Source organism: Phyllobates terribilis, unplaced genomic scaffold, assembly GCF_046119375.1.
Source record: "Phyllobates terribilis strain yellow unplaced genomic scaffold, ASM4611937v1 Scaffold_3__8_contigs__length_932513732, whole genome shotgun sequence".
NCBI lineage: Eukaryota > Metazoa > Chordata > Amphibia > Anura > Dendrobatidae > Phyllobates > Phyllobates terribilis.
The window spans coordinates 115,951,850-116,023,938 of NW_027362763.1; positions in this window are offsets into that span (position 1 = coordinate 115,951,850).

The window sequence follows — 72,089 nt, forward strand, 5'->3', positions numbered from 1 at the left end:
GATCCACTAGGTCAGGTAGTAGGTCTGGCCACTGATTTCTCTCCTCAAGTGGTATGATCTTCAGCAGGTCGATGATGATGTTGTTCATCTTTTCACAGAAACCGTTGGTTTGTGGGTGGTACGGTGTAGTTCTTATCTTTTTACACCCGTACAGATGGCACAACTCCTTAAACAATTCAGCCTCAAAGGCCGGGCCTTGGTCCATCAGCACCTGCTCAGGGTATCCATGGAGTCCGCAGAAACACGCCTGGAAGGTCTTTGCTGCTGTCTCCGCCGTCAGGTCCTTGACGGGGGCGACCACCAGGAACCTAGAGTAGTGATCCACCATGGTCAGGGCGTAGGAGTACCCTGACCTGCTGGGTGACAACTTGACATGGTCCAGGGCCACGATCTCCAGGGGTCGAATCGTCTTGATGGGTTGCAGGGGTGCCTTCTGGCTGCTGTAGTCTTTTCTTCTGAGGCCACAGGGTCCACAGTCTTGGCACCACCGCTCAATGGAGCTGCGCATTACTACCCAGTAGAATCGACACTTCAGCAGGGTCTCTAGCTTTTTCCAGCCAAAGTGTCCCGCCTAATCGTGGTAGGCCTCCAACACCATTTCTTGCGGCCCGCCCGGTATTTAATTGTAAATTGGTAATTTGGCAGCTGAGCCATCCATCGTTGTTCCAGTGCTCCTAGCTTGGCTGTTTCAAGATGGGTCAAAGGGTTGTTATCAGTGAAGGCAGTGAACTTGCTGGAGGCCAGGTAGTGCTTAAATCTTTCAGTGATGGCCCAGACCAAGGCCAGGAACTACAAATTGAAGCTGCTATAGTTCTCTGGGTTCCTCTCCGTCGGGCGGAGCTTCCTGCTTGCGTATGCGATTAACTTCTCCTGGCCATTCTGCTTCTGACTTAAGACAGCTCCCAGCCCTTCGTTGCTGGCATCTGTATACAGCAGGAACGGTTGGCTGTAGTCAGGGTAGGCTAGGATCTCATCGCCTGTCAGGATCTCCTTCATCTCCTGAAATGACTCGACTTGCTCCTTACCCCAGTGGAATGGGGGATTTCTGCCTTTGGGGGACTGCCCTACCAGGAGGTCTTGCAGAGGGGCTGCTTTCTTAGTATAGTCTTTTACAAACCTCTGGTAGTATCCTACTAGTCCCAGGAACTGATGCACCTCCTTGAGGTTCTTCGGCTCCGGCCACTTCTGGATGGCAGCGATCTTCTCCAGGTCTGGTGCTACCCCTTCCGGACTGACAATGTGCCCCAGGTACTGTACCTTTCTCTTGAGCAGGTGGCACTTTGAGGGCTTCAGCTTCATCCCATACCGGGACAGTGAATCAAATACCTCTGCCAGGTGTTTCAAGTGGTCCTCGTACGTTCTGGAGTACACTATCACGTCATCCAGGTATAGTAACACAGTCTCGAAGTTGCGGTGTCCCAGGCAGCACTCCATCAATCTCTGGAATGTTCCAGGGGCATTGCAGAATCCAAACGGCATACTGTTGAACTCGCAGAGTCCCATCGGGGTTGTAAAGGCCGTCTTCTCCCGATCCTCCTCAGCCACAGCTACTTGCCAGTACCCACTAGTGAGGTCAAGGGTGGAAAAGTAATTTGCAGACTTTAAGGCAGCTAGGGACTCCTCTATGTGTGGTAAAGGGTATGCATCTTTATGTGTAATGCGATTTACTTGTCGGTAATCTACACACATTCTCATGCTCCCATCCTTTTTCCTAACTAGCACTAGGGGAGCTGCCCAGGGACTACAACTATCCCTTATTACCCCCGCCTTTCTCATGTCGTGCCACATTTCCTTAGCCTTCTGGTAGTGAGCTGGTGGTATAGGCCTGTAACGTTCATTGATTGGGGCATGGTCGCCTGTGGGGATATGATGTTGAACCCCCTTAATCCTCCCGAAGTCAAGTGGATGTTTACTGAACACCTGCGAGTATTCTTGAACCACCCGGTGTACACCCTGTTTTTGATGGGCAGAAGTGGTGTCTGTCCCAACATGGAGCTGTTGACACCAATCCTCCACCTGGGTTGCAGGGTCATTATCCTCCACTTCATCTGGTGAGGCTAAGGACTCCGCCTTGTGAATACAATTGTTATTTACAGCATGTAATTTGGCAACAGTGGCATAACGTGGCAATCTGACCTCATCTTCCCCACAGTTGAGAAGACGGACGGGCACCCTCCCATTGCGTACATCTACCACTCCTCTGGTGGTTAAGAGCGTGGGTCTGTGCTCGGAGCAAAGGGGTTCTACTACCGCCTGGTAGCTCTGTCCTCTAAGACCTATAGCAGCTCTACACCAGATGAGCATTTCACTCATTGGGGGGACGACAATGGGTGTGGGGTCCGTTACACGCACATTACCAATTTCACCTTCCGCTAACCTTACTTGCTGTTGGTACATCAGGACTCGGATCTCCTTCTGCAGCGCCCTCCTCTGTCCTGGTCTGGCAGTGTCAGCTATCTGTTGGAGCAAGAACACAACCTCTCCCAAACAGTTACCAACAATGTTTGCTTCGTGGTGAGCTAGTTAAGCTCCTCTGCCCCCTATGTACTAACTTCTCCACTCGCCTTCTGCCTTCTCGGGCCCTCACTAGGCTATACACACTAACGGCAGCTTGCCGCGCTTCACCGATCTTATGGCGCCGGCACACCTAAGCTCACTATTCAGAGCTACAACTGAGTCTGGACTGTGCTCCACTGCAGGAACTCTCTCAACAGACTTGACTAGGCTGAGCTCAACTCTGTATTCAGGTCTGTACTTGCTGAACTCTCCAGAGGAACTGAACTGCCTGGCTCCACCTTCCCTTTTTATATCCCTAATGGGCTCCCTCTGCTGGTCTGAGGTGGAAGGTGGAGATGTGTGAATGTTTATGGGGGCCTCTTGTGGAGGATTCCATCAATGCACTCTTCCAGGATCTGTGATACCAAGCGCAGCTGGGCATCACATAAGGACTCTGCACCCCTTGCTTAATCCACATCCAATATTGATCTTGTGTTTCTGGACACACTCATCACCTACGTCAGGCCTAGCTACCACAGGTGACTTGTTACAAGTCGGGGCGACGACTGACTTCCTGGCCTGACCCCTGTGGCTTTTGTATTTTTCTGCTGCAGATCACATGTCCCCTGTGTACCTAGCTCTGCTTTCCTCTCATTCAGCCTGCCTTCTGTCCTTTGGTTCCAATACCCTTTCAGGGTCCTACACCTATATTCCTGATCACTACATGGCAGCATCTGCCCACAAATACCTTACAGCTCATTTCTATTATATGAATCACTCACTCTCCTTACATTCCTCCTCTCTTTAAGCTCATCAGTACTTGGATGAGAAAGGTTACTTATGCTCTAGATGCTCCTTGGCGGTGGTCTCAGAGTCACCAATATCCAAACACACTCCTGTGTCTGCTGTATTACATACTGCCATATGAAATCATCTTCCGCATACCTCCTGGGTGAAACACCAGTGTTGGTACATTCAGATCTGTGAGGTCCCTCCTGACCTGTCTCTTCTGGGACACTGAGGCCCTGAAACACTCTTCCTGTGATTTTGACCTCTACCCTACCCTCTAAGCTAGCCCCGGTCATTCTCTCTTCATCAGACACACATATCGGTAGCATGTAAGGGTGCCGCACTCTCTCTGGTGCGACGTCTTCTCCTTTCGGGGTGTACTCTCCTTGTCACTCGATGAGGAACAGCCTCCGATGCGTAGTCCAATTTTCCCCAAGGGTGCTTCACTTGAACCAAAACTCGATTCCCCAGCTGTAATGGTGCCTCCTGCACAGGAGTTACTACAGGATGCCTTTTCCCCTGGGGCTTCTGTACAATCTTAAGTCTCAGTGTTTCTAACCGATGTTGGTGTTCCCACACCAAAGTTGTGGTGTTTATCTACGTACTATCTTCCTCTGGATCAAGCTCTAGCTCAGTAACCTTACGGCTGTTACGTCCAAACAGCAACGTGTAAGGCGTGTACCCTGTCGTAGCATGAACCCGGTTACTGTACACCCAGACCAGTTCTGGTACAAATTCAGGCCATTTCATTTTCCTGTGTCACGGTGTAGGGGAATGCTGGTGAGGAAATAGCAGATACGGGCTGGGTGAGCAGGGAAAACTAATCTGTCCCTAGACTGGGAACCCTGAATAGCCCTGACCCCAAAAGTATCTCTGATGGTGAGAAGGTTCGGGTCTCCACCCTAAGCCCTAACTCCTCCACAAGCCCTGCGCTAATTCCCCAAACCTCCCTCCGCAGAACAAAGGTACAGCAATCTCAAAGGAAAGGACTTCAGCAGCACAAACGAACAGCACTGCACAGCACGGCTTCCAGGTATAGAGTGAAACTCTATCAGCTGCACCACCTGGTGGAAGGCGAGGCTACTTAAAGGCTAAGGGGAGGAGACACACAGAAACTCACATCCACCAGGACATGGCAATAGAATTGGCATGAACCCATGCAGTACAAGAGGGAATTTCACAGTTTAAGTTACAGCGGCATCTAGAATAGACCGCAGACACACAGCGCTAGACAGCGTGTGACATCCTGTCATCTTCCTGTTGTCCTCCACAATTCTCAGAATGTAGATAAAGTTCTGTTGAAACGTTCACAGTCCCCATTTCTCTATGGGTGGTAGGGTGTAGTTCTGGAATTCTCAATGTTGTACAGTTGGTGCAATTCATCCATGACTTTTCCATGAAAACAGGCTCCCATCTCAGAGTGAATTCTTTTTGGACACCCGTATACGCAGATGAAGTCATGACAGATGGCACAGGCTGCTGACTCGGCTTTTTGATTCCCGGTGGGAGTCATGACTGCTAACTTATTAAAATGATCCATCATCACCAGACAGTACAGACAACCATTATCGGAGTGGCTGATCTTGAGATAGTCCACCATCAGCACTTCCAAAGGGAAAGAAAACCTCTTCACCTATATAGATGCTCTGTGTTTAGGGGGTTTAGTCATCTCACCCTGATGGGATTTCCGGTAATCTTCTTTCACCACTCGATTTACTTGTGGCCAATACAGAAGCCGTTGTAGCCAGTGGAAAGTTCTCTCTGTTCTGAAATGGGTATCACTCTCATGGACTTCCTTCTTCACTATGGGCTTCATTCCTTGTGAAATCATTAGCAGATTACAATGAGGCAATCTGGGCTACCGCCTAGGGCCAAAGGCACCGGGGGTCCTTTGGCCATATTGTCCTCATTATAATGTTTTTTTTCACCACTGTCGGCAGTGGACATCTCCGGAGAGGGAGCTTTCCTAAAGCTCAGCTGCCAGCAACTCACAATGGTTTGCTGGCATCTACAAGGCTATGTGTGTATGTGCTCTTAGGAATAACAGAAGCTTTGGTCCTCTCCTCCACTTTTGGCTGAGATTTAGAGGATTAATCGGAGACATAGAACCGCTGTTCTCCACTTTGGAATCCAACCCTTCAGATATATGGTATATGATGTATAGTATTGATATACCAAAAATATCAGTAATAATCAATTAAATTCTAAAAGACATTAATCAATTTAAAATTTGTATTTATTTAGTTTAATTAAATCTGGCATGGAAGGATGAAGACGTGTTCTTGGAGAAGCCTTCAACTTTAGCAGGTGTTTCTTGCTGGTCAGGAGGCCACGAGTAGATGGTTCAAATCCTTCCATACGGGTACAGCATTGATGGTGGACATGCTGTAGTTTCTTCAGGGCGCTAGATGTGGGGGTTTTCTGTCCTCGAGATGTCTAAGGTGCCCTGGTGACAGCAGGCAAAAATGCAGCTTCCTCTGACAGTGCGAGCAGCCCTGGATAATCCACGCCGGCAGAATGATATCATCCGGCGGAAGATGGAACCTATGAGAAAAGATGTAAAACTAATGTAAGTAATGGGACTCCATATTAGAGGGTACTACTGTGGTGTCACTGTGGGAGAACATTAGAGGAATCTCATCACACAGAGGGCAGGGATCATTGTCAGTCATCATACATGTGACAATCCCACCACTGACAGATAACATCTGCTCCACATGACTTCTTCTCACTGACATCATACAATAGGGAGATTATTGTCACACTTACCTCGCCTACTTTCCCCCTCTTCTACTTTCTCTGTTTTTTCTTGTCTTCTCAGTTTTAGAAAATATTTTCTTTTCTTCTGAACTGGAGATTCTAATCAAAAAGTCAGAAAAAAATATTAATTATAAACTTCTAAAATATTTTCTTTGTATCTATATAGAGTTATGCAATTGATTAATATGCACCTGTAGCATTTCTGTGTGCCGCCATGTGGTGACTCCCCAAGGAAATATGTCCCCTTATTATCATGACATACTTGCAGCAAGCCACTGTGTTATCATATAATCAGTTAGATTAAACTTCAGTGTAACTTTCAAGAGCACCCATCACCAGATCAAAAGTTTCTGAGATTCACTCTTATCTTATGTCTGCTGCTCCCCTGAGTATTCTGATATTTGTTTTGCTAAAATCCACCCTATGGTTTTTTCCATGAGGGTGTGGCTCACAATTTTATATTGCAGAGCAACCTAAAGACACGCCCCAGAGGATCCTGTGAGCACCGCCCTCTTGGAAAAGACCATAAACATTAGCACTAAATAAGACCCATAACTCAAAAAACTGAATACTTAGGGGCGCAACGGGAATAAAGTAAGTAATTTTTGAAGCCTTCATGTGCTGATTCACATTATAATTTTGGATTATAGGCTATAGTTGGATGGCCTATAAACCTGTACATACCTGACAATGAGGACGAGGATGACTCGTTGTTTTTAGCAGTGAAACACTGATTGTCTCCATTAGTTTTGGAAGAGGAAGACTCTTTCTGCCTGTTTGGTAGAAGAAAGACCAGTAAATTAAAAGTAAAAACAATAGAAAAAATGAAGAACACCTGTTTGTGAGGCCAATTAGGACAACATAGAGGGGATACCCTGCCCACGGCCTCAACTAGTAATATTGGCCTGTCATGAGCTGGAAATGAATGGCTGGTCACAATGATCAGCTGTTATTGCAGTGTTATCACAAGCCAGACGCACAGAGATCAGCAATCATGGGGTGGTGGATGCTGGATTTAGATTTGTGTTACTCGTGTCTTGTATTTGGTTCTGAACATACATCAAAACTAAATCTCATAATAATAATAATAATCTACTCACATGTCTGAGTGTTTTTCACTGTTCTCTTGGGAACACTGTGGAGGTGACATAGGCTCTACATTGGTCATCATCCCGGTATTGGTGATATTTAGCTAAAACACACAGAGAAAAATAAATTGATTTATTTTTAAGCATTTTTGTAATTATAGGTTTTAGACATACTATTAGCCACATACTTACTTTACAAAACCTTTGATAAGATGATACAAAGTTTTTTATTTCTGGCCAGTCATTGTCCTCTCTTGTGTCCGCCTCATCTGAATTCATGTGTCTGCTACAACGAGCTACAAAGTACAAGTGTTATCAGAGATAATTAGTATAAGACCCGGTCAGACATTCACCCTGTTATCACTAATAATGATGAGAACTTATCTTCACATAAAATGAAAGACAAGACACACAGCAGTTTTCTGCAGATGACGTCTCATTTTACTTACTGATAAAGTAGCGGGTGTCCTCATCTGACTTTAGCTCAGGAACGAACAGGGGCTTCTGACTTAGAAGGTTGTCAAAGTCTAAGTGATGCAGAAATGGATGCATTTTGATCTCATTTGCTCCTCCTGGAAAAGGAAGACAAGAAAGAATGTGATAGAGTCATTTTTAGAGAAACTGCTCCATATCGGTACAGTTTATGTTAACCTGAACTGAAGATGTAACAGCAGACATGAAGGAAATGTACTGAAAGTCACAGCATGAAAAATGGGGAATGAATAAGTAGGTAGATTACTGAACCTCATGGACACAACCATTTGTCTGGTCACAGACGTGTAATAAGTCATAATACTATTATAATATTACCTGTCCCAAGTCTATCTGCTGGATCTTTTCTGAGCAGCTGAGTGATGATGTCCCGAGCATCAGGTGGAGTAGAGTATTTATGATATGTCAAAATTAATTTATCTGTTATATAGAAACAAATATTACAGGAAATGAAACATTTTCATTTATTTTTATAAAAAATGTCCTTAATAAGGCTAGAAATTAAACCAGAAAACCAATGAAACCAAATAACAGTGACATCACAAGCATTCAGATTATTTTACTTACCCTCAAGGACACTGCGTAAAATATCTCTTTTTAAAGCCCCTTTAAATGGTGTACATCCATAAAGAAATTTATGTAGAGTGATCCCTACTGACCACCAATCAACGGGCCTTCCATAGCCTTTCCTTTGGATAATTTCTGGGGCCATGTAACTAGGGGTGCCAAAAGTCTGGAAACCAACAGAAGAATGAGATGATAATCAATAAATATAATTGCGTCAAATAACATCAGTGCAAACGTTTTATAGAGAAATTGTCAGAGAAAGAGAAAGAGATGAAATCTGTAAAGTACAAGACCTTGTAAGTAAAGCCTACCTCTTCATCAAGGAACTCGCTGGTGATGTCCTCAGTTGAAGCCTTGTAGATATCTGAGCTTGGTCTCATGAGGCCGAGTTTTGAAACCCCAAAATCGGTGACCTTAATATGTCCTGTTGATGATATCAGGAGGCTGTGAAAGAAAGAAATGGTGTCAGACCCAAGTAATTACCCATAGACTGTATAAAAACTATAATTTTTTTTCCCCTTTATTATACTACTGGGGTCACTTACTTGCCAGGCTTCAGGTCTCTGTGCACCACACCATAACTGTGCAGGTATTCCACAGCAAGTACCGTTTCCGCAATGTACATACGGGCCAGGGGGACTGGTAAAGGACCCCTGCGCTTTATAAGACTGGCACAGTCTCCTCCTATCGGAGAAAGCAAATATGAGAGGTGAGGGTTTGTTTCAATGTAAATTACACATGATGAGGGTGAATATGAAATAAGTGGAAATATTGGGACAAGATGGCCTATATAGACATATACTGTGTAATGTAGAGCGTATACTGTATACTATATGTTGCCATCCATGTGGGCACATTATGGTCATATATAGGTGCTAGGACAAAACAGACGTGGGCTGGATATAGATAAAATGGATGTGTCCTACCTGGTACATACTCCATGACCATACACAGATGAAGTTTAGTAGGGAAAGAGCAGAACATGGAGGCCACAAAGGGACAATCAGCGAATGCTGAGATGTCCCTCTCCAGAAAGGCCAATTCAAGTCTCTTTGGCTTTTTCAGGTTCTCCTTGTCCATTGTCTTCATAGCACAAATCTGGTTTGTGTCTTTATGGCGCACTAAGTGGACGGCCCTGGAGAGGAAGAAAATCCATGATTTATTGCAAATTCTTATTAACAGTCCATCTATAGACCTCATCAAATGATCTCCTGTACTAATGGTTAATACTAGATGTGAGGCCATCACTATAAATCCATGTCTAGAAATGCATAAAATAATACTCCATAAATGATTATCAATGGAGGGTCCACATCCACGTCACATCCTAACTGACCTGACAGATAGATGTGGACAGTGATGTGGTCTCCTAATTTCTCTATGGGAATATTACATGGGCAGGACACCGAGGCATCATCATAAGGAGCCCTGGGAAATAAATATTATACCAAAGTAAAGCTCACCCAAAGGCTCCACTGCTGATCAGTTTGATCTGTTTATAGTCCCTCTTACAAGGATTTCTCTCTGGGTTCAATGATCCGATCAAGGCCTAAAAAGGAATAAGAAATGACATTAAGACAGAAAATGCAGGAGAATAAAAGCTCAAGATGCAGGAACGTCTCCCTTCTATATTATGTCCCCACTGATTACACTGTAGAGAACGTAATACAAGCCGGACCCACCACAGACCCCATTATATTATAAAGGGAAATCCCCCATACACATAAATCAATACTGCAGGGAAGGATAAGGGACATCACACAGAGGGGACAGGAAGAATAACGCCATTATCACACATAATATGTCTGATCTACATGACGAACAGTGATATCCCATTGTCATATGGGATATAATATGGGATGTATAATTCACACCCGTCATCTAATGATATACAGACGTCCCTCTGATACTTACACTGGCAGATTCCTGGATGATTTCTGGTGTCTCACATATTCCACCATCAGTATTTGCCGGCACAGTTATTCCTAAAATAATGAAGAAACGTTATTTATTAAATGTCTATATCAGCACTTAATAACCAAAAGAAAAGGAAGTAAAAAAGTCAAATATCAAAAAACATAACAAATTTTATTGATTAATCAGAACAATTCATGATAAAAAAAATAATAAGAGAATGTCAGACACAGAGAACGCTCTCTCTTTCAAACCAAGAACAACTGATCAAAATCACTTCAAAACCTATTCATAATGGTATTCATACAAGTTTGTGTCTGTTTAGAATGTAGAAGATATAGGAACAATCTGTAGTCCTCAAAATTAATAAGACAAATAAAAAAGAGAAACCTGCACAGTCTGGGAGGGTGGGAAGCAAGACCCCGACATGTGTTTCGCATAGGCTTCTTCCAAGGGGTATTGAAGAAGTTTTGCGTAGGCTTCTTCCAGTGGGTGTGTAAGAAGCCTACATGAAACGCGCATCAGGGGCTCACTCCCCACCCTCCCAGACCATGCAGGTTTCTCCTATTTATTTGTTTATTTATTTATACAGAGGATGAAGAATAAATCAACATATTCTTTGCCGTTCTCAATAACGAAATATTTGAATGTAAAATATTAGATGATCGTCTTACCTTCTATCAGATCGGAGTTTGGCCCTGGCTGACTATTATCAGGGTCAGCAACATTTAGGTTTTGCCCCTCTGCGGAGTCGCCTTTTGATGTTTCCTGATGGATATAAGATATACAATTAATATAACATTTCTCAAACACTAGATTACCATATATATAAAGCAGGAAGGATTAAACCTGGATTTACTTGACAAGTTCAGTATTGGACGGACAATTCACGGCCGCTCTATCAAGTAAATTTACATTAATATTTAAGCGACTTGTATCTACAACTGTTCTCTAATAACTTCTATCAGAACTGCAGCATTTACAAGGAGGAAGATTGTGATGATCGAGTGAGACAGAGGTAGAAATACAAGCTCTGCACCGCTGAGTACAGACTGTCACCACAGAGGATGGAGCCGCAGAGACAGGCTGCCATAAAATATCCTGTGTCTGCCTGGAGCGGAGAGAGGAAGGCCTCTACCATCATAAATCTGACCTTCTGCTATATGACTGGTAATCTGGAGAAGATCAGACAACAAGGACATGAGATGTAGAAGATGACGGATCCTTACCAGGCGCTCCAGTGAGTAGGCCGGATACTCCAGTACAAGCAGGACATTTTGGGCCAGCTGTTTGAAAAAGGCCAATTCTCCACTTTGGGATTTTTCTTCAGCCTATAAAGATGAAAATAAACAAGAAATGAAAATAATCAATAAAATTCATGAACATATATGGTATTGCCACGTTTGTTAAAGTCTGATCTGTTAAGATAGGTGTTTATTAATTGTGTTAATTAATTCCCTAACATCGAGAAAAAAAATCAAAACGCTAGATTTACAGGTTTTTTTGCTCACCTCACTTCACTAAAAAAATGTAATAATAAGTAATTAAAGCACCGTATGTACACAAAAATGATATCAATAAAAACCTGAGTTCACTGCGCAAAAAAAGGCTTTACTTAGTTATATCAACAGAAAAATTACAATGTTATGGGTCTCTGAATATAGTGACACAAAGAACCATTTCATCTCAATTGGAATTTTTTTCACCTTGTTTCAATACAATGTATGGTAAATAGGATGGAGCCATTGAAAGCTGCAATTCATCCCAAAAAACAAGCCCTCACATGTCTATGCCAATGGAGAAATAACAAAGTTATGGCTCTTGAAAGAAAGTGAGGAAAAAATGAGAGCAGAAAAATGAAAAATTCTGTGGTCCATAAAGGGTTAACCAATCCTATTCCCTCCTCCCCCCGCATCCAGGACCTTCCCACCCCTAATTCAACTAACCCTTTAGATCCCACCCTCTCCTTTGTCATGAAGCCTGATTGCCCTGTTTTGACTCCAGGCTATTCTTATCTGGGTATTTGGCACAGGTTAAACTTAAACTTGTATTCCATTATTATTTTCCATTATTATTATATATAATTTGTGCAGATTGTCTGCTACTTACCTGGTGTACTAATGTCCAGATGTTCTGCTGTAAATGCTCAAGATATTCTGAGCTTATACAACCTTGGTGGTATTTGGTCAGGCAATCTCTCACAAGCTCCATAACCAGCCGGTAAGTGAAGCTGAGGACGCCATCGGGTAGTGGTAGCACAAAGTCAGGGTCATAGGTGGTAAGAATCCCCTGGAGTAGTGCTAACACCTGAAGTCTGTCTGGAGGAATTCCAGACATTTCAAGTAATCCAAGCGCGGTTAGTATATGACTAGCTATATGGCTTATCACACCAACAGCAATGACACCGGAATGTCAAAGTGACAACAGGAGTGTAAACACTTGTAGAAGTAGTGATGGTTAATTGTGATGTCATAATGGAATCTTGTGTTCTAATCTTAAAGGGGCATCTTACCTTATAAGGAAGTTGCCTTGCAACCCTTAAGTAGGGAAAAATATAGGCTCAGCATCAGTATCTGTTATACACAATAAAAATTATAGCGTTTTGTATCAATAAGAAATTCCGATTCCAGCGCTAACAGAAATATCTTTCTGTGGGAACAGGGCATGTGGGGCTGGGGCTGCATCCAACCCTGGCATATGAAGCTTGCTGGCCCATGTTGCTCTGCCACAACCACTTCCAAAGATGGGGGTCTTTATTACAAATATGACCCTGCCTACCAATGGAGAAAATCAAAATTTACTACTCCCAATAATTCCAGTTTTTAAAGTTGGCAAAATAGGTCTCTTTATAATATTAATAGTAACCTCTTGACCCTCCTTATAATAATAATAGCGCCCATCTGGTTCTCCTGATAATATTAAAGGGAATCTGACAGTGGCATCAACCCTCATAAGCCATCTATATGGGCATTTAGGTCATAGAACGTTGAAGAAACCGATACCTTGATATCTGCCATCTGATGTCTTATTCCACAGAAATCCACATTTTCTTTTATATGTAAATGAGCTGTTAAGATCTATGGGCCGGACATAGATCTCCCTGAGAATCTGCATCCAGAGATTATTTTCAATGGAACAGGTAGTTATCAGTGGGAGACATGTACATCAGGAGAGTAGACGGTCAGTCATTACATGTGTCACACTGGAAATGACTCTTTTCATTTATAATAAGCCCTGGATGCAGATTCTCAGGGAGATCTATGTCCAGCCCATAGATCTTAACAGCTCATTTACATATTAAGAAAAAAAGTAAATTTCTCTGGATTAAGACATTCATCAAATAGTGGCTATCAAGGCATCACTCTATTCAACTTTCTCTGACCTGCATCTTTATGTAGACGGCTTATGAGGGTTGATCTTACTGACAGTTTCCCTTTAATAGTGTGGCTCGGACCTCCTTATAATAATAGTGCCCCTTATGGGCCTCCTTATAATAATGATAATAATGGTGACTACCTGTTCTTTTTTATTAAATTAAAAATAATAATGCTCCGTCAGGCCTCTTTATAATAGTAATATTAATGATAAAAATATTAGATGACCCCACACGGTTTAGGGAAAGTGTCACTGAATGCAGAAGCCGGGTCTAAGCTCCTAATAAACACTACCCACCTCCTGCCCTGCTGTGTTATCACAGGCTTTATTCCCCTTCAAGCCTAAGCAGCAGAATCCCGGTATCTCCTCTTACTGCTCCATTTCACCTGCTGTCAGTAATGCAAAGTGCCTGGGCCCTGTTTTAAAGCCTCTTGCTAACCCCCTCCCACCATGTATCTAGTGGTAGACCCCATATTAATATAAGCCCCCTACATACCTTGAGCTGCCCCTCTCCAGCTGTCTTTTCTGGAGCTGATCCCAGCAGGTATGGCTGACAAGAGGCTGCAGCTGGAGGCCTTGTGCTTCAAGCAGCATTGTGGGGAGGAAGGATAGCTGTCCTGACTTCTGGCAAGGCTTGCAAGTCTCCTTCACGGCTGGACTGGGCATCTGGCAATTCTGTCAAATTCTGGCTTGGCCAGTCTGGCAGTGGGCTGCATCGATCCGCAACACTATTAACTGTTAACAATTATAGTGAAGCAGAGAGCCATCAGCTCCCTGCTCTGCCACTTAACTAAGGCAAGCCACAGATTGCTTCCGGCCACAGGCAGGGACTGCAAGGGATCGGTACCACGTAATGGACGTCAGGCAATGAGATGACATCAGAGACTGTAGTGAGGAGGAGCACATCACCACTCGGCATGGGAGTGTCGTGAGGAAAATATGAGTTTATTTCTATTTTTTTGCAGTCACTGCAGGGTACTAATATTATTACAAGATAAGATACCTAGGGGGGCACTAATGTCTCATAAAGAGGCCAAGGAGGGTGACATTGTTATTACAGGTTGTCCCATGGGGCTCTTTTATTATCACTATGGAGGAGGCCTAGAGGGGCTCTGTTATTATTATAAGGAAGCCCGGGGATATTAATATTATTGTAAGAAATCCCGGGGCGCTATAAATATTATAAGGAAGCCCAGGGTCCATTATTATTATTATTATTATTATTTTAAGCAGGCCCAGGGGGTCTCTATTATTATTGGGGCAATATTATTGAAAGAAGCCCTGAGTGCACCATTATTATTAGGTACAGATGGGGGTATTATTACTCTGTAGTGGCACAGAGGGGACACTGTTACTGTGTGGGATACAAAAGCAGGAAGCTCTTTCTATGCAGGGTACAGAGGGGGCATTATTACTACGACAGGGGTGGGCAATTAATTTTCCAGAGAGGAAACAAGAGAGACTGTGACTGTTGTGGAGGGTCAAACCAATAGGCTGAATTTAATTCTGCTCATCATTAATATTACCAAAAATAATTACAATTATTATTTTATAATAATAGTATCACTTAATATTAAGTAGAATTAAGTATGCTGACATCCCCCTATATACCGTACGAGCCCGCAAACAGCCTCCAATATACAGTATGAGCCCCTACACAGCCCCTTACATACAGTATGAGCCCCCAAATAGCCCCTCTATATACAGTGAGCCCCCACATAGCCTCTCTGTATATAATATGAGCCCTCACATAGCCTCCTATATATAGTATGAGCCTTCACATATTTCCTATATACAGTATTTGCCCCATAAACAGTATTAGCCCCCCATAGCCCCTCTATATGCAGTGTGAACCTCACATGGCCTCCTGTATACAGTATATATACTCCTATGTGAGCCCTCACAAAGTTTCATAGTTTTAAAGTTGAAGATAGACTTAAGACCATCAAGTTCAACCTATAGTCTAAAATGTTGATCCAGAGGAAGGCAAAAAACCCATGGGGCAGAGATTAATAGCTCCATATTAGGGGAAAAATTCCTTTCCGATTCCATAAGACAATCAGACTAGCTCCCTGGATCAACGCCCCATCACAGAATCTAGTGCCCATATCATGTAATGTTATATTTCTGGAAATTGCAGTTGGAACCAGCTCAACACACCGGAGTAATTAAAAATTTGCAAACTCTTTATTGGAAATCCTTTAAAAATGAAATTGATAAAAAATTGGGCATCTTAGACAACAAAGAGGGGTGTAACAGGAATCAATCCATACGCGTTTCTAGCTACATGGCTCTTAAACACAGTGTTCAAGAGCCATGTAGCTCGAAATGTGTATGGATTGATTCCTGTTACACACACCACCCCTCTTTATTGCTTTGTTGTCTGAGATGCCCAATTTATTATCAATTTCATTCTTAAAGGATTTCCAATAAAGATTTTGTGAATTTTTAATTACTCCGGTGTGTTGATCTGGTTCCAACTCCAATTTCCTCAACTACCTCCAGCGCTGTGCAGCAGCGGGGACGCCGTGCTCCTCCCGGACTGGAACAGCATCTCAGGGGTGAGCTGAATTTTTTCTTATTTAATGTTATATTTCTCAAGAAAAGCATCCAGACTCTTCTTCAATTTTTGTAGTGAATCACTCATTACAAACATCATCTGGCAGAGAGTTCCACAGTCTCACTGCTCTTACAGTAAAGAATCCGCGTCTGTGGTAATGATTAAACCTTCTTTCCTCTAGACGTAGAGGATCCCCTTTTGTCCCCATCGCAGGCCTAAGTAAAAAAGCTCATTATACACATCTCTGTATTGTCCCCTCATATATTTGTACATTGCAGCAGGATCGCCCCTAAGCCTTCGTTTTTCCAAACCGAAAAACCCCAAGTTTGATAATCTGTCTTGGTATTGCAGTCCACCCATTCCCTTAATAACCTTGGTTGTTCTTCTCTGTACTCACTCTAGTTCAGTTATGTCCTTCTTATACACTGGAGACCAAAATTGTACAGAGTATTCTAAGTGGGGTAGCAATGGTGACTTGTATGGTGGCAAAACCAATGTTCTTGCCATGAGTGTCTATGCCTCTTTTAATGCATCCCATCATTTTCTTTGCCTTGACAGCAGCTGCCTGACACTGGTCACTAAAGTGAAGTTTGCCGTCCACCCATACACCCAAGTCTTACTCAGTGACTGTTTTACCCAGTGTTTTACGATTTAGTTCATAATTATTTATTTTATTTCCTCTGCTCAAGTGGAAAGTGGTGACTACCTGTTCTTTTTTATTAAATTAAAAATAATAATGCTCCCTCAGGCCTCTTTATAATAGTAATATTAATGCTAAAAATATTAGATGACCCCACACGGTTTAGGGAAAGTGTCACTGAATGCAGAAGCCGGGTCTAAGCTCCTAATAAACACTACCCACCTCCTGCCCTGCTGTGTTATTACAGGCTTTATTCCCCTTCAAGCCTAAGCAGCAGAATGCCGGTATCTCCTCTTCCTGCTCCATTTCACCTGTTGTCAGTAATGCAAAGTACCTGGGCCCTGTTTTAAAGCCTCTTGTTAACCCCCTCCCACCATGTATCTATAGCATCGGCGTCTCTGCCCCCTGCTGGCGTAGCGTACATGTACATACCGTATCATACGTGTACGTTACGGTAAGCTCGGACCAATGAGAGGAAGCATCCGGCGCTCAATCAGAGGAAGTATCCGGCACCCAATCAGAGGGACAGCTGTAACATCACGTGCCAACGTTAGCTGCTGGTCTGAGATTGGCTGGCGGCTGCTTCCTGTGATTGGGCGGAGCTTACAGTAATGTACGGGACGCTACATGTAGGGTACAGCAGCGGAGAGAGACCGGCGGTCGGGCGGAATCCAGCGTGGAGCCACAGAGCACCGATGAGTGTGTGTGTTCTGGCGGGTCTGGCAGTGGCATGGGGTTATTTGGTGGTGGCAGCGTGTTTGGTGGATCCAGCGGCGACCCCAGGAGCGGCTCTGACAACGGCGGCGTCTCTGGCGGTGTGTCCGGCTGTGCTTGGAGCAGCGTTTGCAGTGGCGGGTGCAGCCAGGGTGTCCTGTGCCATCTTGGGACACTCATGTGCTTCCTGCCGGGCACGGCCGCGGTGCCTTATGGGATTCGTTCACTTCGCAAACTGCCAATTATGTAAGTACATAGCCTCCCATTGCTTAGTGTTCTTGATTGTCTTTGTGGGCACACTCTCCTCCGTAGTGTAAAAACAAGGCAGCAGCGCAAGTGCGAATGCTCGCTGGGTTATGTCATCATCTTTGCCAGTGATGGTGCATCGGAGACCAGAGCTGTGGAGTCAAAGTCGGAGTCGTGGAGCCTGAGTCGGTGCCAATTTTGGTGGAGTCGGTATAAAAAGGACTGACTCAGACTCCAAAAATATATAATAAATTGGGTACGGTAGTGCAATGCAATATTTGCAAATTATTATGTTCTACATATCTTGATTATTATAGCAATGATTAAAAGGCTTATGTTCACATGATGCTACAATAAATGTATCACCTAAACATCAGCAATGTACGAAGGAGTCAGAGTCATGGAGTCGGAGTCAGGGAAATTGAGGAGTCAGTGGTTTGGCTTACCGACTCCACAGCCCTGGAGACAGCCAGGCAAGTGTCGCTGCTGCAGTTGTGTGTGCCTTTCCCAGAATTTCGCGCAGTATCCTAGATGCCAAATTGCCGCATCTGTATCCAGGATCGTGCATCTACCTAATAATGCATGTTGCAGCAGCCTCCAAGATGCATTATCAGTAGGAATAGATATATTCAGATGCTGAATATGGACAAATATTTTCAATTAACACTACCCCACCACTATACTAGAGAAGCAAACAAAACCATCTCAAACTTTTATTTAAAACATTTTATTTACTGGAAAAAGTAATGAGGCAGAGGGCAAAAACATTTAATACAAAAAAAAATAAATTCATATATGTACTCTTTTAAAAACAAAGGAAAGAAATTCTGCATTAATGAGCCTTGTCATTTATTCATAACTCTGTCAATCTTGCACCAATGCCATCCAGACATGACATCCACATTTGGAAATCTCAATCCCCTTTTTTTGCCAAGAAACATCTAAAGGAGTTATTCAAGTCTCCAACGCTTGGTTACCTAAATAGAAAAAAATAAATAATATAATATATATATATATTAGATGGTGGCCCGCTTCTAACGCATCGGGTATTCTAGAATATATATGTAGGCTGCTGGAGTGTATATAGAGGCTGCTGCTGCTGGGCTGTATATAGAGGCTGCTGGGGTGTATATAGCGGCTACTGGGCTGTATATAGAGGCTGCTGCTGCTGGGGTGTACTGACCAGAAAATGTGACTGCCTCAGCCAATCACAGGCCATAGTTAACCGGATTTACCCAAAGTCCATTTTCCCTAATATGGGTAAATCCAGTTAATTTGTAGCATATAGCACAGTGGGTAACCGAAGTCCATTTTTCCCTAATCTGGTGAACAACTGCAGTATATGATACTACTTAACCGTTTTTACTCAAAATGAAGGGACTTTGTCGTTTTTTAGACCCTGGGTCACTGCCCCCCCGTGCTGGATCTGCCCCCGCAGTGTTCGCTTTCTACCCTCCATCCCACGTGCTGGCTCTTATGCAGCGGGTGAGAGCGGGCAGAGTAGGCGTGAGTGGGTAGAGCAGAGTGAGGGTAGTAGCAGAGAGCAGGACAGCGGGGGGACAGTGGGAGACAGGAGAACACAAAGGGAGACAGTAGAGCACAATGGGGTCAGTGGAACACAGCGGCGGAGAGCAGAGAAGGGGTCAGTGGAGCATAGCAAGCAAAGCAGGGTACAACGGAGTACAGCAGGGGACATTAGAGCAGAGAAGGGGTCAGCGGAGCAGAGTGGGGGACAGCAAAACAGAGAAGGGTTCAGCAGAGCTCAGCGGGGGTTAGCAGAGAAGGGTCAGTGGAGCACAGCGGGGGACTGCAGAGCAGAGAAAGGGTAAGCAGAGCATAATGGGAGACAGCAGAGCACAGTGGGGGACAGCAGAGTAGAGAAGGGGTCAGTGGAGCACAGCGGGGAAAAAGCGGAGCAGAGAAGGGTCAGTGGAGCACAGCGGGGGACACCAGAGGAGGGGTTAGCAGACCACAGAGGGGGACAGCGGAGCAGAAAAGGGGTCAGCGGAGCATAGCTGGGGACAGCGCAGCACAGTGGGGGATAGCGAAGCAGAGAAGGGTCAGTGGAGCACAGTAGGAACAGAGAAGGTCAGTAGAGCAGAGAAGGGGTGTGTGTGTGTGTATATACACATGCGGTGTGTGTATATGTGTTCCCTCGCCCGACATCGCCGCAGCGCTGCCTGCACCCACCTCCGTGTAGCCACAGCCTCTAGGAAAGACCGCGGCTTGCGGCCTGTGCACGGAGGTGGCTGCAGGCAGCGCAGTGGCGATGTCGGGCGAAGGGGAATGGGGGAAGGGTCCCAGCGACGGCGGGTCCAGGCGGCGGGTGGGTTCCACTTCCGGTGAGCGTGGTTCAATTCTCACGGCAACTCGCGGCTGGACTGCGCCTGTCCCTGATTGGTTCTGGCCGGCCGGGATTGGTTCAGCGACGCGGGATTTCGGTTACGGAAGTGGAACCACAAGGCAATTATATAGTGAACACACATTTCACATACAGTGACAGAACTACCCAACTCTGAGACCTTATTGTTCCCACACAGCCTGTCCTTGGGTGGCTCCGTCTGAGATAAGGTGTTATATTCAGCTAGGATGCATTTTAAAAAGATTTCTCTCTCCAGTCAGGGTGATGAAGGACTGTATCCCTTATCTGCATTATACACCACAGGGAACCCTGGTTTTACAGATTTCTGCTGCCTTCACCATAGCCCATAGGAGACATAATATATTACCTTATTGTATGATTAGACACTAACATGTCCCTGTGGACATTACAGCTGTGTTAAAAAAACAAACAAAAAAATGAGATAAGGCGACACTCTCACCCTTCCTGGGGATGGATGGCACAGTGAGCACCATTTATGGCCTCCCTCCAGGCAGGAGCAGAACCTGCAGGGGGGGCGAGTATAGGAGCAGTGAAAAAAGAAAAAAAACATCACATGGACTGTGAATGCCAGTTTGAAAAAAGAAATATGAAGCATTTCCCACCTTTGGTCCCTAGAGGGAGGGCTTACAATGTTTCTAGTTTGAAAGAAAAAAAAATGTGATGCTTCTCCCCTTTTGGTCTTTAGAGAGGGGCTTGCAATGTTAAAAATTTATAGCACACCCCCTGTAACTGATGAACTATAAATTCAGTGGCCTGAACACAGAGCATTGTCAGAAGGTTCCGGTAAATCCAGGTAACTGCTAGCATAGTGCACAGCAAGGCAATCTGATAAACCACTATCCACTAGAGAATGAAATCCACCCAATGTACAGAGTCACTGCTGCCCCAAGAAAGATTGAAGAAAACAACCAGCGTGTATTTGTTGTTTTAGGAAATAGGCTGTGAGACTTTTTTTTTTTTTTTACAGGCTAGGTTTTATTTTTACATGGTGTTTTTTAATACAGATCCCATGGTGTTGTGGATCCGCCGGCTGCTGGGCGTAAGTATGTACCTTACCTACCAGTGTCTTACATCTGCCAATATGTATAACATTTTTTATTCACTTCTGGGTGTCTATGGGTAAATTACCTTACTTGATGCAATACGCAGTCACACTGTGACAGTGATACCACATGGAACGGTGTGAAGTCTACCATTTTGTCATGTCTGCAGCTTTTTGAGCGCTTTATGAATGTGTAAGGCCGTATTCCCTTTGACAGTAGTTGCACGGTGCATCACCAGTCTTATACTGCTTTTTTTAGAACATATACCACGAGGACATACCTGACCTGCCCAGTTTGCTCTAAAGTATCAGAGCGACTGGACAAACATCTACACGGAGTGTGCATGACCCAGAATTCTGCCGAGGAGAGGAAAGCCGCTACTGCTGATGCAAGGGCCAGAGTTAGAAAATCACATCCAAAGGGACAAGCATAGACGAGGAGGACATTATGTCTCTTCAAACATTGGCCAACGTAATCCCTTTCCTTGAGGATAGAGGGTTCCTCATAGTCCGGAAGCCAACTGCGGCCAGGTAGGCTCCACTTTTTCCTATCAATCTTTTGGCTATATCACATGACTTTGTATGTTTAATATATTAGTGTTGAATGATCTGATCGGCCCAACTTCAGGATGGATCAGGCGCTTTTTTGGCTGACTGGGTTTAAGGTTAGGGCCGATCACCGATTGTCGGTCAGATTGGGTCGATGCTTTTGACCCCATCTAACCCAGGATGGCTCATCACCATTTGATATGCATGTCCGTTAATCAGGTGGCTTTTTATAAATTTACAGTACTGTCCAATGTGAGGAGCAGACTGCAGGTGCCAGCAGCACTGCCCCTGCGGTGGAATATGAAGTGGTCCAGGAGAGCGAGATGTCCGAGAGTGTGTAAGTGTCTGCCAGTCAGCCAGTCTGTGTCAGTCAGTCTGCGTCAGTCAGTCTGTCTGTCTGTCTAACTCACACATAATGCTTTCTTTCCTCGCAGTGCCAGTGCCGTGCATCCCTCTGCTCAGTCAACTCAAGAATCTCCTTCAAGAGAAGAAGACTACCAGAGATCGCCTGTACAGTGAGTTTATTGCTTAGTCTTTTCATTAGGATACACCCAGCATTCAGTTATCCGGTGAACCACTGCACCATATGCTACTACTTAACCGGAATTACTCAAAATGAAGGGACTTTGTAGTTTTTTAGACCCAGGGTCACTCCCACTGTCAGAGGTGCGGGCATTCAGGTGTCTGATGCCCGTCCCAGCTGGCCAGGGGAGATACCACCACCAGCAGCCGCGTCCCAGCTGGCCAGGGGGGGGACACCACCACCAGCAGCCACGTCCCAGCTGGCCAGGGGAGATACCACCACCAGCAGCCGCGTCCCAGCTGGCCAGGGGGGACACCACCACCAGCAGCCGCGTCCCAGCTGGCCGGGGGGGAAACCACCACCAGCAGCCGCGTCCCAGTTGGCCATGGGGGGACACCACCACCAGCAGCCGCGTCCCAGCTGGCCAAGGGGGGGGGGGACACCACCACCAGCAGCCGAGTCCCAGCTGGCCAGTGGGGGACACCACCACCAGCAGCCACGTCCCAGCTGGCCAGGGGGGGGACACCACCACCAGCAGCCGAGTCCCAGCTGGCCAGGGGGGGGAAACCATCACCAGCAGCCGCATCCCAGCTGGCCAGGGGGGGAAAACTACCACCAGCAGCCGCATCCCAGCTGGCCAGGGGGGGGAAACCACCACCAGCAGCCGCATCCCAGCTGGCCAGGGGGGGAAACCACCACCAGCAGCCGCGTCCCAGCTGGCCAGGGGGGGAAACCACCACCAGCAGCCGCATCCCAGCTGGCCAGGGGGGGACACCACCACCAGCAGCCGCATCCCAGCTGGCTAGGGGGGGAAACCACCACCAGCAGCCGCATCCCAGCTGGCCAGGGGGGGAAAACCACCACCAGCAGCCGCGTCCCAGCTGGCCAGGGGGGGACACCACCACCAGCAGCCGCGTCCCAGCTGGCCAGGGGGGAGACGGCCTTTGCTGGCTCACGCCATACACACATATACATATATACTCAAACCAAGGAAGAAGAGGATAGCCGGGTTGCGTTATCATGGAGGCTGGAGAGCCGCGTCTCCACAATGCTTCATTATCTAACTGAAGAAAAAAAAAAAAGGGAAATTAATTTGCAATAATATAAATAAATATATAATATATTATGATACAATATATAATATATATATAAGACCACCAGCAGCCGCGTCCCAGCTGGCCAGGGGGGACACCACCACCAGCAGCCGCGTCCCAGCTGGCCAGGGGGGGGGGGGGGGGGACACCACCACCAGCAGCCGCGTCCCAGCTGGCCAGTTGGGACATACACATAAAGAAACACACATACACAGGGAGTAAGGCACACAGGAGGAAGACAGCACACAAGGGGGAAGAGCTCCTATAGGAACGTCACCCCCCTCACGATGCGATAGCATCGGGCTTCCAACTAGTATAATATATATATATATATATATATATATACACACTAGATGGTTGACCGATTCTAACGCATCGGGTATTCTAGAATATGTATGCGGTACACCGGGCGCAATCAGCACAGCAGTTTTTACATTTGGCGCCAATATCGCTGATTGCTCCCGGCCGCGACCAATCAGCACAGAGGTTTTTAAATTTGGCGCCAATATAGCTGATTGGTCGCTGCCGACGGCCGCGGCGCTGCTTGTGCGGGTACTTCCGCTGCGAGCAGCTGGGAGATGACCGGCTGCTCGCAGCAGAAGCATCCCGAATGGTGGCGCCGCTGCCCGGTCCTCCCTTCACTCTTACAGTCGGGAGATCAGCGGTCCTAGCCGCTGATCTCCCAAAGGTAGCCGCATGGAGGTCAGCGGCGCCGCCGGTCGGGGTAGTTCTGCTGCGATCAGCCGGTCATCTCCCGGCTGCATAGCCGCTGACCTCCGTGCGGCAGATGAGCCGCTAACGGCCGCCATCTTTTTTCTGAAATCCCGCGTCGCTTATTGGCTGCGGCCGGACCAATCAGCGACGCGGGATTTCCTGGACAGACAATTATATATATTAGATTTTATTTATGAAGATTTAGGAATAATGCAATACATGCGGGCGGGCGTGCGGCGCTGTAGGTCTGCAGTGGTGTGTATGAGCGGCGGCTGTGTGCCCCGATGGCTGTGTCACCCTGTGGCTGTGTCACCTTGTGGCTTTGTACTCCTGTAGCTATGTCCTTCTGTCTCTGGCTGTCTCCCCCGTGTGCGCTCTCTGTCTGTGCCTGTCCCCCTGTCTCTGGCTGTCCCCCATGTCCCCCTGTCTCTGGCTGTCCCCCATGTCCCCCTGTCTCTGGCTGTCCCCCATGTCCCCCATGTCCCCCTGTCTCTGGCTGTCCCCCAGTGTATCTGGCTGTACCCCTGTCTCTGGCTGTCCTCCATGTCCCCCTGTCTCTGGCTGTCCCCCATGTCCGCCTGTCTCTGGCTGTCCCCCATGTCCCCCTGTCTCTGGCTGTCCCCCATGTCCCCCTGTCTCTGGCTGTCCCCCATGTCCCTCTGTCTCTGGCTGTCCCCCATGTCCCTCTGTCTCTGGCTGTCCCCCATGTCCCCCTGTCTCTCTGGCTGTCCCCCATGTCCCCCTGTCTCTCTGGCTGTCCCCCATGTCCCCCTGTCTCTGGCTGTCCTCCATGTCCCCCTGTCTCTGGCTGTCCCCTATGTCCCCCTGTGTCTCTGGCTGTCCCCCATATCCCCCTATATCTGGCTGTCCCCCATGTCCCCCTGTCTCTGGCTGTCCCCCTGTCTCTGGCTGTCCCCCATGTACCCCTGTCTCTGGCTGTCCCCCATGTCCCCCTGTCTCTGGCTGTCCCCCATGTCCCCCTGTGTGTCCCCCTGTGGCTCTGCTGCAGGCACCACCCCCTGTCCTCTGCTCCTGTCCTGTGTGGCCCTGTGTCCCCCTGTTCTGGTCCTTTGCCCCAGTCCTGTTGGGACATAGGATCGTTGAGTGTACCTCAGTTAAGGATGACAGCAGCTGGCGGGCATCCTCTGCTCTTTGAAGAAAATGGCAGACACGGCACTAGAGACAGCCTCCGCCTCTCCGGGAAGAGAGAGTTCTGTTCTCCCGCGGAGGCTCTTGGGAGTTGTAGTTCTCCAGGCGCTGTCACTGCCTCTTCTGGCCTGGGCGTGGACTACATCTCCCAGCATGCTGTGCGGCTTCGGCCTCAGACAGACAGCTGGCTTCCCAGCAGCGTCACGTCCCCCCGCCCCCCAGCCATTCACACAGGGACGGGGAAAGGAGGAAACAGAGCAGGCTGGAACATTGAGCCCGCGCCTCCCTCTCCCCCTCCCCCCACGGCCATTCTACATTGTGCTCCGGACGGGGCCACAAGCAGATCACCCTGTCCCTGCCTCTGATGCCACACTGTACACTGCCCCCCACATTGAGCCCGCAGCCCGTGCGCGTCCCCTACCGGCCGTTAACATTGTACATTGCACAATGAGTGACAAGCCAGCCGGCTCCGAGTCAAACACCCTGACTCCGCCCCCGCCGTGCAACATCCCCGTTTTACGCGATTTGAGGGTCTTTTGAAGTATTTTTTTTGCGGCGGCCATCATCCGGGGGAGGGGCTGATGATACCACACGCACTTAAAATTCAATCTGCAACAAAAAAGTCACTGACCCCGTTTTTCACATGAAATTTGCAAAATAACAATAAGCGTACGTGCGGAGGCGCCTCCGTTCAGCGCAGCGTCCGTTATCACGCTCATCACATGAATTACGGAAAAAAAACGTAAACTTTCTCTTTTTTTGGGCGCACTTTTTTTTCCACCCTATTGGGCTAGCTAAAGGCGAAACTGTCCATGGACAGCCCGCCACCTGCTGCTCGTTCACCACATTGCATCTCCTAACCCAGATAATGGTGTTTGAGGGTTCCGTGGTCTGCTGCACCACCTGCCTGGGGTCGGCAGATCGCATGGCCCTAATCCGGTTAATTTGTGCACTTTGTGATTTTGGGGTGATCTTTTTCGTGCAAATAGGGCGTAGGCGCAGAGGCGCGGGAGAGGCGGCATATCGTTCGGCCGGTCTCGGCGGTGGGGCACGCACCGGTCTCGCGACCGACGGGGCGACGGAACGGCCGCAGCGGCCCAAGAAGCGCCACGGCGAGGGGAAAAAAAAACCCGCAAAAGCGGAGATGCTGCCCTCCCGGGCGTCGCCCCAGGGCCCGGCGTACCGATTTTCCAGGCGATCCGCCAAAATTTCCGTTTTTCCTGAGTCAGGCTGTAACCCTTCAGGTGGGAATGCTGCACTCGGAGAGGATCTCCTTTCATGTGCTATCCGGACTCTCTCACTCCCTTTTGCTAGGTCTTGCCTGGCTACAGAGACATGAACCCATCCTGAATTGGTGATCTGGTGAGGTGCTCCGTTGGGGGCAGGATTGTCATGAGACTTGCCTGGTTCCGGTTCGTCTGGCTCGACCTCCGTCTACTCCGGCTAATCTACCTGGTCTGCCGGCACACTACTGGTCCTATGCGGACGTCTTCGACAAGAAGGAAGCTGAGACACTACCACCTCATAGGCTGTATGATTGCCCTATCGACCTGGTACCCGTTGCTTCTCCTCCCCGCGGGCGTATCTACCCCTTGTCGCTGGCTGAGACCCGGGCCATGACTGAGTACATCGAGGAGAATCTTGCTAGGGGATTCATCCAGAAATCTACTTCCCCGGCTGGAGCAGGATTCTTCTTCATTAAAAAGAAAGACGGCTCGCTTCGGCCGTGTATTGAATACAGGGGTCTTAACCAGATTAACATCAAGAATATGTACCCCCTGCCTCTAATCTCGGAGCTGTTCGAGTGCCTTAAAGGCGCAAGGGTCATCACCAGGCTCGATCTTCGTGGGGCATACAATTTGGTCCGGATCCGCCAGGAAGACGAGTGGAAGACGGCATTCAACACCCGGGACGGTCACTATGAATACCGCGTGATGCCCTTTGGTCTCTGTAATGCCCCAGCCGTCTTCCAGGAGCTGGTTAACGACATCTTCCGTGATCTCTTGTATTCTTGCGTAGTGGTGTACCTGGATGATATCTTGGTCTTCTCTCCGGATCTGCCCACACACCGGAGGAATGTTCGTCAGGTTCTGCTAAGGCTCCGGCAGAATCGTCTCTACGCAAGACTTGAGAAATGTCTCTTCGAACAGACTTCCCTTCCGTTCCTGGGATATATTATCTCCGAGACTGGTCTTCGGATGGACCCCGAGAAGTTTTCTGCCGTCTTAAAATGGCCCCGACCGGAGGCGTTGAAGGCGATTCAGCGATACCTGGGCTTCGCAAATTATTACCGCCTCTTCATCCCTCATTTCTCCTTTCGGACTGCTCCCATCTCCACGCTCACCCGTAAGGGAGCAAATCCCAAGGAATGGACTTCCGAAGCGGAGGAGGCCTTCGTCTCCCTAAAACAAGCTTTCTCCTCCGCCCCTGTGCTGCACCGTCCGGATTGCAACAAGCAGTTCTTCCTGGAGGTTGATGGTTCCTCCTCCGGAGCCGGAGCGGTGCTCACCCAGAAATCCCCATCCGGGAGAATGGTAACCTGTGGCTTCTTCTCCAAGCTCTTCTCCTCATCGAGCGCAACTACTCCATAGGAGATCGTGAGCTGCTTGCCATCAAATTGGCGCTGGAGGAGTGGCGCTACCTGCTGGAAGGGGCTCTGCACCCGGTGATCATCTACACAGATCACAAAAACCTGGCCTCTTTACAAAACGCCCAGAGACTCAATCCGCGTCAGGCCCGGTGGTCTCTGTTCTTTGCCAGTAAGTGTAGGGATAGTCCAGGCGGAAAGGAAAATAAAGTGGCAAATCTACTGTATTACTGAAGCTAGAAACGGAGGGTGCTGTGCCTGATACTGCGTGTGCCAATCGGATGTCCTTGAACTGTCCAGTAAACTTTTGTTGGTTAAAATGAATTGGATGTGCACTGAGTTGTGTACGGCTGTTCCTAAATATGTATTTAGTGCCCCAAAGTCGTAGTCTATATGCCTTTAAGATGTAGCAGAGCCAGCAGCTGCCTGATTATGTTTGCACAATGTTAATATTTTAGTTTGCAGATAATGTACACGAGAATTCAGTACATACACACGTGGTCAAAATTGTTGATACTCCTCATTTAATGAAAGAAAAACCCACAATGGTCACAGAAATAACTTGAATCTGACAAAAATAATAATGAATTAAAAATCTATGAAAATGAACAAAATGAAAGTCAGTCATTGCTTTTTAACCCTGCTTCCACAGAATTTAAACAAAAATGAAACTCATGAAATAGACCTGGACAGAAATGATGGTACCCCTGAAAATAATGTGACAAAAGGGACATGATAAATCAAGTTGTGTCCACTAATTAGCATCACATGTGTCTACAATCTTGTAATCAGTTAGTGGGCCTGTATATAGGGCTACAGATACTCACTGTGCTGTTTGGTGACATGGTGTGTACCACACTCAACATGGACCAGAGGAAGCAAAGGAAAGAGTTGTCTCAGGAGATTAGAAACAAAATTAGAGACAAGCATGTTAAGGGTAAAGGTTATAAGACCATCTCCAAGCAGCTTGATGTTCCTGTGACTACAGTTGCACATATTATTCAGAAATGTAAGATCCATGGGAGTGTAGCCAACCTCCCTGGACATAGCCGCAGGAGGAAAATTGATGACAAATCAAAGAGACGGATAATACGAATGGTAACAAAAGAGCCCAGGATAACTTCTAAAGAGATTAAAGGTGAACTTCAAGCTCAAGGAACATCAGTGTCAGATTGCACCATCCGTCGTTGTTTGATCCAAAGTGGACTTCATGGGAGACGACCAAGGAGAACACCATTGTTGAAAAAAAGTCATAAAAAAGCCAGACTGGAATTTCCCAAACTACATGTTGTCAAGCCACAAAGCCTCTGGGAGAATGTCCTATGGAATGATGAGACAAAAATGGAAGTTTTTGGCAAGGCACATCAGCCATGTTCACAGACGGAAAAATGAAGCATATCAAGAAAAGAACACTGTCCCTACTGTGAAACATGGAGGAGGCTCTGTTATGTTCTGGGGATGGTTTGCTGCATTTGGCACAGGGTGTCTTGAATCTGTGCAGGGTACAATGAAATCTCAAGACTATCAAGGGATTCTAGAGAGAAATTTGCTGCTCAGTGTCAGAAAGCTTGGTCTCAGTCGCAGGTCATGGGTCTTACAACAGGATAATGACCCAAAACACACAGCTAAAAACACCCAAGAATGGCTAAGAGGAAAACATTGGACTATTCTGAAGTGGCCTTCTATGAGCCCTGACCTAAATCCTATTGAGCATCTTTGGAAAGAGCTGAAACACGCCGTCTGGAAAAGGCAACCTTCAAACACGAGACAACTGGAGCAGTTTGCTCATGAGGAGTGGGCCAAAATACCTGTCGAGAGGTACAGAAGTCTCATTGACAGTTACAGGAATCGTTTGATTGCAGTGATTGCCTCAAAAGGTTGTTCAACAAAATATTAAGTTAAGAAGAACCATCATTTCTGTCCAGGCCGATTTCATGAGTTTATTTTTTTTTAAATTCTGTGGAAGCAGAGTTGGAAAGCAATGTCTGACTTTCATTTGTTCATTTCAAAGATTTTAGTTTATTATTACTAATAACTGACTAATTTCAATCTGTCTTGGAGTTTCCTATAGCTTGTAACATGTCATAGATATAATTACATATATCTTTTCCCCCATGCACTTGCACTTTAGTCTATTTACATGTACGCACGTTCCATATACTTGTTGTGTATTACAGTATTTGGCATTATATGGATATACTATGTATACTGTATATCCATTTGATGTATCGTCACTCATTTTATTATTCCTGCACTTTCTTTACTTTTCTATCATTAATAAATAGGTTTTCCTATAATTCAGTCTCACTCCTGTGCACTTATTTTTTATTATACTTTATTTTTTATTAATTATTTTTTCACTTTCAATATGGGACTTCTAGCACTTATATATCAATATGGTGATCTAATATTTTTATTTGTGTATTCTTCTGAGTGTACATCCTCCTTTTTCCCCTCATTAATAGTATAATTGCCAGACCTGAAATACCAAGCACTTTCCACCTATTGTGTCCCCCATTTCCTTGTAGATTGTAAGCTTGCGAGCAGGGACCTCACTCCTGATGTAACTGTTTAAACTGTCTTACCTTGTATTGAATTTATTGTTTGTATATGTCCCCGCTTAATTGTAAAGTGCTGCGGAATATGTTGGCGCTATATAAATAAAAATTATTATTATTATTATTATTATTATTATTATGTCCACTTTATCACTGGGGTTCTGTTTATATAATATAACTTCTATTTTTTTATCCCCAGTTGGTTATTAATTATCTAATGATTTGCACTGTTTTCATTCTCATACACCTTTCTATGATTATATCAAGGGACGACCATCATGACACTTCCTTGCTTCCTTTATGACTGAAGTATTGATTAATGGCTCTATGCTGGGGAGATCTTATGATGTGCTTATCCTTACTTGGATTTGGTGCATCTCTTTCCATACTGCGATAAGCTTTCCCGTGGTGTGCGCTTTCGGTTGCAGGCCGAATTAGGTTGCCGTGATGACGTGTCCTCCAACGTCACTTCTCCCCTCCTCCCGGGCTGACGCGTCGGCCGGTGGGCGGGGCCTGGTGACATGGTACGCTGCTGCTGCGGCTTCTGGAAGCGCCGATGCAGCCACACGTGAGTACACTGAGCACGGCCCAATATAAGGGAGCTTCCCTGCCCCCTATGTATCCTTCCCCCCGAAGAAGCGGCACGTAAAACGCGCGTTGGGGTTGTCCTTTTTCTCACCGTCACCAGGTTGTATTGCTTCTTCCCTCCACTCCCTATATACCTGCCGTGTTATGATGTCTTATGTTTGCTTTATGCTGAATGGATCTCTCTTGACACTACAGTCTATATTGCATTTTAATCAGAACTCAGCTATATGTCTTCTCGTCATAACTCCTGGTCTTCCTAGGGTTTTTGTGGAAGTGTTACCATATTGAGTTTTAATTTTTTTTGCTTCAAGGTTATATACAGCACTATCTGTGGACTCTGTTTCCTCATATATATTGCATGCAACACTTTATAGCCTCTACTGATAGTTTATTCTCTTGACAGGTTTTCATACCGTTGAGTTTATTTGTGTGACTCTATACCTTGGGTCCTCACTATCACTAATTGCTATATTATTATTTTTTTTTCTATTTCATGTGACACTTTACAGATTTTTTCTGATTGATTGGATAGGCCTTCTATGCCTTTATATTATCCTTGTATGTGCTGATACCTATTACCTCGCTCATACTCTCGGTCATACTCCCAACCTACAGACTGTGGGATCCTTCTATTTACTTCTCCTTTTTTAGTACTGTGTTTTTTACTGACTGTTTTAATGAATTGAAATAAATATTGATTTTATTGGCATCTATTCTTCATTTATTTTGATTGGATTGCTTTAAGACTGAAGTATTGCATTTAATAGGCCCCTTTACGCCTTTGGATTAAAATGTGATATGTTGCAGTTGTGCAAAGTACTTATGCAAAAGACATGTAAATTATACTTGTGACGAATGCAAACAGTAAATTTAGCACCGTGAACCTTATTTACCATTTTATATAGAAAAACTGAACTTTTTATTTATTTATTTATTTATTTATTTTTTTAAATATATTTACATACAGTTTGATGTGACTAGTAATAGTTTACAGTTATATAAAGATTATTTTTTATGTGCAAAGGTGCAATATGCATGAATATTGCAATAAGGTCATGTAACATTTTTTGATACAATAAAAATTAAGTTTTGATTTCATTTTTCATTTGTTTATGAATGGTAACAAAAGTGTCCAGGAAAACTTCTAAAGAGATTAAAGGTGAACTTCAAGCTCAAGGAACATCAGTGTCAGATCGTACTATCCACCGTTGTTTGATCCAAAGTGAACTTCATGTAAGACGACCAAGGAGAACACCATTGTTGAAAAAAAAAATAATAAAAAAGCCAGACTGGAATTTGCCAAACTACATGTTGACAAGCCACAAAGCTTCTGGGAGAATGTACTATGGACAGATGAGACAAAAATGGAAGTTTTTGGCAAGGCACATGAGCTCTATGTTCACAGATGGAAAAATGAAGCATATCAAGAAAAGAACACTGTCCCTACTGTGAAACATGGGGGGGGCTGTTATGTTCTGGGGCTGCTTTGCTGCATCTGGCACTATCAAAGGGATTCTAGAGAGAAATGTGCTGCCCAGTGTCAGAAAGCTTGGTCTCAGTCGCAGGTCATGGGTCTTGCAACAGGATAATGACCGAAAACACACAGCTAAAAACACCCAAGAATGGCTAAGAGGAAAACATTGGACTATTCTGAAGTGGCCTTCTATGAGCCCTGACCTAAATCCTATGGAGCATCTTTGGAAACAGCTGAAACATGCCGTCTGGAGAAGGCAACCTTCACACACAAGACAACTGGAGCAGTTTGCTCATGAGGAGTGGGCCAAAATAGCTGTCGAGAGGTGCAGAAGTCTCATTGACAGTTACAGGAATGGTTTGATTGCAGTGATTGCCTCAAAAGGTTGTTCAACAAAATATTAAGTTAAGAAGAACCATCATTTCTGTCCAGGCCTATTTCATGAGGTTAAGTTTTTTTTAAATTCTGTGGAAGCAGAAAAGCAATGTCTGACTTTGATTTGTTCATTTTCAAAAATTAGTAATTTATCAGATTCAAGTTATTTCTGTGACCATTGTGGGTTTTTCTTTCATTAAACGAGGGGTACCAACAATTTTGACCACGTGTGTAGTGTAAGTGAACATGTAATACACTGACTCACCAGTGATGTCTCTAGGTGAAGTCCTTCATCTTCGCTTTTCTTCTTCATCTGGCACAGACAGCCATCACTTCTTCCAGCCAGGAATCATCTCTGCAGAAAATAACACACAGTTATCAATAACTGATCTCTTCTAGAGAATATTCCCACTTTTCCCCCCGACTTCTACACTACACCAGTTGAAGAAAAAAAGCAACATAGTGCCGTCCTGCACAGTAACAGGACCCCTCTTTTGTCCCATCCCATGGAAAACAATTTCCTAAAAAGTAAATTATATTACAGAAGTAATAATGTAATAATAATAATTGGAATCTAAAGTAATAATGTTCCCCACTGGTCACCATCAACTAATAAAGTATGTTCCTCAATCTGGCTCCCAAACAGTAATTAAGTCCCTTGTCTAGCCAGGCACCCCCATATGTCCCTTCTGGCCACCATTTGTCTAGTGTGACCCCTCCATATATTTATCCTAGCACACGTGTATCGAGCCTGCCCCCTCCTATATACCCATCCTAGCCCCCCCATGTGGCCAGTCTGCCCTCCCCACATATCCATCCTTGCCTCCATGTTTCCAGCCTGCGCCCCCTTATATCCCACCCATATATCCTCCATGTGTCCAGCCTGCCCTCTACATACACATCCTGGCCTCCATGTGTCCAGCCTCCCCCCCTCATAAATCCATACTGCCCTTACCCCCTGCATATATCCATCCTGACACCCCCCATATATCCAGCGTGCCCCTCCATATATTTATGCTAGCCCATGTGTATCGAGCCCGCCCCCCCCACGTATTCATCCTAGCCCCCCATGTGTCCAGTCTGTCCCCCCCCATATATCCATCCTGGCCTCCATGTTTTCAGCCTGCCCCCCCATATATCCATCCTGGCCTCCATGAGTCCAGCCCCCCCCCCATATATCCTTCCTGGCCTCCATGAGTCCAGCCTGCCCCCCCATATATCCATCCTGCCCCCCATATATCCATCCTGGCCTCCATGTGTCCAGCCTGCCCACCCCCCTTTGCCTGGGTCCAGCCAGGGTTCCCCCTTGTGTGTCCAGCCAGGGCCCCCTCTTGTGTGTCCAGCCAGGGCTCCCCCTTGTATGTCCAGCCAGGGCTGCCCCTTGTGTGTCCAGCCAGGGCTCCCCCCCTTGTGAGTCCAGCCAGGGCTCCCCCCCTTGTGTGTCCAGCCGGGCCCCCCCTTAGTACATAGTACATAGTTTGTAAAGCCGAATAAAGACTTGCGTCCATCAAGTTCGACCTGTAAGTTCTGTAGTTGCTAAAGTTGATCCAGAGGAGGGCAAAAACCCCAAATGATTTAGCCAATCTTCACCTGAGGAAAAATTCCCTCCCGACTCTGAAACCAGCAGTCAGAATAAATCCCTGTATCAACCTACTATTTTATTCTATTTTTAAGTATATGCAGAAATCTGCCTGGTATCTAGAAAAGCATCCAGTCCCCGCTTGAACTGGTGTAGTGAATCCGACATTACCGTCTCCTCACTCAGTGAATTCCATATTCTCACTGCTCTTACCGTAAAGAACCCCTTCCTATGCTGGTGCTGAAACCTTTTCTCTTCCAGTCTTAGTGAGTGCCCTCTTGTTACCGTAATATCCCTCCTTTTGAACAAATCCCGGGCAAGGTCTCTATACTGTCCCCTAACATATTTGTACACATTTATTATGTCCCCCCTCAACCTTCTCTTTTCCAGGCTGAATAGTCCTAGTTTTGCCAACCTCTCTGGGTATTGCAGTCCCTCCATTCCCTTTATTAATTTTGTTGCCCTCCTTTGTACCTTTTCAAGCTCATTTATATCCTTTCTATATATTGGGGCCCATAACTGAGCACAGTATTCCAAGTGTGGTCTGACCAGTGCTTTGTACAGTGGAAGAACAATGTTCTCATCCTTTGCAGCTATACCTCTTCTGATACATCCCATTACCCTGTTTGCCCTTACAGCAGCGGCCTGACTTTGGGCACTCCAATTTAGTTTGCTATCAATCAAGATGCCCAAGTCCTTCTTCATCTCTGAATTCCCCAATGATTTCCCATTCAGTGAGTACTGGTGACTTCCATTTTTCCTTCCCATATGTATGACCTTACATTTCTCCTCGTTAAACCTCATTTGCCATTTAATGCTCCACCTACCCAGCTTATCCAAATCCCTCTGAAGGTCTTCACTATCCTCTTTTGTATTAATTGTTTTACATAACTTTGTGTCATCTGCAAATATTGATATTTTACTATTTATCCCGTTGACTATGTCGTTAATAAAGATATTAAATAACATTGGGCCTAGTACAGACCCCTGTGGTACCCCACTAGTGACGCTTACCCAATCTGAGTATATTCCATTTATAACCACCCTCTGCCTTCTATCCTTTAGCCAGTTAGCTACCCACTTGCAGACATTTTCCCCCAGCCCCATCATTCTCATTTTGTATACCAAGCTATTATGTGGCACGCTATCGAACGCTTTTGAGAAGTCGAGATACACGACATCCACTGGTTCCCCCTGATCTACTCGAGAGCTAACCTCCTCGTAGAAGTCAATCAGGTTTGTTTGGCAGGAGCGATTCCTCATGAATCCATGTTGGTTCGGGGTTAATAGATTATTAGCGTCAAGATGCTCCATGATTGCCTCATTAATAAAGCCTTCAAAAATTTTGCCCACAACGGACGTCAGACTCACCGGCCGATAGTTTCCGGCGTCACTTTTTGCTCCCTTTTTGAATATTGGCACTACATTCGCCTGTCGCCAATCAAGTGGTACAGACCCAGTCTCAACAGAGTCCTTAAATATAAGATATAACGGTCTGTCTATCACATTACTTAGTTCCCTTAGTACCCGTGGGTGTATGCCATCAGGTCCTGGTGATTTGTTTATTTTAATGTTACTGAGGCGTTTCTGTACCCCAGCTTGGGTTAGATTTGTCATACTTAGTGGAGGATTAAGCTTGTCACTTCTCATTTCGCCTGTTAGTTCTTTTTCCTTTGTGAAAGTTGACGAAAAAAATTTATTTAATAGATTAGCTTTATCCTCATCTTTCTCTATGATTTTGCCTTCATCACTTTTTATCGGTCCAATATTATTCGATTTAATCCTTTTACTATTTATATACGTAAAGAACAGTTTGGGATTTGATCTACTTTCCCTAGCAATACGTCTCTCTGTTTCCTCCTTTGCTATTTTTATTTGTTTTTTGCAGGTTCTCGTTTTTTCCTTGTAACACATTAGTGCCTCCTTGCTGTTTTCCTGTTTTAATCTCTTGAATGCCTCTTTTTTGCTATTTAATGCCCCTTTTACGTTCTTATTCAACCATATTGGTTTCCTCTTATTTCTGGCCCTTTTATTCCCATACGGTATATACCTCTCGCACTGAGTATTCAGAATTCTTTTGAAGGTTTCCCATTTACTATTCGTATTTCCTTGATTAAGAACTTTGTCCCAGTCAATAAGTTGAAGGCTTTCTTTCAGCTGATCAAACTTCGCCCTCCTAAAGTTTAATGTTTTAGTTGTTCCCTTATTGATAACCCTACTGAAGGGCATTTTGAAATTGATAATATTATGATCGCTATTACCTAGGTGCCCCCCTATCTGTACCTCATTTATTCTATCAGGCCTATTAGTCAATATTAAGTCCAACACTGCCTTCCCTCTCGTTGGTTCCTGCACTAGTTGGGAGAGATAATTATCCTTGATATTTGTCAAGAACCTTTTTCCTTTCTGCGATCTACAGGTTTCTGTTTCCCAGTCAATATCCGGGTAGTTGAAGTCCCCCATTACAATCACCTCATTATGTTTTGCTACTTTGTCTATTTGTCCTAATAGCAGTTTATCATTCTCCTCTGTTATATTGGGTGGCTTATAGCAGACCCCCAGTAATATTTTATTATTATTTTTTTTTGCCCCCTCTATCTCTACCCACATGGACTCGACCCCCTCTTCTCCCTCTCCTATATCTTCCCTTAGTCTGGGCTTTAGACGTGACTTTACATATAAGCAGACTCCTCCGCCCTTCCCCTGTTTCCGGTCCCTTCTAAATAAACTATAATCTGTTAAATTTACCGCCCAGTCGTAGCTATCGTCTAGCCAAGTCTCTGTTATACCTACGATGTCATACCTCTCCTCCGATATAAGCGCCCGCAGCTCATCCGCCTTATTGGTCAGGCTTCTTGCGTTGGTCAGCATGCAAGATAAAACTTTGGGGTTATTTAGCATCCTATTCTTCTCTAACGATCTAACTGTACTATCCCCACCCCCCTCTCCACCCTCATTATATTCACTTCTCCCCTTCCCCCTTGCTTGCCTCACATCCCACCTATTTCCTTGGTTTCCCCCCCCGTCTCTAGTTTAAAAACTCCTCCAACCTATTAGCCATCTTCTTCCCCAGCACCGCTGCACCCTCCCCATTGAGGTGCAGCCCGTCCCTACAGTAGAGCCTGTAGCCGACAGCGAAGTCGGCCCAGTTCTCCATGAACCCAAACCCTTCTGCCTTGCTAACTCTTTAGCCACTTATTCACCTCCCTAACCTCCCGTTGGCGCTCCTGTGTGGCTCGCGGGATTGGTAGTATTTCTGAGAAAACTACCTTGGAGGTCCTTGCCCTAAGCTTCCTACCTAGATCCCTGAAATCATTTTTAAGGACCCTCCATCTACCACTCACTTTGTCATTGGTGCCAATGTGGACCTTGCGTGTCCAGCCAGTGTTCCCCCTTGTGTGTCCAGCCATGGACCCCGTTGCGTATCCAGCCAGGGCTCCCCCCTCCTGTGTCCAGCTTGGCCCCCCCCTCATGTGTCCAGCTTGGCCCCCCCTCGTGTGTCCAGCCAGGGTTCCCCCTTGTGTGTCCAGCCAAGGCCCCCCCTCGTGTGTCCAGCCAGGGTTCCCCCCTCTTGTGTCCCGCCAGGGTTCCCCCCTTGTGTGTCCCGCCAGGGTTCCCCCCTTGTGTGTCCCGCCAGGGTTCCCCCTTGTGTGTCCAGCCAGGGTTCCCCCCTTGTGTGTCCAGTCAGCTACCCCCTTGTGTGTCCAGCCAGGCTACCCCCTTGTGTGTCCAGCCAGGGTTCCCCCCTTGTGTGTCCATCCAGGACCACCGCTTTTGTGTCCAGTTGGCTCCCCCCTTGTGTGTCCAGCCAGCCTACCCCCTTGTATGTCCAGCTGGGCTCGCCTTGTGTGTCCAGCCAGGGTTGCCCCTTGTGTGTCCAGGGAGGGTTCCCCCCCTGTGTGTCCAGCCAGGCTACCCCCTTGTGTGTCTGTCCAGCTGGGCCCCCCCTTGTGTGTCTGTCCAGCTGGGCCCCCCCTTGTGTGTCTGTCCAGCTGGGCCCCCCCTTGTGTGTCCAGCTGGGCCCCCCCTTGTGTGTCCAGCTGGCCCCCGCCTTGTGTGTCCAGCCAGTGGGTCCAGACCATTACACACACACACACACACACACACACCTCTTACCTTCCTGAGCTCCCGTGCGGTGTCCTCCTTCTCCTGAGTTGCGCGCCTCCTTCACAGCAGGCGCATGACGATGACGTCATACACCTACCGGCGAAGGGAGACACGCAGCTTCAGCTGCTTTACTGGGACGTGCGCCGCGGTGGTTCAGGTAATGAACGCTGCGTGCGCGCGTCCCTGCATACACTGTGCCTGCGCTTTTAAAGGGCCCGTGCCCCTTAAAACCGCAGGATTTTTTTTTGTTCTCTTCTCCCCCCTCTACTCTGCAGCAGCGGGAGGGGCCCACCGGGAAATTTCCCGGTATCCCGCCAGCCCAGACCGACCCTGTCGTTGTATGAATATTGGTATAAATGCACACTAATCTATAATAGTTAAAGATAGACTGGACTGTCAGCCAATGGTGTCTGGGTCGAATCAGTATGGGCCTCCGTCAACCTGCTCTATTTTCCCATGGCAGTCGCCGCCCCAGACCCTAACAGGAGCCCACACTACACTTTCCTGCAAGGATGAAAGTCTCACACTGTGGGCCATAGTCAATTTCTTCTACCACAGACCTTCTGTCCTTGCCTCCAATTTCCAGAGAGAGACAACTCATGCTCCCTTCTGCTCACATAACCGAATTTCTGTCCTTCCAATTGGGTCTACGCTCACACGACCGAATTTCCATTTCTGCAATCGGGTCTGTGCTATCTGCTATCTTTAGCCTCGACAATCAGGATCTCCTAGCCTCTGTAAGTGACTCGCCCAGGGTGATGGGGATGACTCGGTACCCGGGCCTTTCGCCTGACCTTCGGGATGTCACGGTGGTCGGCTCCCGGGCCTGTACTCTGGGGTCAGCTTTTAAAAAGGGATTGGTTTGTTTATTAGTTTTATTAAAGCTCGTGACGCCACCTGTGGTTTCTGGTGAGATTCACCAGCGCTGCGGCAGTCCACTGAGGCCGGTGATAAGGCAGCTTAGATGGTATCGCTTCCCACAGGTGGAGCAGGGCCTCAGGGCAGCGTAGGAGGGGGGATGCAGGGCAGGCGAGACAAATCCAGGTCAGAGCAAGAACAGGGACGGACACGATAGTCACTTCAGTACCTTTTACTGGTGGAAATTCAGACACATCCCAGAGCACTGTAGGGTGAAGGGTGCATATCAGAATCCTCCCCAATGAGCGGGTGTAGGGCCTCCTGTTTCTTGCCTCTGCGTAGTAAGTTTCTGACTTGCCTGGAGCTAGGCCTAACTTTGTCTCTGTCCTGCGCTGGCTGACCTTGTGGTAGGGCCTTTTCTTGGAATACACGCTCCCAGCTTACGGGGCCTATGTGTCTGCTGGCTCTGTTACGTATCAGCACTTTAGCGATCCTGGGACCTGTAGTTCTCCAGGGATTCCGGTTATACCTTACTGGGTCATAGAGATCCCGGTAAGCTCGGATCCGGTGTCCGGTAATGCTTCGGGGTGAGCTAGTTAAGCTCCTTTGCCCCCTATGTACTAACTTCTCCACTTGCCTTCGGCCTTCTCGGGCCCTCACTAGGCTATACACACTAACGGCAGCTTGCCACGCTTCACCGATCTTATGGCGCCGGCACACCTAAGCTCACTATTCAGAGCTACAACTGAGTCTGGACTGTGCTCCACTGCAGGAACTCTCTCAACAGACTTGACTAGGCTGAGCTCAACTCTGTATTCAGGTCTGTGCTTGCTGAACTCTCCAGAGGAACTGAACTGCCTGGCTCCACCTTCCCTTTTTATATCCGTAACGGGCTCCCTCTGCTGGTCTGAGGTGGAAGGTGGAGATGTGTGAATATTTATGGGGGCCTCTTGTGGAGGATTCCATCAATGCACTCTTCCAGGATCTGTGATACCAAGCGCAGCTGGGCGTCACATTCCCCCCTAGCAAAGCTTAGCACTCCCGGTACATTTTATAACAATAAGAAACATTAACAATCTTCCCTTTATGGGAGGCACCAAGCTTAAACGTTGCATAATAATATCAACAAATACAAAGTGTCCTCAGAATTCAAGTCTCTTGTGGTGAGGTTCCCAAACAGGATGTCCATCTCACAGAGTAGAGTACTTGGTGGTTTGAGGGACCTGTCCCAAACCCTCAACGTAGGCCCTGGGGTGGCTGCAGGGCATGGAGATCCCGAGTTGGACCTCCAATAGAGCCACTCCAGACAGGTTTTCCTTCGGTGGTCACCTAAAGGGGCACTCCTGGGAGCGCAATTATATACAATAAATAGTTTTTGGGCTGCACACAGTCCTCAGCCACGAAGTTCTTTATGCAAACAATAAAGGAATTAATCAGGTAAAGTGTCCATGTCACTTGAACTGTTCAATAATAAAGCAAAGCACAAAATAATATACATTAGTACAGTACATTACAATTTAATACCCCAGGGGTAACTATCTACATTTGTCAGAGGTTAGCTATCTTACTGCTTGTACCTGAGAGGGGGTTTACCTCGCGTGCTACGTGTTGATCTGCGTAGTGCGGTGGTCTGTGAGGTATCAATGTCTGTACTATCAATTACCCTACCAGTTCTACGTGTGACTATGTTGTAAAACTGCCTTAACCTCTCTCTGGAACTGGTAAGTCTACCATTGGCTGGGCCTTCTTGCTCTACTCCTGCCGGGGATCCTTCGTCCGGGGATTCTTCTTGAGCTGGCTCTTCTGCGGCACTAGGCTCTTCTGCAGCACTTACAGGTTCAACTTGCTGTGGAGGGTCTTCTGGTTGTTGAAAGAATTGGAGTATTGGAAAGATTACTGCTCCTCCTAGTTGAGGCCAATCTGCTGGGAAGTCTCCTAAGTCAGTATGGATTACTGCTTCTTTAGGCTCCTCCTGGATAATGAAAGGCACTTCTTCTTGGGGTTTCAGTAGATTTGGACATAACTTTAGATGGTCCCTGGATACTGTGGCAGTTGTCCTTCCTCCATCTCGACTAATTATGCAGGTCTTCTTATTATGAAATCTTGACTTCAGAACAGTGTAGGGTTCTTTCTCTCACTGGTCATCAAGTTTGTGGTTCCTTCTTTTCCTTTTCAATACTATTTCACCAGGTGTGAAAGGCTCTGCGGGTGCACGTTTATTGTAGTGGGCCTCTTGCTTATCCCTCACCCAGGTGAGACTGTCCTCGACACAGGCTTGTACCCTTCTGTACTGCTCTTGTCTGGTCATGTCCCAGTCCTCAGTGGTCACATCCGCTTCTGGTTCTACTACACCAAGCTCCAGATCCATAGGCAACTTCCCAGGTCTTGCACGCATAAGATATGCCGGAGTACAATTGGTGGAACTCACGGGTATGTGGTTGTACAGATCCACTAGGTCAGGTAGTAGGTCTGGCCACTGATTTCTCTCCTCAAGTGGTATGATCTTCAGCAGGTCGATGATGATGTTGTTCATCTTTTCACAGAAACCGTTGGTTTGTGGGTGGTACGGTGTAGTTCTTATCTTTTTACACCCGTACAGATGGCACAACTCCTTAAACAATTCAGCCTCAAAGGCCGGGCCTTGGTCCATCAGCACCTGCTCAGGGTATCCATGGAGTCCGCAGAAACACGCCTGGAAGGTCTTTGCTGCTGTCTCCGCCGTCAGGTCCTTGACGGGGGCGACCACCAGGAACCTAGAGTAGTGATCCACCATGGTCAGGGCGTAGGAGTACCCTGACCTGCTGGGTGACAACTTGACATGGTCCAGGGCCACGATCTCCAGGGGTCGAATCGTCTTGATGGGTTGCAGGGGTGCCTTCTGGCTGCTGTAGTCTTTTCTTCTGAGGCCACAGGGTCCACAGTCTTGGCACCACCGCTCAATGGAGCTGCGCATTACTACCCAGTAGAATCGACACTTCAGCAGGGTCTCTAGCTTTTTCCAGCCAAAGTGTCCCGCCTAATCGTGGTAGGCCTCCAACACCATTTCTTGCGGCCCGCCCGGTATTTAATTGTAAATTGGTAATTTGGCAGCTGAGCCATCCATCGTTGTTCCAGTGCTCCTAGCTTGGCTGTTTCAAGATGGGTCAAAGGGTTGTTATCAGTGAAGGCAGTGAACTTGCTGGAGGCCAGGTAGTGCTTAAATCTTTCAGTGATGGCCCAGACCAAGGCCAGGAACTCCAAATTGAAGCTGCTATAGTTCTCTGGGTTCCTCTCGGTCGGGCGGAGCTTCCTGCTTGCGTATGCGATTAACTTCTCCTGGCCATTCTGCTTCTGACTTAAGACAGCTCCCAGCCCTTCGTTGCTGGCATCTGTATACAGCAGGAACGGTTGGCTGTAGTCAGGGTAGGCTAGGATCTCATCGCCTGTCAGGATCTCCTTCATCTCCTGAAATGACTCGACTTGCTCCTTACCCCAGTGGAATGGGGGATTTCTGCCTTTGGGGGACTGCCCTACCAGGAGGTCTTGCAGAGGGGCTGCTTTCTTAGTATAGTCTTTTACAAACCTCTGGTAGTATCCTACTAGTCCCAGGAACTGATGCACCTCCTTGAGGTTCTTCGGCTCCGGCCACTTCTGGATGGCAGCGATCTTCTCCGGGTCTGGTGCTACCCCTTCCGGACTGACAATGTGCCCCAGGTACTGTACCTTTCTCTTGAGCAGGTGGCACTTTGAGGGCTTCAGCTTCATCCCATACCGGGACAGTGAATCAAATACCTCTGCCAGGTGTTTCAAGTGGTCCTCGTACGTTCTGGAGTACACTATCACGTCATCCAGGTATAGTAACACAGTCTCGAAGTTGCGGTGTCCCAGGCAGCACTCCATCAATCTCTGGAACGTTCCAGGGGCATTGCAGAATCCAAACGGCATACTGTTGAACTGCAGAGTCCCATCGGGGTTGTAAAGGCCGTCTTCTCCCAATCCTCCTCAGCCACAGCTACTTGCCAGTACCCACTAGTGAGGTCAAGGGTGGAAAAGTAATTTGCAGACTTTAAGGCAGCTAGGGACTCCTCTATGTGTGGTAAAGGGTATGCATCTTTATGTGTAATGCGATTTACTTGTCGGTAATCTACACACATTCTCATGCTCCCATCCTTTTTCCTAACTAGCACTAGGGGAGCTGCCCAGGGACTACAACTATCCCTTATTACCCCCGCCTTTCCCATGTCGTGCCACATTTCCTTAGCCTTCTGGTAGTGAGCTGGTGGTATAGGCCTGTAACGTTCATTGATTGGGGCATGGTCGCCTGTGGGGATATGATGTTGAACCCCCTTAATCCTCCCGAAGTCAAGTGGATGTTTACTGAACACCTGCGAGTATTCTTGAACCACCTGGTGTACACCCTGTTTTTGATGGGCAGAAGTGGTGTCTGTCCCAACATGGAGCTGTTGACACCAATCCTCCACCTGGGTTGCAGGGTCATTATCCTCCACTTCATCTGGTGAGGCTAAGGGCTCCGCCTTGTGAATACAATTGTTATTTACAGCATGTAATTTGGCAACAGTGGGATAACGTGGCATCTTCCCCACAGTTGAGAAGACGGACGGGCACCCTCCCATTGCGTACATCTACCACTCCTCTGGTGGTTAAGAGCGTGGGTCTGTGCTCGGAGCAAAGGGGTTCTACTACCGCCTGGTAGCTCTGTCCTCTAAGACCTATAGCAGCTCTACACCAGATGAGCATTTCACTCATTGGGGGGACGACAATGGGTGTGGGGTCCGTTACACGCACATTACCAATTTCACCTTCCGCTAACCTTACTTGCTGTTGGTACATCAGGACTCGGATCTCCTTCTGCAGCGCCCTCCTCTGTCCTGGTCTGGCAGTGTCAGCTATCTGTTGGAGCAAGAACACAACCTCTCCCAAACAGTTACCAACAATGTTTGCTTCGGGGTGAGCTAGTTAAGCTCCTCTGCCCCCTATGTACTAACTTCTCCACTCGCCTTCTGCCTTCTCGGGCCCTCACTAGGCTATACACACTAACGGCAGCTTGCCGCGCTTCACCGATCTTATGGCGCCGGCACACCTAAGCTCACTATTCAGAGCTACAACTGAGTCTGGACTGTGCTCCACTGCAGGAACTCTCTCAACAGACTTGACTAGGCTGAGCTCAACTCTGTATTCAGGTCTGTACTTGCTGAACTCTCCAGAGGAACTGAACTGCCTGGCTCCACCTTCCCTTTTTATATCCCTAACGGGCTCCCTCTGCTGGTCTGAGGTGGAAGGTGGAGATGTGTGAATGTTTATGGGGGCCTCTTGTGGAGGATTCCATCAATGCACTCTTCCAGGATCTGTGATACCAAGCGCAGCTGGGCGTCACATAAGGACTCTGCACCCCTTGCTTAATCCACATCCAATATTGATCTTGTGTTTCTGGACACACTCATCACCTACGTCAGGCCTAGCTACCACAGGTGACTTGTTACAAGTCGGGGCGACGACTGACTTCCTGGCCTGACCCCTGTGGCTTTTGTATTTTTCTGCTGCAGATCACATGTCCCCTGTGTACCTAGCTCTGCTTTCCTCTCATTCAGCCTGCCTTCTGTCCTTTGGTTCCAATACCCTTTCAGGGTCCTACACCTATATTCCTGATCACTACAGGGCAGCATCTGCCCACAAATACCTTACAGTTCATTTCTATTATATGAATCACTCACTCTCCTTACATTCCTCCTCTCTTTAAGCTCATCAGTACTTGGATGAGAAAGGTTACTTATGCTCTAGATGCTCCTTGGCGGTGGTCTCAGAGTCACCAATATCCAAACACACTCCTGTGTCTGCTGTATTACATACTGCCATATGAAATCATCTTCCGCATACCTCCTGGGTGAAACACCAGTGTTGGTACATTCAGATCTGTGAGGTCCCTCCTGACCTGTCTCTTCTGGGACACTGAGGCCCTGAAACACTCTTCCTGTGATTTTGACCTCTACCCTACCCTCTAAGCTAGCCCCGGTCATTCTCTCTTCATCAGACACACATATCGGTAGCATGTAAGGGTGCCGCACTCTCTCTGGTGCGACGTCTTCTCCTTTCGGGGTGTACTCTCCTTGTCACTCGATGAGGAACAGCCTCCGATGCGTAGTCCAATTTTCCCCAAGGGTGCTTCACTTGAACCAAAACTCGATTCCCCAGCTGTAATGGTGCCTCCTGCACAGGAGTTACTACAGGATGCCTTTTCCCCTGGGGCTTCTGTACAATCTTAAGTCTCAGTGTTTCTAACCGATGTTGGTGTTCCCACACCAAAGTTGTGGTGTTTATCTACGTACTATCTTCCTCTGGATCAAGCTCTAGCTCAGTAACCTTACGGCTGTTACGTCCAAACAGCAACGTGTAAGGCGTGTACCCTGTCGTAGCATGAACCCGGTTACTGTACACCCAGACCAGTTCTGGTACAAATTCAGGCCATTTCATTTTCCTGTGTCACGGTGTAGGGGAATGCTGGTGAGGAAATAGCAGATACGGGCTGGGTGAGCAGGGAAAACTAATCTGTCCCTAGACTGGGAACCCTGAATAGCCCTGACCCCAAAAGTATCTCTGATGGTGAGAAGGTTCGGGTCTCCACCCTAAGCCCTAACTCCTCCACAAGCCCTGCGCTAATTCCCCAAACCTCCCTCCGCAGAACAAAGTTACAGCAATCTCAAAGGAAAGGACTTCAGCAGCACAAACGAACAGCACTGCACAGCACGGCTTCCAGGTATAGAGTGAAACTCTATCAGCTGCACCACCTGGTGGAAGGCGAGGCTACTTAAAGGCTAAGGGGAGGAGACACACAGAAACTCACATCCACCAGGACATGGCAATAGAATTGGCATGAACCCATGCAGTACAAGAGGGAATTTCACAGTTTAAGTTACAGCGGCATCTAGAATAGACCGCAGACACACAGCGCTAGACAGCGTGTGACATCCTGTCATCTTCCTGTTGTCCTCCACAATTCTCAGAATGTAGATAAAGTTCTGTTGAAACGTTCACAGTCCCCATTTCTCTATGGGTGGTAGGGTGTAGTTCTGGAATTCTCAATGTTGTACAGTTGGTGCAATTCATCCATGACTTTTCCATGAAAACAGGCTCCCATCTCAGAGTGAATTCTTTTTGGACACCCGTATACGCAGATGAAGTCATGACAGATGGCACAGGCTGCTGACTCGGCTTTTTGTTTCCCGGTGGGAGTCATGACTGCTAACTTATTAAAATGATCCATCATCACCAGACAGTACAGACAACCATTATTGGAGTGGCTGATCTTGAGATAGTCCACCATCAGCACTTCCAAAGGGAAAGAAAACCTCTTCACCTATATAGATGCTCTGTGTTTAGGGGGTTTAGTCATCTCACCCTGATGGGATTTCCGGTAATCTTCTTTCACCACTCGATTTACTTGTGGCCAATACAGAAGCCGTTGTAGCCAGTGGAAAGTTCTCTCTGTTCTGAAATGGGTATCACTCTCATGGACTTCCTTCTTCACTATGGGCTTCATTCCTTGTGAAATCATTAGCAGATTACAATGAGGCAATCTGGGCTACCACCTAGGGCCAAAGGCACCGGGGGTCCTTTGGCCATATTGTCCTCATTATAATGGTTTTTTTCACCACTGTCAGCAGTGGACATCTCCGGAGAGGGAGCTTTCCTAAAGCTCAGCTGCCAGCAACTCGCAATGGTTTGCTGGCATCTACAAGGCTATGTGTGTATGTGCTCTTAGGAATAACAGAAGCTTTGGTCCTCTCCTCCACTTTTGGCTGAGATTTAGAGGATTAATCGGAGACATAGAACCGCTGTTCTCCACTTTGGAATCCAACCCTTCAGATATATGGTATATGATGTATAGTATTGATATACCAAAAATATCAGTAATAATCAATTAAATTCTAAAAGACATTAATCAATTTAAAATTTGTATTTATTTAGTTTAATTAAATCTGGCATGGAAGGATGAAGACGTGTTCTTGGAGAAGCCTTCAACTTTAGCAGGTGTTTCTTGCTGGTCAGGAGGCCACGAGTAGATGGTTCAAATCCTTCCATACGGGTACAGCATTGATGGTGGACATGCTGTAGTTTCTTCAGGGCGCTAGATGTGGGGGTTTTCTGTCCTCGAGATGTCTAAGGTGCCCTGGTGACAGCAGGCAAAAATGCAGCTTCCTCTGACAGTGCGAGCAGCCCTGGATAATCCACGCCGGCAGAATGATATCATCCGGCGGAAGATGGAACCTATGAGAAAAGATGTAAAACTAATATAAGTAATGGGACTCCATATTAGAGGGTACTACTGTGGTGTTACTGTGGGAGAACATTAGAGGAATCTCATCACACAGAGGGCAGGGATCATTGTCAGTCATCATACATGTGACAATCCCACCACTGACAGATAACATCTGCTCCACATGACTTCTTCTCACTGACATCATACAACAGGGAGATTATTGTCACACTTACCTCGCCTACTTTCCCCCTCTTCTACTTTCTCTGTTTTTTCTTGTCTTCTCAGTTTTAGAAAATATTTTCTTTTCTTCTGAACTGGAGATTCTAATCAAAAAGTCAGAAAAAAATATTAATTATAAACTTCTAAAATATTTTCTTTGTATCTATATAGAGTTATGCAATTGATTAATATGCACCTGTAGCATTTCTGTGTGCCGCCATGTGGTGACTCCCCAAGGAAATATGTCCCCTTATTATCATGACATACTTGCAGCAAGCCACTGTGTTATCATATAATCAGTTAGATTAAACTTCAGTGTAACTTTCAAGAGCACCCATCACCAGATCAAAAGTTTCTGAGATTCACTCTTATCTTATGTCTGCTGCTCCCCTGAGTATTCTGATATTTGTTTTGCTAAAATCCACCCTATGGTTTTTTCCATGAGGGTGTGGCTGACAATTTTATATTGCAGAGCAACCTAAAGACACGCCCCAGAGGATCCTGTGAGCACCGCCCTCTTGGAAAAGACCATAAACATTAGCACTAAATAAGACCCATAACTCAAAAAACTGAATACTCAGGGGAGCAACGGGAATAAAGTAAGTAATTTTTGAAGCCTTCATGTGCTGATTCACATTATAATTTTGGATTATAGGCTATAGTTGGATGGCCTATAAACCTGTACATACCTGACAATGAGGACGAGGATGACTCGTTGTTTTTAGCAGTGAAACACTGATTGTCTCCATTAGTTTTGGAAGAGGAAGACTCTTTCTGCCTGTTTGGTAGAAGAAAGACCAGTAAATTAAAAGTAAAAACAATAGAAAAAATGAAGAACACCTGTTTGTGAGGCCAATTAGGACAACATAGAGGGGATACCCTGCCCACGGCCTCAACTAGTAATATTGGCCTGTCATGAGCTGGAAATGAAAGGCTGGTCACAATGATCAGCTGTTATTGCAGTGTTATCACAAGCCAGACGCACAGAGATCAGCAATCATGGGGTGGTGGATGCTGGATTTAGATTTGTGTTACTCGTGTCTTGTATTTGGTTCTGAACATACATCAAAACTAAATCTCATAATAATAATAATCTACTCACATGTCTGAGTGTTTTTCACTGTTCTCTTGGGAACACTGTGGAGGTGACATAGGCTCTACATTGGTCATCATCCCGGTATTGGTGATATTTAGCTAAAACACACAGAGAAAAATAAATTGATTTATTTTTAAGCATTTTTGTAATTATAGGTTTTAGACATACTATTAGCCACATACTTACTTTACAAAACCTTTGATAAGATGATACAAAGTTTTTTATTTCTGGCCAGTCATTGTCCTCTCTTGTGTCCGCCTCATCTGAATTCATGTGTCTGCTACAACGAGCTACAAAGTACAAGTGTTACCAGAGATAATTAGTATAAGACCCGGTCAGACATTCACCCTGTTATCACTAATAATGATGAGAACTTATCTTCACATAAAATGAAAGACAAGACACACAGCAGTTTTCTGCAGATGACGTCTCATTTTACTTACTGATAAAGTAGCGGGTGTCCTCATCTGACTTTAGCTCAGGAACGAACAGGGGCTTCTGACTTAGAAGGTTGTCAAAGTCTAAGTGATGCAGAAATGGATGCATTTTGATCTCATTTGCTCCTCCTGGAAAAGGAAGACAAGAAAGAATGTGATAGAGTCATTTTTAGAGAAACTGCTCCATATCGGTACAGTTTATGTTAACCTGAACTGAAGATGTAACAGCAGACATGAAGGAAATGTACTGAAAGTCACAGCATGAAAAATGGGGAATGGATAAGTAGGTAGATTACTGAACCTCATGGACACAACCATTTGTCTGGTCACAGACGTGTAATAAGTCATAATACTATTATAATATTACCTGTCCCAAGTCTATCTGCTGGATCTTTTCTGAGCAGCTGAGTGATGATGTCCCGAGCATCAGGTGGAGTAGAGTATTTATGATATGTCAAAATTAATTTATCTGTTATATAGAAACAAATATTACAGGAAATGAAACGTTTTCATTTATTTTTATAAAAAATGTCCTTAATAAGGCTAGAAATTAAACCAGAAAACCAATGAAACCAAATAACAGTGACATCACAAGCATTCAGATTATTTTACTTACCCTCAAGGACACTGCGTAAAATATCTCTTTTTAAAGCCCCTTTAAATGGTGTACATCCATAAAGAAATTTATGTAGAGTGATCCCTACTGACCACCAATCAACGGGCCTTCCATAGCCTTTCCTTTGGATAATTTCTGGGGCCATGTAACTAGGGGTGCCAAAAGTCTGGAAACCAACAGAAGAATGAGATGATAATCAATAAATATAATTGCGTCAAATAACATCAGTGCAAACGTTTTATAGAGAAATTGTCAGAGAAAGAGAAAGAGATGAAATCTGTAAAGTACAAGACCTTGTAAGTAAAGCCTACCTCTTCATCAAGGAACTCGCTGGTGATGTCCTCAGTTGAAGCCTTGTAGATATCTGAGCTTGGTCTCATGAGGCCGAGTTTTGAAACCCCAAAATCGGTGACCTTAATATGTCCTGTTGATGATATCAGGAGGCTGTGAAAGAAAGAAATGGTGTCAGACCCAAGTAATTACCCATAGACTGTATAAAAACTATAATTTTTTTTCCCCTTTATTATACTACTGGGGTCACTTACTTGCCAGGCTTCAGGTCTCTGTGCACCACACCATAACTGTGCAGGTATTCCACAGCAAGTACCGTTTCCGCAATGTACATACGGGCCAGGGGGACTGGTAAAGGACCCCTGCGCTTTATAAGACTGGCACAGTCTCCTCCTATCGGAGAAAGCAAATATGAGAGGTGAGGGTTTGTTTCAATGTAAATTACACATGATGAGGGTGAATATGAAATAAGTGGAAATATTGGGACAAGATGGCCTATATAGAGATATACTGTGTAATGTAGAGCGTATACTGTATACTATATGTTGCCATCCATGTGGGCACATTATGGTCATATATAGGTGCTAGGACTAAACAGACGTGGGCTGGATATAGATACAATGGATGTGTCCTACCTGGTACATACTCCATGACCATACACAGATGAAGTTTAGTAGGGAAAGAGCAGAACATGGAGGCAACAAAGGGACAATCAGCGAATGCTGAGATGTCCCTCTCCAGAAAGGCCAATTCAAGTCTCTTTGGCTTTTTCAGGTTCTCCTTGTCCATTGTCTTCATAGCACAAATCTGGTTTGTGTCTTTATGGCGCACTAAGTGGACGGCCCTGGAGAGGAAGAAAATCCATGATTTATTACAAATTCTTATTAACAGTCCATCTATAGACCTCATCAAATGATCTCCTGTACTAATGGTTAATACTAGATGTGAGGCCATCACTATAAATCCATGTCTAGAAATGCATAAAATAATACTCCATAAATGATTATCAATGGAGGGTCCACATCCACGTCACATCCTAACTGACCTGACAGATAGATGTGGACAGTGATGTGGTCTCCTAATTTCTCTATGGGAATATTACATGGGCAGGACAGCGAGGCATCATCATAAGGAGCCCTGGGAAATAAATATTATACCAAAGTAAAGCTCACCCAAAGGCTCCACTGCTGATCAGTTTGATCTGTTTATAGTCGCTCTTACAAGGATTTCTCTCTGGGTTCAATGATCCGATCAAGGCCTAAAAAGGAATAAGAAATGACATTAAGACAGAAAATGCAGGAGAATAAAAGCTCAAGATGCAGGAACGTCTCCCTTCTATATTATGTCCCCACTGATTACACTGTAGAGAACGTAATACAAGCCGGACCCACCACAGACCCCATTATATTATAAAGGGAAATCCCCCATACACATAAATCAATACTGCAGGGAAGGATAAGGGACATCACACAGAGGGGGCAGGAAGAATAACGCCATTATCACACATAATATGTCTGATCTACATGACGAACAGTGATATCCCATTGTCATATGGGATATAATATGGGATGTATAATTCACACCCGTCATCTAATGATATACAGACGTCCCTCTGATACTTACACTGGCAGATTCCTGGATGATTTCTGGTGTCTCACATATTCCACCATCAGTATTTGCCGGCACAGTTATTCCTAAAATAATGAAGAAACGTTATTTATTAAATGTCTATATCAGCACTTAATAACCAAAAGAAAAGGAAGTAAAAAAGTCAAATATCAAAAAACATAACAAATTTTATTGATTAATCAGAACAATTCATGATAAAAAAAATAATAAGAGAATGTCAGACACAGAGAACGCTCTCTCTTTCAAACCAAGAACAACTGATCAAAATCACTTCAAAACCTATTCATAATGGTATTCATACAAGTTTGTGTCTGTTTAGAATGTAGAAGATATAGGAACAATCTGTAGTCCTCAAAATTAATAAGACAAATAAAAAAGAGAAACCTGCACAGTCTGGGAGGGTGGGAAGCAAGACCCCGACATGTGTTTCGCATAGGCTTCTTCCAAGGGGTATTGAAGAAGTTTTGCGTAGGCTTCTTCCAGCGGGTGTGTAAGAAGCCTACATGAAACGCGCATCAGGGGCTCACTCCCCACCCTCCCAGACCATGCAGGTTTCTCCTATTTATTTGTTTATTTATTTATACAGAGGATGAAGAATAAATCAACATATTCTTTGCCGTTCTCAATAACGAAATATTTGAATGTAAAATATTAGATGATCGTCTTACCTTCTATCAGATCGGAGTTTGGCCCTGGCTGACTATTATCAGGGTCAGCAACATTTAGGTTTTGCCCCTCTGCGGAGTCGCCTTTTGATGTTTCCTGATGGATATAAGATATACAATTAATATAACATTTCTCAAACACTAGATTACCATATATATAAAGCAGGAAGGATTAAACCTGGATTTACTTGACAAGTTCAGTATTGGACGGACAATTCACGGCCGCTCTATCAAGTAAATTTACATTAATATTTAAGCGACTTGTATCTACAACTGTTCTCTAATAACTTCTATCAGAACTGCAGCATTTACAAGGAGGAAGATTGTGATGATCGAGTGAGACAGAGGTAGAAATACAAGCTCCGCACCGCTGAGTACAGACTGTCACCACAGAGGATGGAGCCGCAGAGACAGGCTGCCATAAAATATCCTGTGTCTGCCTGGAGCGGAGAGAGGAAGGCCTCTACCATCATAAATCTGACCTTCTGCTATATGACTGGTAATCTGGAGAAGATCAGACAACAAGGACATGAGATGTAGAAGATGATGGATCCTTACCAGACGCTCCAGTGAGTAGGCCGGATACTCCAGTACAAGCAGGACATTTTGGGCCAGCTGTTTGAAAAAGGCCAATTCTCCACTTTGGGATTTTTCTTCAGCCTATAAAGATGAAAATAAACAAGAAATGAAAATAATCAATAAAATTCATAAACATATATGGTATTGCCACGTTTGTTAAAGTCTGATCTGTTAAGATAGGTGTTTATTAATTGTGTTAATTAATTCCCTAACATCGAGAAAAAAAATCAAAACGCTAGATTTACAGGTTTTTTTGCTCACCTCACTTCACTAAAAAAATGTAATAATAAGTAATTAAAGCACCGTATGTACACAAAAATGATATCAATAAAAACCTGAGTTCACTGCGCAAAAAAAGGCTTTACTTAGTTATATCAACAGAAAAATTACAATGTTATGGGTCTCTGAATATAGTGACACAAAGAACCATTTCATCTCAATTGGAATTTTTTTCACCTTGTTTCAATACAATGTATGGTAAATAGGATGGAGCCATTGAAAGCTGCAATTCATCCCAAAAAAACAAGCCCTCACATGTCTATGCCAATGGAGAAATAACAAAGTTATGGCTCTTGAAAGAAAGTGAGGAAAAAATGAGAGCAGAAAAATGAAAAATTCTGTGGTCCATAAAGGGTTAACCAATCCTATTCCCTCCTCCCCCCGCATCCAGGACCTTCCCACCCCTAATTCAACTAACCCTTTAGATCCCACCCTCTCCTTTGTCATGTAGCCTGATTGCCCTGTTTTGACTCCAGGCTATTCTTATCTGGGTATTTGGCACAGGTTAAACTTAAACTTGTATTCCATTATTATTTTCCATTATTATTATATATAATTTGTGCAGATTGTCTGCTACTTACCTGGTGTACTAATGTCCAGATGTTCTGCTGTAAATGCTCAAGATATTCTGAGCTTATACAACCTTGGTGGTATTTGGTCAGGCAATCTCTCACAAGCTCCATAACCAGCCGGTAAGTGAAGCTGAGGACGCCATCGGGTAGTGGTAGCACAAAGTCAGGGTCATAGGTGGTAAGAATCCCCTGGAGTAGTGCTAACACCTGAAGTCTGTCTGGAGGAATTCCAGACATTTCAAGTAATCCAAGCGCGGTTAGTATATGACTAGCTATATGGCTTATCACACCAACAGCAATGACACCGGAATGTCAAAGTGACAACAGGAGTGTAAACACTTGTAGAAGTAGTGATGGTTAATTGTGATGTCATAATGGAATCTTGTGTTCTAATCTTAAAGGGGCATCTTACCTTATAAGGAAGTTGCCTTGCAACCCTTAAGTAGGGAAAAATATAGGCTCAGCATCAGTATCTGTTATACACAATAAAAATTATAGCGTTTTGTATCAATAAGAAATTCCGATTCCAGCGCTAACAGAAATATCTTTCTGTGGGAACAGGGCATGTGGGGCTGGGGCTGCATCCAACCCTGGCATATGAAGCACGCTGGCCCATGTTGCTCTGCCACAACCACTTCCAAAGATGGGGGTCTTTATTACAAATATGACCCTGCCTACCAATGGAGAAAATCAAAATTTACTACTCCCAATAATTCCAGTTTTTAAAGTTGGCAAAATAGGTCTCTTTATAATATTAATAGTAACCTCTTGACCCTCCTTATAATAATAATAGCGCCCATCTGGTTCTCCTGATAATATTAAAGGGAATCTGACAGTGGCATCAACCCTCATAAGCCATCTATATGGGCATTTAGGTCATAGAACGTTAAAGAAACCGATACCTTGATATCTGCCATCTGATGTCTTATTCCACAGAAATCCACATTTTCTTTTATATGTAAATGAGCTGTTAAGATCTATGGGCCGGACATAGATCTCCCTGAGAATCTGCATCCAGAGATTATTTTCAATGGAACAGGTAGTTATCAGTGGGAGACATGTACATCAGGAGAGTAGACGGTCAGTCATTACATGTGTCACACTGGAAATGACTCTTTTCATTTATAATAAGCCCTGGATGCAGATTCTCAGGGAGATCTATGTCCGGCCCATAGATCTTAACAGCTCATTTACATATTAAGAAAAAAAGTAAATTTCTCTGGATTAAGACATTCATCAAATAGTGGCTATCAAGGCATCACTCTATTCAACTTTCTCTGACCTGCATCTTTATGTAGACGGCTTATGAGGGTTGATCTTACTGACAGTTTCCCTTTAATAGTGTGGCTCGGACCTCCTTATAATAATAGTGCCCCTTATGGGCCTCCTTATAATAATGATAATAATGGTGACTACCTGTTCTTTTTTATTAAGTTAAAAATAATAATGCTCCGTCAGGCCTCTTTATAATAGTAATATTAATGATAAAAATATTAGATGACCCCACACGGTTTAGGGAAAGTGTCACTGAATGCAGAAGCCGGGTCTAAGCTCCTAATAAACACTACCCACCTCCTGCCCTGCTGTGTTATCACAGGCTTTATTCCCCTTCAAGCCTAAGCAGCAGAATGCCGGTATCTCCTCTTACTGCTCCATTTCACCTGCTGTCAGTAATGCAAAGTGCCTGGGCCCTGTTTTAAAGCCTCTTGCTAACCCCCTCCCACCATGTATCTAGTGGTAGACCCCATATTAATATAAACCCCCTACATACCTTGAGCTGCCCCTCTCCAGCTGTCTTTTCTGGAGCTGATCCCAGCAGGTATGGCTGACAAGAGGCTGCAGCTGGAGGCCTTGTGCTTCAAGCAGCATTGTGGGGAGGAAGGATAGCTGTCCTGACTTCTGGCAAGGCTTGCAAGTCTCCTTCACGGCTGGACTGGGCATCTGGCAATTCTGTCAAATTCTGGCTTGGCCGGTCTGGCAGTGGGCTGCATCGATCCGCAACACTATTAACTGTTAACAATTATAGTGAAGCAGAGAGCCATCAGCTCCCTGCTCTGCCACTTAACTAAGGCAAGCCACAGATTGCTTCCGGCCACAGGCAGGGACTGCAAGGGATCGGTACCACGTAATGGACGTCAGGCAATGAGATGACATCAGAGACTGTAGTGAGGAGGAGCACATCACCACTCGGCATGGGAGTGTCGTGAGGAAAATATGAGTTTATTTCTATTTTTTTGCAGTCACTGCAGGGTACTAATATTATTACAAGATAAGATACCTAGGGGGGCACTAATGTCTCATAAAGAGGCCAAGGAGGGTGACATTGTTATTACAGGTTGTCCCATGGGGCTCTTTTATTATCACTATGGAGGAGGCCTAGAGGGGCTCTGTTATTATTATAAGGAAGCCCGGGGATATTAATATTATTGTAAGAAATCCCGGGGCGCTATAAATATTATAAGGAAGCCCAGGGTCCATTATTATTATTATTATTATTATTATTTTAAGCAGGCCCAGGGGGTCTCTATTATTATTGGGGCAATATTATTGTAAGAAGCCCTGAGTGCACCATTATTATTAGGTACAGATGGGGGCATTATTACTCTGTAGTGGCACAGAGGGGACACTGTTACTGTGTGGGATACAAAAGCAGGAAGCTCTTTCTATGCAGGGTACAGAGGGGGCATTATTACTACGACAGGGGTGGGCAATTAATTTTCCAGAGAGGAAACAAGAGAGACTGTGACTGTTGTGGAGGGTCAAACCAATAGGCTGAATTTAATTCTGCTCATCATTAATATTACCAAAAATAATTACAATTATTATTTTATAATAATAGTATCACTTAATATTAAGTAGAATTAAGTATGCTGACATCCCCCTATATACCGTACGAGCCCGCAAACAGCCTCCAATATACAGTATGAGCCCCTACACAGCCCCTTACATACAGTATGAGCCCCCAAATAGCCCCTCTATATACAGTGAGCCCCCACATAGCCTCTCTGTATATAATATGAGCCCTCACATAGCCTCCTATATATAGTATGAGCCTTCACATATTTCCTATATACAGTATTTGCCCCATAAACAGTATTAGCCCCCCATAGCCCCTCTATATGCAGTGTGAACCTCACATGGCCTCCTATATACAGTATATATACTCCTATGTGAGCCCTCACAAAGTTTCATAGTTTTAAAGTTGAAGATAGACTTAACACCATCAAGTTCAACCTATAGTCTAAAATGTTGATCCAGAGGAAGGCAAAAAACCCATGGGGCAGAGATTAATAGCTCCATATTAGGGGAAAAATTCCTTTCCGATTCCATAAGACAATCAGACTAGCTCCCTCGATCAACGCCCCATCACAGAATCTAGTGCCCATATCATGTAATGTTATATTTCTGGAAATTGCAGTTGGAACCAGCTCAACACACCGGAGTAATTAAAAATTTGCAAACTCTTTATTGGAAATCCTTTAAAAATGAAATTGATAAAAAATTGGGCATCTTAGACAACAAAGAGGGGTGTAACAGGAATCAATCCATACGCGTTTCTAGCTACATGGCTCTTAAACACAGTGTTCAAGAGCCATGTAGCTCGAAATGTGTATGGATTGATTCCTGTTACACACACCACCCCTCTTTATTGCTTTGTTGTCTGAGATGCCCAATTTATTATCAATTTCATTCTTAAAGGATTTCCAATAAAGATTTTGTGAATTTTTAATTACTCCGGTGTGTTGATCTGGTTCCAACTCCAATTTCCTCAACTACCTCCAGCGCTGTGCAGCAGCGGGGACGCCGTGCTCCTCCCGGACTGGAACAGCATCTCAGGGGTGAGCTGAATTTTTTCTTATTTAATGTTATATTTCTCAAGAAAAGCATCCAGACTCTTCTTCAATTTTTGTAGTGAATCACTCATTACAAACATCATCTGGCAGAGAGTTCCACAGTCTCACTGCTCTTACAGTAAAGAATCCGCGTCTGTGGTAATGATTAAACCTTCTTTCCTCTAGACGTAGAGGATCCCCTTTTGTCCCCATCGCAGGCCTAAGTAAAAAAGCTCATTATACACATCTCTGTATTGTCCCCTCATATATTTGTACATTGCAGCAGGATCGCCCCTAAGCCTTCGTTTTTCCAAACCGGAAAACCCCAAGTTTGATAATCTGTCTTGGTATTGCAGTCCACCCATTCCCTTAATAACCTTGGTTGTTCTTCTCTGTACTCACTCTAGTTCAGTTATGTCCTTCTTATACACTGGAGACCAAAATTGTACAGAGTATTCTAAGTGGGGTAGCAATGGTGACTTGTATGGTGGCAAAACCAATGTTCTTGCCATGAGTGTCTATGCCTCTTTTAATGCATCCCATCATTTTCTTTGCCTTGACAGCAGCTGCCTGACACTGGTCACTAAAGTGAAGTTTGCCGTCCACCCATACACCCAAGTCTTACTCAGTGACTGTTTTACCCAGTGTTTTACGATTTAGTTCATAATTATTTATTTTATTTCCTCTGCTCAAGTGGAAAGTGGTGACTACCTGTTCTTTTTTATTAAATTAAAAATAATAATGCTCCCTCAGGCCTCTTTATAATAGTAATATTAATGATAAAAATATTAGATGACCCCACACGGTTTAGGGAAAGTGTCACTGAATGCAGAAGCCGGGTCTAAGCTCCTAATAAACACTACCCACCTCCTGCCCTGCTGTGTTATTACAGGCTTTATTCCCCTTCAAGCCTAAGCAGCAGAATGCCGGTATCTCCTCTTCCTGCTCCATTTCACCTGCTGTCAGTAATGCAAAGTACCTGGGCCCTGTTTTAAAGCCTCTTGTTAACCCCCTCCCACCATGTATCTATAGCATCGGCGTCTCTGCCCCCTGCTGGCGTAGCGTACATGTACATACTGTATCATACGTGTACGTTACGGTAAGCTCGGACCAATGAGAGGAAGCATCCGGCGCTCAATCAGAGGAAGTATCCGGCACCCAATCAGAGGGACAGCTGTAACATCACGTGCCAACGTTAGCTGCTGGTCTGAGATTGGCTGGCGGCTGCTTCCTGTGATTGGGCGGAGCTTACAGTAATGTACGGGACGCTACATGTAGGGTACAGCAGCGGAGAGAGACCGGCGGTCGGGCGGAATCCAGCGTGGAGCCACAGAGCACCGATGAGTGTGTGTGTTTTGGCGGGTCTGGCAGTAGCATGGGGTTATTTGGTGGTGGCAGCGTGTTTGGTGGATCCAGCGGCGACCCCAGGAGCGGCTCTGAGAACGGCGGCGTCTCTGGCGGTGTGTCCGGCTGTGCTTGGAGCAGCGTTTGCAGTGGCGGGTGCAGCCAGGGTGTCCTGTGCCATCTTGGGACACTCATGTGCTTCCTGCCGGTGTCTTATGGAATTCGTTCACTTCGCAAACTGCCAATTATGTAAGTACATAGCCTCCCATTGCTTAGTGTTCTTGATTGTCTTTGTGGGCACACTCTCCTCCGTAGTGTAAAAACAAGGCAGCAGCGCAAGTGCGAATGCTCGCTGGGTTATGTCATCATCTTTGCCAGTGATGGTGCATCGGAGACCAGAGCTGTGGAGTCAAAGTCGGAGTCGTGGAGCCTGAGTCGGTGCCAATTTTGGTGGAGTCGGTATAAAAAGGACTGACTCAGACTCCAAAAATATATAATAAATTGGGTACGGTAGTGCAATGCAATATTTGCAAATTATTATGTTCTACATATCTTGATTATTATAGCAATGATTAAAAGGCTTATGTTCACATGATGCTACAATAAATGTATCACCTAAACATCAGCAATGTACGAAGGAGTCAGAGTCATGGAGTCGGAGTCAGGGAAATTGAGGAGTCAGTGGTTTGGCTTACCGACTCCACAGCCCTGGAGACAGCCAGGCAAGTGTCGCTGCTGCAGTTGTGTGTGCCTTTCCCAGAATTTCGCGCAGTATCCTAGATGCCAAATTGCAGCATCTGTATCCAGGATCGTGCATCTACCTAATAATGCATGTTGCAGCAGCCTCCAAGATGCATTATCAGTAGGAATAGATATATTCAGATGCTGAATATGGACAAATATTTTCAATTAACACTACCCCACCACTATACTAGAGAAGCAAACAAAACCATCTCAAACTTTTATTTAAAACATTTTATTTACTGGAAAAAGTAATGAGGCAGAGGGCAAAAACATTTAATACAAAAAAAAATAAATTCATATATGTACTCTTTTAAAAACAAAGGAAAGAAATTCTGCATTAATGAGCCTTGTCATTTATTCATAACTCTGTCAATCTTGCACCAATGCCATCCAGACATGACATCCACATTTGGAAATCTCAATCCCCTTTTTTTGCCAAGAAACATCTAAAGGAGTTATTCAAGTCTCCAACGCTTGGTTACCTAAATAGAAAAAAATAAATAATATAATATATATATATATATATTAGATGGTGGCCCGCTTCTAACGCATCGGGTATTCTAGAATATATATGTAGGCTGCTGGGGTGTATATAGAGGCTGCTGGAGTATATATAGAGGCTGCTGCTGCTGGGATGTATATAGAGGCTGCTGGGGTGTATATAGCGGCTGCTGGGCTGTATATAGAGGCTGCTGCTGCTGGGGTGTACTGACCAGAAAATGTGACTGCCTCAGCCAATCACAGGCCATAGTTAACCGGATTTACCCAAAGTCCATTTTCCCTAATATGGGTAAATCCAGTTAATTTGTAGCATATAGCACAGTGGGTAACCGAAGTCCATTTTTCCCTAATCTGGTGAACAACTGCAGTATATGATACTACTTAACCGTTTTTACTCAAAATGAAGGGACTTTGTCGTTTTTTAGACCCTGGGTCACTGCCCCCCCGTGCTGGATCTGCCCCCGCAGTGTTCGCTTTCTACCCTCCATCCCACGTGCTGGCTCTTATGCAGCGGGTGAGAGCGGGCAGAGTAGGCGTGAGTGGGTAGAGCAGAGTGAGGGTAGTAGCAGAGAGCGGGACAGCGGGGGGACAGTGGGAGACAGGAGAACACAAAGGGAGACAGTAGAGCACAATGGGGTCAGTGGAACACAGCGGCGGAGAGCAGAGAAGGGGTCAGTGGAGCATAGCAAGCAAAGCAGGGTACAGCGGAGTACAGCAGGGGACATTAGAGCAGAGAAGGGGTCAGCGGAGCAGAGTGGGGGACAGCAAAACAGAGAAGGGTTCAGCAGAGCTCAGCGGGGGTTAGCAGAGAAGGGTCAGTGGAGCACAGCGGGGGACTGCAGAGCAGAGAAGGGGTAAGCAGAGCATAATGGGAGACAGCAGAGCACAGTGGGGGACAGCAGAGTAGAGAAGGGGTCAGTGGAGCACAGCGGGGAAAAAGCGGAGGAGAAGGGTCAGTGGAGCACAGCGGGGGACACCAGAGGAGGGGTTAGCAGACCACAGAGGGGGACAGCGGAGCAGAAAAGGGGTCAGCGGAGCATAGCTGGGGACAGCGCAGCACAGTGGGGGATAGCGAAGCAGAGAAGGGTCAGTGGAGCACAGTAGGAACAGAGAAGGTCAGTAGAGCAGAGAAGGGGTGTGTGTGTGTGTATATACACATGCGGTGTGTGTATATGTGTTCCCTCGCCCGACATCGCCGCAGCGCTGCCTGCACCCACCTCCGTGTAGCCACAGCCTCTAGGAAAGACCGCGGCTTGCGGCCTGTGCACGGAGGTGGCTGCAGGCAGCGCAGTGGCGATGTCGGGTGAAGGGGAATGGGGGAAGGGTCCCAGCGACGGCGGGTCCAGGCGGCGGGTGGGTTCCACTTCCGGTGAGCGTGGTTCAATTCTCGCGGCAACTCGCGGCTGGACTGCGCCTGTCCCTGATTGGTTCTGGCCGGCCGGGATTGGTTCAGCGACGCGGGATTTCGGTTACGGAAGTGGAACCACAAGGCAATTATATAGTGAACACACATTTCACATACAGTGACAGAACTACCCAACTCTGAGACCTTATTGTTCCCACACAGCCTGTCCTTGGGTGGCTCCGTCTGAGATAAGGTGTTATATTCAGCTAGGATGCATTTTAAAAAGATTTCTCTCTCCAGTCAGGGTGATGAAGGACTGTATCCCTTATCTGCATTATACACCACAGGGAACCCTGGTTTTACAGATTTCTGCTGCCTTCACCATAGCCCATAGGAGACATAATATATTACCTTATTGTATGATTAGACACTAACATGTCCCTGTGGACATTACAGCTGTGTTAAAAAAACAAACAAAAAAATGAGATAAGGCGACACTCTCACCCTTCCTGGGGATGGATGGCACAGTGAGCACCATTTATGGCCTCCCTCCAGGCAGGAGCAGAACCTGCAGGGGGGGCGAGTATAGGAGCAGTGAAAAGAGCAAAAAAAACATCACATGGACTGTGAATGCCAGTTTGAAAAAAGAAATATGAAGCATTTCCCACCTTTGGTCCCTAGAGGGAGGGCTTACAATGTTTCTAGTTTGAAAGAAAAAAAAATGTGATGCTTCTCCCCTTTTGGTCTTTAGAGGGGGGCTTGCAATGTTAAAAATTTATAGCACACCCCCTGTAACTGATGAACTATAAATTCAGTGGCCTGAACACAGAGCATTGTCAGAAGGTTCCGGTAAATCCAGGTAACTGCTAGCATAGTGCACAGCAAGGCAATCTGATAAACCACTATCCACTAGAGAATGAAATCCACCCAATGTACAGAGTCACTGCTGCCCCAAGAAAGATTGAAGAAAACAACCAGCGTGTATTTGTTGTTTTAGGAAATAGGCTGTGAGACTTTTTTTTTTTTTTTTTTTACAGGCTAGGTTTTATTTTTACATGGTGTTTTTTAATACAGATCCCATGGTGTTGTGGATCCGCCGGCTGCTGGGCGTAAGTATGTACCTTACCTACCAGTGTCTTACATCTGCCAATATGTATAACATTTTTTATTCACTTCTGGGTGTCTATGGGTAAATTACCTTACTTGATGCAATACGCAGTCACACTGTGACAGTGATACCACATGGAACGGTGTGAAGTCTACCATTTTGTCATGTCTGCAGCTTTTTGAGCGCTTTATGAATGTGTAAGGCCGTATTCCCTTTGACAGTAGTTGCACGGTGCATCACCAGTCTTATACTGCTTTTTTTAGAACATATACCACGAGGACATACCTGACCTGCCCAGTTTGCTCTAAAGTATCAGAGCGACTGGACAAACATCTACACGGAGTGTGCATGACCCAGAATTCTGCCGAGGAGAGGAAAGCCGCTACTGCTGATGCAAGGGCCAGAGTTAGAAAATCACATCCAAAGGGACAAGCATAGACGAGGAGGACATTATGTCTCTTCAAACATTGGCCAACGTAATCCCTTTCCTTGAGGATAGAGGGTTCCTCATAGTCCGGAAGCCAACTGCGGCCAGGTAGGCTCCACTTTTTCCTATCAATCTTTTGGCTATATCACATGACTTTGTATGTTTAATATATTAGTGTTGAATGATCTGATCGGCCCAACTTCAGGATGGATCAGGCGCTTTTTTGGCTGACTGGGTTTAAGGTTAGGGCCGATCACCGATTGTCGGTCAGATTGGGTCGATGCTTTTGACCCCATCTAACCCAGGATGGCTCATCACCATTTGATATGCATGTCCGTTAATCAGGTGGCTTTTTATAAATTTACAGTACTGTCCAATGTGAGAAGCAGACTGCAGGTGCCAGCAGCACTGCCCCTGCGGTGGAATATGAAGTGGTCCAGGAGAGCGAGATGTCCGAGAGTGTGTAAGTGTCTGCCAGTCAGCCAGTCTGTGTCAGTCAGTCTGCGTCAGTCAGTCTGTCTGTCTGTCTAACTCACACATAATGCTTTCTTTCCTCGCAGTGCCAGTGCCGTGCATCCCTCTGCTCAGTCAACTCAAGAATCTCCTTCAAGAGAAGAAGACTACCAGAGATCGCCTGTACAGTGAGTTTATTGCTTAGTCTTTTCATTAGGATACACCCAGCATTCAGTTATCCGGTGAACCACTGCACCATATGCTACTACTTAACCGGAATTACTCAAAATGAAGGGACTTTGTCGTTTTTTAGACCCAGGGTCACTCCCACTGTCAGAGGTGCGGGCATTCAGGTGTCTGATGCCCGTCCCAGCTGGCCAGGGGAGATACCACCACCAGCAGCCGCATCCCAGCTGGCCAGGGGGGGGACACCACCACCAGCAGCCACGTCCCAGCTGGCCAGGGGAGATACCACCACCAGCAGCCGCGTCCCAGCTGGCCAGGGGGGACACCACCACCAGCAGCCGCGTCCCAGCTGGCCGGGGGGGAAACCACCACCAGCAGCCGCGTCCCAGTTGGCCATGGGGGTACACCACCACCAGCAGCCGCGTCCCAGCTGGCCAAGGGGGGGGGACACCACCACCAGCAGCCGAGTCCCAGCTGGCCAGTGGGGGACACCACCACCAGCAGCCACGTCCCAGCTGGCCAGGGGGGGACACCACCACCAGCAGCCGCGTCCCAGCTGGCCAGGGGGGGGAAACCACCACCAGCAGCCGCATCCCAGCTGGCCAGGGGGGGAAACCACCACCAGCAGCCGCGTCCCAGCTGGCCAGGGGGGGAAACCACCACCAGCAGCCGCATCCCAGCTGGCCAGGGGGGGAAACCACCACCAGCAGCCGCATCCCAGCTGGCCAGGGGGGGAAACCACCACCAGCAGCCGCATCCCAGCTGGCCAGGGGGGGGAAACCACCACCAGCAGCCGCGTCCCAGCTGGCCAGGGGGGGACACCACCACCAGCAGCCGCGTCCCAGCTGGCCAGGGGGGGACACCACCACCAGCAGCCGCGTCCCAGCTGGCCAGGGGGGAGACGGCCTTTGCTGGCTCACGCCATACACACATATACTCAAACCAAGGAAGAAGAGGATAGCCGGGTTGCGTTATCATGGAGGCTGGAGAGCCGCGTCTCCACATTGCTTCATTATCTAACTGAAGAAAAAAAAAAAGGGAAATTAATTTGCAATAATATAAATAAATATATAATATATTATGATACAATATATAATATATATATAAGACCACCAGCAGCCGCGTCCCAGCTGGCCAGGGGGGACACCACCACCAGCAGCCGCGTCCCAGCTGGCCAGGGGGGGGGGGGGGACACCACCACCAGCAGCCGCGTCCCAGCTGGCCAGTTGGGACATACACATAAAGAAACACACATACACAGGGAGTAAGGCACACAGGAGGAAGACAGCACACAAGGGGGAAGAGCTCCTATCGGAACGTCACCCCCCTCCCGATGCGATAGCATCGGGCTTCCAACTAGTATAATATATATATATATATATATATATATATATATATACACACTAGATGGTTGACCGATTCTAACGCATCGGGTATTCTAGAATATGTATGCGGTACACCGGGCGCAATCAGCACAGCAGTTTTTACATTTGGCGCCAATATCGCTGATTGCTCCCGGCCGCGACCAATCAGCACAGAGGTTTTTAAATTTGGCGCCAATATAGCTGATTGGTTGCTGCCGACGGCCGCGGCGCTGCTTGTGCGGGTACTTCCGCTGCGAGCAGCTGGGAGATGACCGGCTGCTCGCAGCAGAAGCATCCCGAATGGTGGCGCCGCTGCCCGGTCCTCCCTTCACTCTTACAGTCGGGAGATCAGCGGTCCTAGCCGCTGATCTCCCAACGGTAGCCGCATGGAGGTCAGCGGCGCCGCCGGTCGGGGTAGTTCTGCTGCGATCAGCCGGTCATCTCCCGGCTGCATAGCCGCTGACCTCCGTGCGGCAGATGAGCCGCTAACGGCCGCCATCTTTTTTCTGAAATCCCGCGTCGCTTATTGGCTGCGGCCGGACCAATCAGCGACGCGGGATTTCCTGGACAGACAATTATATATATTAGATTTTATTTATGAAGATTTAGGAATAATGCAATTCATGCGGGTGGGCGTGCGGCGGTGTAGGTGTGCAGTGGTGTGTATGAGCGGCGGCTGTGTGCCCCGATGGCTGTGTCACCTTGTGGCTTTGTACTCCTGTAGCTATGTCCTTCTGTCTCTGGCTGTCTCCCCCGTGTGCGCTCTCTGTCTGTGCCTGTCCCCCTGTCTCTGGCTGTCCCCCTGTCTCTGGCTGTCCCCCATGTCCCCCTGTCTCTGGCTGTCCCCCGTGTCCCCATGTCCCCTTGTCTCTGGCTGTCCCCCATGTCCCCCTGTCTCTGGCTGTCCCCCATGTCCCCCTGTGTATCTGGCTGTCCCCCTGTCTCTGGCTGTCCCCCATGTCCCCCAGTGTCTGGCTGTCCCCCATATCCCCCTATCTCTGGCTGTCCCCCATGTCCCCCTGTCTCTGGCTGTCCTCCATGTCCCCCTGTCTCTGGCTGTCCCCCATGTCCCCCTGTCCCTGCCTCTCATGCCACACTGTACACTGCCCCCCACATTGAGCCCGCAGCCCGTGCGCGTCCCCTACCGGCCGTTAACATTGTACATTGCACAATGAGTGACAAGCCAGCCGGCTCCGAGTCAAACACCCTGACTCCGCCCCCGCCGTGCAACATCCCCGTTTTACGCGATTTGAGGGTCTTTTGAAGTATTTTTTTTGCGGCGGCCATCATCCGGGGGAGGGGCTGATGATACCACACGCACTTAAAATTCAATCTGCAACAAAAAAGTCACTGACCCCGTTTTTCACATGAAATTTGCAAAATAAAAATAAGCGTACGTGCGGACGCGCCTCCGTTCAGCGCAGCGTCCGTTATCACGCTCATCACATGAATTACGGAAAAAAAACGTAAACTTTCTCTTTTTTTGGGCGCACTTTTTTTTCCACCCTATTGGGCTAGATAAAGGCGAAACTGTCCATGGACAGCCCGCCACCTGCTGCTCGTTCACCGCATTGCATCTCCTAACCCAGATAATGGTGTTTGAGGGTTCCGTGGTCTGCTGCACCACCTGCCTGGGGTCGGCAGATCGCATGGCCCTAATCCGGTTAATTTGTGCACTTTGTGATTTTGGGGTGATCTTTTTCGTGCAAATAGGGCGTAGTCGCAGAGGCGCGGGAGAGGCGGCATATCGTTCGGCCGGTCTCAGCGGTGGGGCACGCACCGGTCTCGCGACCGCCAGGGCGACGGAACGGCCACAGCGGCCCAAGAAGCGCCACGGCGAGGGGAAAAAAAAATCCGCAAAAGCGGAGATGCTGCCCTCCCGGGCGTCGCCCCAGGGCCCGGCGTACCGATTTTCGAGGCGATCCGCCAAAATTTCCGTTTTTCCTGAGTCAGGCTGTAACCCTTCAGGTGGGAATGCTGCACTCGGAGAGGATCTCCTTTCATGTGCTATCCGGACTCTCTCACTCCCTTTTGCTAGGTCTAGCCTGGCTACAGAGACATGAACCCATCCTGAATTGGGGATCTGGTGACGTGCTCCGTTGGGGACAGGATTGTCATGAGACTTGCCTGGTTCCGGTACGTCTGGCTCGACCTCTGTCTACTCCGGCTAATCTACCTGGTCTGCCGGCACACTACTGGTCCTATGCGGACGTCTTCGACAAGAAGGAAGCTGAGACACTACCACCTCATAGGCTGTATGATTGCCCTATCGACCTGGTACCCGTTGCTTCTCCTCCCCGCGGGCGTATCTACCCCTTGTCGCTGGCTGAGACCCGGGCCATGACTGAGTACATCGAGGAGAATCTTGCTAGGGGATTCATCCAGAAATCTACTTCCCCGGCTGGAGCAGGATTCTTCTTCATTAAAAAGAAAGACGGCTCGCTTCGGCCGTGTATTGAATACAGGGGTCTTAACCAGATTAACATCAAGAATATGTACCCCCTGCCTCTAATCTCGGAGCTGTTCGAGTGCCTTAAAGGCGCAAGGGTCATCACCAGGCTCGATCTTCGTGGGGCATACAATTTGGTCCGGATCCGCCAGGAAGACGAGTGGACGGTCACCGGGACGGTCACTATGAATACCGCGTGATGCCCTTTGGTCTCTGTAATGCCCCAGCCGTCTTCCAGGAGCTGGTTAACGACATCTTCCGTGATCTCTTGTATTCTTGCGTAGTGGTGTACCTGGATGATATCTTGGTCTTCTCTCCGGATCTGCCCACACACCGGAGGAATGTTCGTCAGGTTCTGCTAAGGCTCCGGCAGAATCGTCTCTACGCAAGACTTGAGAAATGTCTCTTCGAACAGACTTCCCTTCCGTTCCTGGGATATATTATCTCCGAGACTGGTCTTCGGATGGACCCCGAGAAGTTTTCTGCCGTCTTAAAATGGCCCCGACCGGAGGCGTTGAAGGCGATTCAGCGATTCCTGGGCTTCGCAAATTATTACCGCCTCTTCATCCCTCATTTCTCCTTTCGGACTGCTCCCATCTCCACGCTCACCCGTAAGGGAGCAAATCCCAAGGAATGGACTTCCGAAGCGGAGGAGGCCTTCGTCTCCCTAAAACAAGCTTTCTCCTCCGCCCCTGTGCTGCACCGTCCGGATTGCAACAAGCAGTTCTTCCTGGAGGTTGATGGTTCCTCCTCCGGAGCCGGAGCAGTGCTCACCCAGAAATCCCCATCCGGGAGAATGGTAACCTGTGGCTTCTTCTCCAAGCTCTTCTCCTCATCGAGCGCAACTACTCCATAGGAGATCGTGAGCTGCTTGCCATCAAATTGGCGCTGGAGGAGTGGCGCTACCTGCTGGAAGGGGCTCTGCACCCGGTGATCATCTACACAGATCACAAAAACCTGGCCTCTTTACAAAACGCCCAGAGACTCAATCCGCGTCAGGCCCGGTGGTCTCTGTTCTTTGCCAGTAAGTGTAGGGATAGTCCAGGCGGAAAGGAAAATAAAGTGGCAAATCTACTGTATTACTGAAGCTAGAAACGGAGGGTGCTGTGCCTGATACTGCGTGTGCCAATCGGATGTCCTTGAACTGTCCAGTAAACTTTTGTTGGTTAAAATGAATTGGATGTGCACTGAGTTGTGTACGGCTGTTCCTAAATATGTATTTAGTGCCCCAAAGTCGTAGTCTATATGCCTTTAAGATGTAGCAGAGCCAGCAGCTGCCTGATTATGTTTGCACAATGTTAATATTTTAGTTTGCAGATAATGTACACGAGAATTCAGTACATACACACGTGGTCAAAATTGTTGATACTCCTCATTTAATGAAAGAAAAACCCACAATGGTCACAGAAATAACTTGAATCTGACAAAAATAATAATAAATTAAAAATCTATGAAAATGAACAAAATGAAAGTCAGTCATTGCTTTTTAACCCTGCTTCCACAGAATTTTAAAAAAAATGAAACTCATGAAATAGACCTGGACAGAAATGATGGTACCCCTGAAAATAATGTGACAAAAGGGACATGATAAATCAAGTTGTGTCCACTAATTAGCATCACATGTGTCTACAATCTTGTAATCAGTTAGTGGGCCTGTATATAGGGCTACAGATACTCACTGTGCTGTTTGGTGACATGGTGTGTACCACACTCAACATGGACCAGAGGAAGCAAAGGAAAGAGTTGTCTCAGGAGATTAGAAACAAAATTAGAGACAAGCATGTTAAGGGTAAAGGTTATAAGACCATCTCCAAGCAGCTTGATGTTCCTGTGACTACAGTTGCACATATTATTCAGAAATGTAAGATCCATGGGAGTGTAGCCAACCTCCCTGGACATAGCCGCAGGAGGAAAATTGATGACAAATCAAAGAGACGGATAATACGAATGGTAACAAAAGAGCCCAGGATAACTTCTAAAGAGATTAAAGGTGAACTTCAAGCTCAAGGAACATCAGTGTCAGATCGCACCATCCGTCGTTGTTTGATCCAAAGTGGACTTCATGGGAGACGACCAAGGAGAACACCATTGTTGAAAAAAAGTCATAAAAAAGCCAGACTGGAATTTCCCAAACTACATGTTGTCAAGCCACAAAGCCTCTGGGAGAATGTCCTATGGAATGATGAGACAAAAATGGAAGTTTTTGGCAAGGCACATCAGCCATGTTCACAGACGGAAAAATGAAGCATATCAAGAAAAGAACACTGTCCCTACTGTGAAACATGGAGGAGGCTCTGTTATGTTCTGGGGATGGTTTGCTGCATTTGGCACAGGGTGTCTTGAATCTGTGCAGGGTACAATGAAATCTCAAGACTATCAAGGGATTCTAGAGAGAAATTTGCTGCTCAGTGTCAGAAAGCTTGGTCTCAGTCGCAGGTCATGGGTCTTACAACAGGATAATGACCCAAAACACACAGCTAAAAACACCCAAGAATGGCTAAGAGGAAAACATTGGACTATTCTGAAGTGGCCTTCTATGAGCCCTGACCTAAATCCTATTGAGCATCTTTGGAAAGGGCTGAAACACGCCGTCTGGAAAAGGCAACCTTCAAACACGAGACAACTGGAGCAGTTTGCTCATGAGGAGTGGGCCAAAATACCTGTCGAGAGGTACAGAAGTCTCATTGACAGTTACAGGAATCGTTTGATTGCAGTGATTGCCTCAAAAGGTTGTTCAACAAAATATTAAGTTAAGAAGAACCATCATTTCTGTCCAGGCCGATTTCATGAGTTTATTTTTTTTTAAATTCTGTGGAAGCAGAGTTGGAAAGCAATGTCTGACTTTCATTTGTTCATTTCAAAGATTTTAGTTTATTATTACTAATAACTGACTAATTTCAATCTGTCTTGGAGTTTCCTATAGCTTGTAACATGTCATAGATATAATTACATATATCTTTTCCCCCATGCACTTGCACTTTAGTCTATTTACATGTACGCACGTTCCATATACTTGTTGTGTATTACAGTATTTGGCATTATATGGATATACTATGTATACTGTATATCCATTTGATGTATCGTCACTCATTTTATTATTCCTGCACTTTCTTTACTTTTCTATCATTAATAAATAGGTTTTCCTATAATTCAGTCTCACTCCTGTGCACTTATTTTTTATTATACTTTATTTTTTATTAATTATTTTTTCACTTTCAATATGGGACTTCTAGCACTTATATATCAATATGGTGATCTAATATTTTTATTTGTGTATTCTTCTGAGTGTACATCCTCCTTTTTCCCCTCATTAATAGTATAATTGCCAGACCTGAAATACCAAGCACTTTCCACCTATTGTGTCCCCCATTTCCTTGTAGATTGTAAGCTTGCGAGCAGGGACCTCACTCCTGATGTAACTGTTTAAACTGTCTTACCTTGTATTGAATTTATTGTTTGTATATGTCCCCGCTTAATTGTAAAGTGCTGCGGAATATGTTGGCGCTATATAAATAAAAATTATTATTATTATTATTATTATGTCCACTTTATCACTGGGGTTCTGTTTATATAATATAACTTCTATTTTTTTATCCCCAGTTGGTTATTAATTATCTAATGATTTGCACTGTTTTCATTCTCATACACCTTTCTATGATTATATCAAGGGACGACCATCATGACACTTCCTTGCTTCCTTTATGACTGAAGTATTGATTAATGGCTCTATGCTGGGGAGATCTTATGATGTGCTTATCCTTACTTGGATTTGGTGCATCTCTTTCCATACTGCGATAAGCTTTCCCGTGGTGTGCGCTTTCGGTTGCAGGCCGAATTAGGTTGCCGTGATGACGTGTCCTCCAACGTCACTTCTCCTCTCCTCCCGGGCTGACGCGTCGGCCGGTGGGCGGGGCCTGGTGACATGGTACGCTGCTGCTGCGGCTTCTGGAAGCGCCGATGCAGCCACACGTGAGTACACTGAGCACGGCCCAATATAAGGGAGCTTCCCTGCCCCCTATGTATCCTTCCCCCCGAGGAAGCAGCACGTAAAACGCGCGTTGGGGTTGTCCTTTTTCTCACAGTCACCAGGTTGTATTGCTTCTTCCCTCCACTCCCTATATACCTGCCGTGTTATGATGTCTTATGTTTGCTTTATGCTGAATGGATCTCTCTTGACACTACAGTCTATATTGCATTTTAATCAGAACTCAGCTATATGTCTTCTCGTCATAACTCCTGGTCTTCCTAGGGTTTTTGTGGAAGTGTTACCATATTGAGTTTTAATTTTTTTTGCTTCAAGGTTATATACAGCACTATCTGTGGACTCTGTTTCCTCATATATATTGCATGCAACACTTTATAGCCTCTACTGATAGTTTATTCTCTTGACAGGTTTTCATACCGTTGAGTTTATTTGTGTGACTCTATACCTTGGGTCCTCACTATCACTAATTGCTATATTATTATTATTTTTTCT